Source organism: Oncorhynchus clarkii, chromosome 9 (genome assembly GCF_045791955.1).
Source record: "Oncorhynchus clarkii lewisi isolate Uvic-CL-2024 chromosome 9, UVic_Ocla_1.0, whole genome shotgun sequence".
Lineage (NCBI taxonomy): Eukaryota > Metazoa > Chordata > Actinopteri > Salmoniformes > Salmonidae > Oncorhynchus > Oncorhynchus clarkii.
In genome coordinates, this window is record NC_092155.1 from 61,561,638 (window position 1) to 61,632,371 (window position 70,734).

General features: G+C 41.8%; 5 protein-coding genes across 10 annotated transcripts in view; 1 reads left to right on the forward strand and 4 right to left on the reverse strand.

Annotated features, from left to right (window-relative positions):
- Window positions 1-338: 338 nt before the first annotated feature.
- On the reverse strand, window positions 339-6,973 carry LOC139416692 (leiomodin 1a (smooth muscle)). 2 transcript variants are annotated; one of them, XM_071165670.1, is made up of 3 exons: window positions 6,581-6,973; window positions 2,258-4,132; window positions 339-2,017 (listed from the first exon to the last, which is right to left on the reverse strand). In XM_071165670.1, the coding sequence occupies exons 1-3, from the start codon at window positions 6,848-6,850 to the stop codon at window positions 1,991-1,993; spliced, it is 2,172 nt and encodes a 723-aa protein (XP_071021771.1). In that variant the 5' UTR covers window positions 6,851-6,973; the 3' UTR covers window positions 339-1,990. The 2 variants fall into 2 exon arrangements, with proteins under 2 accessions (XP_071021771.1, XP_071021770.1); XM_071165669.1 differs by having other exon boundaries at window positions 1,945-2,017; window positions 2,183-4,132.
- An 8-nt stretch (window positions 6,974-6,981) lies between these two features.
- LOC139416691 (lysine-specific demethylase 5B-B-like) lies at window positions 6,982-36,852 on the reverse strand. 4 transcript variants are annotated; one of them, XM_071165665.1, is made up of 28 exons: window positions 36,507-36,852; window positions 34,323-34,400; window positions 33,794-33,916; window positions 33,517-33,687; window positions 33,161-33,217; window positions 32,660-32,860; window positions 32,343-32,439; window positions 31,974-32,095; window positions 31,516-31,674; window positions 31,202-31,321; window positions 30,695-30,853; window positions 30,329-30,510; window positions 29,959-30,121; window positions 29,732-29,851; window positions 29,398-29,592; window positions 27,420-27,601; window positions 17,965-18,089; window positions 17,625-17,775; window positions 17,307-17,421; window positions 16,794-17,149; window positions 12,861-12,999; window positions 12,531-12,710; window positions 12,251-12,409; window positions 11,628-12,077; window positions 11,423-11,507; window positions 11,006-11,211; window positions 8,934-9,188; window positions 6,982-8,678 (listed from the first exon to the last, which is right to left on the reverse strand). In XM_071165665.1, exons 1-28 carry the CDS (start codon window positions 36,657-36,659, stop codon window positions 8,550-8,552), a joined length of 4,632 nt encoding a protein of 1,543 aa, XP_071021766.1. In that variant the 5' UTR covers window positions 36,660-36,852; the 3' UTR covers window positions 6,982-8,549. The 4 variants fall into 4 exon arrangements, with proteins under 4 accessions (XP_071021766.1, XP_071021767.1, XP_071021769.1 ...); XM_071165666.1 differs by having other exon boundaries at window positions 31,983-32,095; window positions 36,507-36,849; XM_071165668.1 differs by lacking the exon at window positions 33,161-33,217 and having other exon boundaries at window positions 31,983-32,095; window positions 36,507-36,844.
- A 4,365-nt stretch (window positions 36,853-41,217) lies between these two features.
- Window positions 41,218-46,470, reverse strand: LOC139416694 (tubulin alpha chain). Its single transcript, XM_071165671.1, has 5 exons — window positions 46,254-46,470; window positions 44,532-44,757; window positions 42,740-42,888; window positions 41,912-42,592; window positions 41,218-41,799 (listed from the first exon to the last, which is right to left on the reverse strand). The coding sequence occupies exons 1-5, from the start codon at window positions 46,254-46,256 to the stop codon at window positions 41,500-41,502; spliced, it is 1,359 nt and encodes a 452-aa protein (XP_071021772.1). The 5' UTR covers window positions 46,257-46,470; the 3' UTR covers window positions 41,218-41,499.
- A 1,564-nt stretch (window positions 46,471-48,034) lies between these two features.
- Window positions 48,035-61,741, reverse strand: LOC139416695 (kelch-like protein 12). 2 transcript variants are annotated; one of them, XM_071165672.1, is made up of 13 exons: window positions 61,294-61,573; window positions 60,371-60,606; window positions 59,375-59,392; window positions 59,026-59,179; window positions 58,480-58,697; window positions 53,907-54,056; window positions 51,879-51,993; window positions 51,646-51,752; window positions 51,375-51,570; window positions 51,035-51,193; window positions 50,032-50,130; window positions 49,556-49,742; window positions 48,038-49,115 (listed from the first exon to the last, which is right to left on the reverse strand). In XM_071165672.1, the coding sequence occupies exons 2-13, from the start codon at window positions 60,551-60,553 to the stop codon at window positions 48,989-48,991; spliced, it is 1,713 nt and encodes a 570-aa protein (XP_071021773.1). In that variant the 5' UTR covers window positions 60,554-60,606; window positions 61,294-61,573; the 3' UTR covers window positions 48,038-48,988. The 2 variants fall into 2 exon arrangements, with proteins under 2 accessions (XP_071021774.1, XP_071021773.1); XM_071165673.1 differs by lacking the exon at window positions 59,375-59,392 and having other exon boundaries at window positions 48,035-49,115; window positions 61,294-61,741.
- A 4,643-nt stretch (window positions 61,742-66,384) lies between these two features.
- Window positions 66,385-70,734, forward strand: part of LOC139416696 (tyrosine-protein phosphatase non-receptor type 1-like) — a 12,557-nt gene continuing 8,207 nt past the window's right edge. The window contains exons 1-3 of the mRNA XM_071165675.1: window positions 66,385-66,655; window positions 67,585-67,675; window positions 70,560-70,660. Coding sequence (XP_071021776.1) covers window positions 66,599-66,655; window positions 67,585-67,675; window positions 70,560-70,660 — 249 coding nt within the window. The 5' untranslated portion in view covers window positions 66,385-66,598. The remainder of the gene's footprint in view (window positions 66,656-67,584; window positions 67,676-70,559; window positions 70,661-70,734) is intronic.

Below are 70,734 nucleotides of genomic sequence, written 5' to 3' on the forward strand. Positions count from 1 at the left end.
GTAATTCCAGGTTTTGGATGCTGACAATGAAAGTACATCCATGGACATTGTCATACACTGAAAATCTTCCTACTGGGACAAATGCTTCACCCTTCACACTTCTGATGAGAATGTCACTGTTGGAACAGGGATGGCGACACAAGTATTTGGGTTTATATTGATATCCATCTGGATATGAACACTCAATGTCTAAAGCTCCACCTTCATATCCGTGCGCTCCAAATTTGCTCAATTTTGCATCACAGCATAGAACTTGAAAAAATAGAAAAACAATGTTATTTTTTATCGGTATAAAAACAAATAGTTGAAACATGAAATAAATAATAAAAACAAAATTGTTTGGTAGAGTTTTATTCTATAAAATTTGCAGTATGCAGTGGTCTCTTTCACAAATAAAATAATCAACAACAACAAAAGATTTCTGCAATTGTAATCAACAACAACAGCAAATCTACAATAACAAAAAGTGTCTGCAATTGTATCTGAGTATTAAAATCTCACCTGGCAAGTAAAGGAGAAACTTCAGATAGATTTTCATGTTTTCAGTTGTAAAATAATTTCACCACAGATACTCTACATGTGAGGACAGACCCACTTTTCTCCCGAATGCCCTTACTGTCACCGTATCAGTCTCCATTGACCAGCATCATTTGCAGTGGCTCAGGGCTGTTTTTGTCTTACCTAAGGAAGTGAAAAATATAAACGGATTGCAACATTTCAGGAAGGAAGTGCTACAGACAGGAGCTAGTTTTGTTGAATCAAAAGCCTCTATAAGGCGGATGTAGACATCTAAAACAGACGGAATATTCCACAATTGTTCATCTGGAGGAATTTAATGACCTGGCTATTAGCTATCGGATGCATTCTCGAAACCAGACATATTAATATGTTTTGTTTGGTTCGGTAAATACATTTCAGAATGGTCTTGGTATATTGTCATGACTTAAAACATCTGTATGGTACACCCCATGAGTATATTCAAAACACAACATTCTCAAAACCTTCTCAAAAGGTCCTTGCTATCTGGGAGTTTTGCTATTTCAACTACCCCATTGAAGATGAAATGTAAAATGCTTAAGGTAAGAGTTAAGGTTGGGGTTAGGATTTAGGGTAGGGACTGGATGTCCCACGGATCCCAGATAGCACTAACTATTCCCAAAATATATTCCCTTCCCTCTCAGGACACAATACATCATAGTTAAATGCTTGCAAAGTTCAAGAAGTGTCCTGCCAGCTCTAGGGAAGTGCCTCATACATGCATGTTGTAAGCAGTTGGTATCCCTATGGACAACTAACAGAGAGATTGGCTGCTGTTATATTACACATTGACCAGATTATGAACCCACACGCACTTCATATACAAGTTGTGAGTTCAATACTAGCTACAGTATGTGTTTGGTTAAATGTTTAATTACATCTTTTGACAGTGACAGTGGAAAATGGTCTTTAAACATCAAACAAATGCCCTCGTTCATTGCGCTTATGGCCACATAACTGTTGAAAATAGGAAAATATGGTGACTTGCAATGTGTAAGCATTTCCTTCCAGTTGCTCGTCCCCTTTGAACTATTCCCTTTCCACCGTGCACCTCCCCCATTCTCCCCACCTCTTCGCTAGACAGACTCACATGAAAGAGCAGGACATCCAACTGGCCATCATCCAGTAATTAAAAAGAACAGAGGAGTTATTCTTACGTCATACTGTATCTTCAATGCAATGACCAAATATGGTTATCTCGGGAGAACAGGAGGGAGAGATTCAACTGAGGGAGACTGAAGTCAGCAGGCAATGTAGCCTAAGATGCTTTCACTTTGTATGATTACAAACAACCATAACCACCTTCTGGCTCGAAGTACCAACTGGATCAGATATCTCTCCATATCTCAGCAGCACCAACAGAGGCAGGGCTTCACCCCGGTCTACTACTGTAAAACAAATGCTGTTCTGTTTTTGTATCAAGTCCAACCTCTTCTTGCTGTCATCCCCACCTTTATTGAAGCAGCTTTGGAACATCAACCTGCCAGAGAGTAAAATATTTAGATTTAATTTATTTACCAATGCACTACATTCTTCCTGACTGTAATTTCAAGGGAAATGCTGGATTCATATAGATGTTACAGTAATTTACAGTCTACAGATGTAATCAAAATTCCTGTCATTCCTCATACTGTTGGCTGCTCACCACATTAATAACATTGTATTGATATTATTAGGATGCTGCTTTCACAAACAACTTCCACTCCTCTCCTGTTCCAACCTTTTTTAGAGCTTTCATTGTGCTGTTGCGAATGGAGTCCAGCAACTGGTCCCTAGTGTTCCTCTCTCCGTGGCGTGAAGTCTGCCCGTTGAGTTTTCTCTGTGAGGCAGGCATGAGGGCTTTCCTTAGGCCCTCCAACACTGGGGCAGGGGGAGGAGGTGGAGCTGGTCCAGATCGGCCAGCCTTAAGAGCATGAGGTGGAGGTGGTGTAGACCCAGGACCAGATACACCATCCCCAGCCTGAGGTGGAGGTGTTGTAGACCCTGGTCCAGACCTACTACCCCAAGCCTTAGGGTTTAGCTTACCCACAGCTTTGGAGCTCCCCTTGTGGAAGGGTTCAGGTGAGGGGTTAGGGGGGGACAAAAAGGGAGATGTTTTCAGGAGGTTTCCTGTCCTCTTAGTCTCACCAACAGACTTGGATTGGGGTTGAGTTGAAGATTTGCAAGAAAACTTCCCCAAAGGCAATGTGTTCTTTTTTGTGTTGGTCTGTGCTTGTGGTGTCTGACGTGTTGGCTGGTATGGCTGAGGCTGCTGGGATGGCTGGGCTTGTGCTTGTTTCTTCTCCTCCAGTCGACGTTGCCTCTGCAGGTCCATGTTCCGACTCAGGATGTTGGTCATGGTCATCCTTGGGCCGGCCAGTTCAAAGCCGTAGCCCAGCTTCAGCAACCTGGTGTTGTTTCTCAATACATTGGCCATCTCCATCTCTGTCTTGCCTCCACAGATGTGTCGCTGGTTGTGGAAACGCAGTTCAGTGATGGTTACATTTTTCTCTAAGGCGTGTACCACGGCCAAAATTCCCTTGCCAGTGAGGTGGTTGGAGTCAAGGATGACGTTGGTCAGAGACGTGTTGTTCCGCAGAGTGCCAGCAATGGCATAAGCCACATGGTCGTCAGCTCGGGTGTTGGCTAAAGCAAACGTCTTGACATGTGTGTTGTGTTGTAGTGCCTCTGCAAACTGGATGAGGGTGTGGGTCTTGATGACGTCTGAGTTGTTGACATTGAGCTCGGTCATTAAAGGGTCGTCTTTTCTGACATGCTCAAGGAGCTCATCAAACATGCTGGCCTCCTCGTCCTCCTCGCCTCCCTCCATGACTTCACCAGCTGAGCGTTCTTCCCTACTACTGTTCTCTAGGTTTACATTGCTGGCTTTACTGTTTTTACTGTCTATCTGTGTCTCATCCTGGACTCTACTTGGTTTCCTGTGTGATTTGGTGTTTTCGCTATCTTTGTCCTTCTCATTATTCCTCTTTTCCTTCACCTCAGTACCCCTGAGTTCTTTCTGCTTTTCCTCTACTTTAGAGAAAATTCCTCTTGCGATCTTGCTATCCTTAATTTTTTTAGGTTTTTCTTTCTTCTCTTTCTCCTTAGTATCGTCTTTATCAGCATGCCCTTGAAGCTTTGAAATCAGATCCTTGGTTTTAGAGACGGTCTTTTTTCTGATATCTTTTTGCTCCTTTTCTTTTGTATCTTCTTTTTTTGGTTGTAATTTTGAGATAAGATCAAGTGTTTTGTTACTACCCTTCTCCTTTTTTATGCACTCCTCCTTTTTCTCATTTTCTTCAACCTGTACTTCATTCATTTTTTCAACAATCTTATCTTCCTTTTTTTCATGGTCTTTGTCCTCATCTCCCCCTAACCTACTATGTGGCCTTTCCTCATTTCCCACTCCACTCCCTCCCTCACCCTTCAAGTTCTTGCTCTGAGGTTTTTCCTCTTCGTCCTTGGATATGTCCTCCTTAGGGGTCTCCACAGCAGAGAAGTTTAGGTCCATGACATCCTGGTCATCCTGGTCATCTGACTTGAAGTAGAAGAAACTATCACAGCTCTTCCCCATCTTCTTCAGGCGTTCCCGTTTCACTCTGTCAGTTGTTGGCTCCTTCAGTATCAGGAACATAAGAAAGATAGTTGCATTTATCATACAAGCCCACATGAAAAAAATACTATAGTATACTATGGTATAAATAGTATAGTATTCACTGTAGTGTTTTTTTTAAGTCTGCAAAAACACTTGTAAATACTGTAGTGTTTACAGTTCACTTTAGTGTAAATACTGTTGTAAAATAACTGTAGTATATGTAGTATATAATATAGTAATGAATGTAGTATTTACTGTAGTGTTTTGCAGACTGTACTATATCGTAGTATTTACTGTAGTGTTTTTGTGGACATTACTGTAGTGTTTTTGTTTTATTATCTTCGACATAGAAATGGAATCTTTGTCCTTCAGGAGATCTACTGGAGAAATAGTTAGAGCTTCTGCTCTTTTCTATAACCTGTAGGGATACAATTTATGGTCTATACTTGGCATGTAGATTTTCCAGTTAAGGGTGTCACAAATTGCAGTATGGGGGAGGGGAATAGATATATGCTAATTAAATAATGAAGTATTTACTACAGTTAAAAAAGTGTTTTTGTGGACATTACTGTAGTATTGATTATAGTGTTTTGTGTGGATAATACTGTAGTATTTACAACATTCTAATAAGCACTACACATGATCAAGGGATACTACAGTGTGTAATATAGTATTCTACAGTATACTACACATTTTCTTGTAAGCAATTCACGATGTAGGGAAGGAAAGGGAAAGGGGGAAACCTAGTCAGTTGTACAACTGAATGCATACAATGTGTCTTCCGCATTTAACCCAGCCCCTCTGAATTGCTAGTGTGTAGTCTAGTATTCATTATTTAATAAAGAATGTAACATCTATGTATGTTTTTGTCAGTTTGGAAATATTTTCAGAATGCATCTGGAATGTTTATGTCCTTAACAGCCTACGTAAAACCGATGGAACATTGCCTCTACGAGCACCATCTATTTGTTTTGTAAAATTGTATATCTTGCATATAGGAATCAGGGTTTTTGCATCCCTTACAGGCTGAAACGTCTGTAGGGATCTGTAAGCCACTGTGTAAGTAACTCTGGCAGATGTTTCCTTAAAAGGCAGTATGGGTCAGAGCGAGAGGAACGTTCGCTCTGGAATTTAATTTGTCTTAGAACTGGAACCAGCATGCCAGCATTAGCAAGACTCATTATTCTATGAGCCTGTCTCTTACCCTTTTCACCAAAACCAGATTTCAAGGGGCTTTATGAAAACACCATGCAGAAGGTCTACACCACAGAGGCCCATGTACAGCTTTGTAGGATGGATCATTTAGTATTTATAACTAATTATGTAGCAGTCTAGTTAACATTTGAATAGCTAGAATCACATATCCTGCTATTTATACATGGCATGGTATAGTGGTCAATATACTTGTCAATGAAATACATTTAGATCCTGAGATAGCACATGTAAAATCAATTACATACACTCAACAGAATTGTATTCCCTCAAATACACACTCGGACTCAAAATCCCAGTAATCACATAACACCTTCATCACATTACTTGTTGCAAAGTAATGAAAACACTTCTCCTAGTCTTGTTTGTGTGCTGAAAAGAAAATTATAAGAAATTAAGAAAGATTATGTAGTGTCTTTTTTCTTCAGGGCTCCAGGGGCTCATTTGTTTATAATACAAATTGCACTGCCTAGCAACTGTTCAGAGGGAGGATTTTGCCTGTTCAAACTGGGTCCTCTGTACCCCTGCTCTGGATCCTTTTCAAACAACAAGACATCTCATTAGTCTCTACACACATGACTGTTTCAACAGGGCTTATGTTTCCTTACCGGCCAGCTGTTGGAGCCTATATCCAACAGCTGGGTGCCAACATACATGAACAGATAAGCTCAGTGTCTAAGCTTCTTAATTATTATTAGGATATCACTGTGGCATTTTAAAACAAATTAACTATATGAAATAGTGGTATTGTCATAGTCAAGATCTGAGACCTGTGTGGTATCTCATATTTACTTTCATGAAAAAACAACCTATATAGGATTACACCCTGATCATTACAGCATGTACTACATAATCATACATCTATCTGTATCCCCACTTCTGTCGAACTCCATACAATTATTATTTATTTATTTCCAGAAGAGACAGAAGTTATATTTTAAGTTTGTGAAACATTGCCCACAATAGTATCTTCATCTGCCTGATAACCCCCATCATCCCTGATGTTGAATCCTGAAATCACTGCACCATGTCTGGAAGCCAGGGTCCTGATATACTTGGGCACTTTAATAAACTGTCAAATTGGTACTTGAAGTATTCGATTGACAGCTACATCTAGACTACACTATTCCTACTGTAATAACACCTCTTCAGGTTTCAAACAGCAAGAAACTCTAACTATTGCATTTGCTTTCTCGGTTAGAAACGGCCCTTTACGCACAGTTAACAATGACATTGGCGGAAACAGTGTCATCATACCTCAAAGGACAGCTCCCTTTGAATGAGTTTCTTGGTTTCGCGCTCACAGTAGTCAAGCATTGCCCCCCTATTGTATTTTATTGACGGCTGCTTGTCTGTCTGGTTCTTCTGCCGGAGTCCGACTGGCACAGTTGGATCCGGGTCAATAACGGTCAGTTCGCTCTGCAGCTCTTCCACCTCCGCGAGTGTCAGAGCGGCTAACAGGTTGTCAATATCGGAGTCCTCCTCGCTCTCGGCGGGGCGTTGATTCCGCACTTTCCTCCTCGACATTATTTCCCACAAAAATGTCCTGTTGCGCAACTCGATGAGTAATTTGCACTGCTGGTCTCAAAAATACCTTTGACAATAATAGTTGTATTATATTGGTACACTAAGTTCAGGTTCATTGACCTCACCAGTATCTATTTGAAATGGGATTTCAATGCGATTGAAATAGTTTGGACAAAGAGAGGGTACTGGCCTATCAGACTGCCTGGACCGCCTCTCAGAAGAACTGTTTAGCTCAATGCCCAATTTGAGATCAGAGCACTGGAGCTGGACTGAAGCCATATGACAACACAAGCGAAAAATGCAAAATGACAGTTATTAATCGTCTCTATGCTGTATGGCCCCATTATAAGAATGATTGTACATGTCATCAAAAGATAATTATACTTTTGTAGCCTATTATGTCAATGCAAATGTATTTCAGATTCTTTAAATCAGAGTTTGACCAAACACTAAGTACCCTCATGCATTCATCATGTAATAAGTCTGCTTTTATGAGTTTTTACTACATGCTATAGTGTTGATATGAGGTGATCCAGTGGACCAAATGAAAATATGAAAACCTTCCCTTTGCTATTAGAACAAAAATGTTTTTATTCCACAATATAAACTGCAATGTCAAACGACCCCTCTCCCTTCCTTCCCAAAGTAACCCACCCAAGCACACATGTGGCAGTTGATAGGGTTCCTTCTGTCTGCTACATTGCTAGTCCACAACTGTAACTTACCCTACAGCATATACACTTTGTTTCTGTACATCAAACCATTGCTAAAAGCACCAACACATAGTTCAGAGACCAACCCATTGAAATCAATTGAGACAAACATTATTCCTCAGATAAATAAAACAGTCTTCCAAAATTGTCTGAATAATTATATTATTCAGATGCATGTACTAAGCACTGGGTTTCCTGAAAAATACAGTTCTTTCTATTACATTATTTATATATTTTTTTAAGGGGGAGGGGGAAGAAGGGGACCTTAACCCACATCCTCTGAGTCTCTGGTTTTGTATGCAAGGAAGTTCCATGTACAATATACTGTATTATAAACTGGGTAGTTTGGGTCCTGAATGCTGATTGGCTGAGAGCAGTGGTATATCAGACATAAAAACTGTGTGGTTCAAGCCCTGAATGCTGATTGGCTGAAAGCCGTGATATATCATACAATATATCACTGGTATGACACAAAATTACTTGTTTACTGTTCTAGCTAATTACATTGGTAACCAGTTTATAATACCAATAAGACACCTCAGGGGTTTGTGGTATATGGCCAATATACCACGGCTAAGAGCTGTATACAGGCACTCCACATTGCGTCATGCATAAGAACAGCCCTTAGCCATTGTATATTGGCCATATACCACACCCCCTTTGATCTTTACAGGGTAACTTATTGTTTGACTCCTTTGCGCCACCCAATGCAATGGAAACCCATGCATCACACTGATCCACATTCTGTCACAACAACCAACAGATCAGAGGAGGAAAGAAAAATAGGTAAAATACAAAAAAAGTAACCAAGCAGTATAGTTCTGGACAACAACCCAATAAAGAGCAGATAGCACCGTTGTTACAAAGGGGATGGGGACATGAAGGGCTGGGTTGGGGGGTATGAGGGCAGGGTCTGTGACACATCCTGACTTGTGTGACTGAGTTGCTAACGGAGTAAACTCCCCATCCAGTCCCTTCTCATTTCCTCAGCGACCATCGCTAATTGTGCAGTTGTCACACACATAGTCTTCTTTCTCAGCCAGCTCGGCTGTCACACCCACACAGACCTGGTGGAACCACTGGTTACAGCTGCCATCACACTGGACCCAGTCGACCTGAAATAAATCAAAAGGCAAATAAATAAATCTCAAATAAAATCTAACCCAAGTGACATAAGTCAGACAAGGAACTGAACATTCAGTACATTTTACAATCTCTTCTACAAACAAACTGCTAGGCATTCTGTCCCTCTCTCCTTTATTTAAACACCAACACTCTACTAGTCAGTCAATAAGGTTGTCAATTAAAGTATTGCTTATCTTTTATTGTTATCTTGTCAGTGAGTGATTTATCAAAAAAGTTAAACTGACCTCATCTCCTTCTGGTTGCTGGCATCCCTCTGCTGGACACATCTCCTCTTCAGAGTCATCTGACTGGGAGAAGTCGGAGTGAGACGAGGAGGTCGACGCCGCCTTGCGTTCCAGGTTCTTGTCTTTGTTCATTTTCTGCCTCTTGTTCTGGAGCTTCTTGGCCTTGTCCCTGCGCTCTGGCTCTACAGCCTCCCTCTCCAGGCGTCGCTTAGCCTTCTTCTCTGCTCCGTTCACTCCTTCCTTTCTCAACCCATCCTGAAGAGATTAAAAACACCTCTTAAACTAAGTAAAATGTATTTCTTCTTTTCAACAGTCGTGATACCGTCGTAACAGTAATAAACCAATACTTTTCAATCATACAAATATATACAGTTGAAGTCTGAAGTGTACTTATACCTTAGCCATATACATTTAAACTCAGTTTTTCACAATTCCTGACATTTAATCCTAGTTAAACTTCCCTGTTTTAGGTCAGTTAGGATCACCACTTTATTTTAAGAATGTGAAATGTCAGAATAATAGTAGAGAGAATGATTAATTTATTTCCGCTTTTATTTCTTTCATCACATTCCCAGTGGTTCAGAAGTTTATATACACTCAATTAGTATTTGGTAGCATTGCCTTTAAATTGTTTAACTTGGGTCAAATGTTTTGGGTAGCCTTCCACAAGCTTCCCACAATAAGTTGGGTGAATTTTGGCACATTCCTCCCGACAGAGCTGGTGTAACTGAGTCAAGTTTGTTGGCCTCCTTGCACGCACACGCTTTTTCAGTTCTGCCCACAAATTTTCTATAGGATTGAGGTCAGGGCTTTGTGATGGCCACTCCAATACCTTGACTTTGTTGTCCTTAAGCCATTTTGCCACAATTTTGGAAGTATGCTTGGGGTCATTGTCCATTTGGAAGACCCATTTGCAACTAAGCTTTAACTCCTGACTGACATCTTGAGATGTTGCTTCAATATACCCACACAATTTCTCCCTCATGATGCCATCTATTTTGTGAAGGGCACCTTGCAGCAAAGCACCCCACAACATGATGCTACCAACTCCGTGCTTCACGGATGGGATGGTGTTCTTCGGCTGGCAAGCCTCCTCTTTTTCCTCCAAGCATAACGATGGTCATTGACTTGTTTATTGTGTTATTGGCATGTTTATTGTTTATTCCATGTTATTGCATGTGTAACTCTGTGTTGTTGTCTGTGTCACACTGCTTTGCTTTAGAACTTGTTCTCAACTACCCTACCTGGTTAAATAAAGGTGAAATATTTGTACTTATTAAAAAAAGGTCATTATGGCCAAACAGTTCTATTTTTGTTTCATCAGACCAGAGGACATTTCTCCAAAAAGTACGATCTTCGTCCCCACGTGCAGTTGCAAACCGTAGTCTGGCTTTTTTATAGCGGTTTTGGAGCAGTGGCTTCTTCCTTGCTGAGCGGCCTTTCAGGTTATGTCAATATAGGACTCGTTTTACTGTGGATATAGATACTTTTGTAACGGTTTCCTTCAGCATCTTCACAAGGTCCTTTGCTGTTGTTCTGGGATTGATTTGCACTTTTGTCACCAAAGTAAGTTCCTCTCTAGAAGACAGAACACGTCTCCTTCCTGAGTGGTATATGACAGCTGCGTGGTCCCATGGTGTTTATACTTGCGTACTATTGTTTGTACAGATGAACGTGGTGCCTTCAGGCATTGAACCAGACTTGTGGAGGTCTACAATTTTCTTTCTGAGGTCTTGGCTGATTTCTTTTGATTTTCCCATGATGTCAAGCAAAGAGGTACTGAGTTTGAAGGTATGTCAACTTAGCGTATGTAAACTTCTGACCCACTGGAATTGTGATACAGTGAATTATAAGTGAAATACTCTGTCTGTAAACAATTGTTGGAAAAATGACTTGTGTCATGCACAAAGTAGATGTCCTAACCGACTTGCCAAAACTATAGTTTGTTAACAAGAAATTTGTGGAGTGGTTGAAAAACGAGTTTTAATGACTCCAACCTAAGTGTATGTAAACTTCCTTCTTCAACAGTATAATTGAATGAAATGTATTTGATAGCAGGCATGCTCACAAACCTTTTGTGGAAAGCTTTTTCCCTGAGAGTTGCACTGCTTGAGTTTGTCACAGTCTGAGGGGTCGTCATCTTGCAGTGACGTGCGTTCGTTGGTATGATGCGTTTTCAGCCCGTTCAGTAACACATGGTAGAGCTGTGTGATCTCTGGAAGAGACACCTGCAGCAGGAGCCCTTCCACCATCAACTCCTCCAGCTCCACACTAAGATCTGCAGCAGCACAGCACACGCCAGGTTGTTCATGTAAAAGGTAATGTCTACAACCTACTGTAGATGCTTAAATAAATCAGTAGTCATCAGTAGAGTGCATTTCAAATACTAAATTAATTAACTAATCAATAAAATAATGTTATCAAGAAGCCCAGTTGGTGATATGATTTAAAAATGATTATACAACACTGCTTTATACCACAGAACTGACCTTGCAGAGGAATGCATCTTTGCTCGGTGTAGAAGACCATCTGATCATGAGTTGTCCTGTTCCACTCTGGAGTTAAACATGTTGGCTGTATAAACATTTTTAAAAAATCTGGTCATTTAGCATTATAATGGTTTCTTACTCAGAATTATCACTTTAAAATGGATAGATAACTCTACAATTCAGAAGAGGGGTATGACTGACTGACCTTTCCATCCGTAGATGGTGGAGTTGCAAAGCTCTCCTCCAGGTCGGGTAGTCCACAGGAGGAAGAGACCTGTCGTGCACGCTGTTGCCAGCTGACTGTTCTCTCAACCAAATAGTGAAGTGCATCCCCTTCCGGCAGACGCACCTGGATACGCTGCAGCGATGCCAGCAAGGGCAGGACCTTGTCTAGGGAGGGCTTCTCAGAGCGTCTGCAGTGCGGGCACAGCCAGGCCTGGGCTGAACGGGAGTCTGAGGAAGCCCTCACACACACGCTGTGGAAGGCATCCCGGCAGAGCTCACACTGTAACATGGCTCCCATGGGGGGATTCTGACACACACACACCTTCAGGTCCATGCAGTCTGCCGTGGGAAGGAGCTTGGACTCGTTAGCTGCCCGGAGGGAGGAGAGGACCACCATCTCCTGTAACCGCAGCTCCCCGAGAGTTGCCAGCTGGTAAAGAAATGTAAAAACATTTGAATTCATATAATTTCATGTCCAACATGAATTGAGGTAGAGCACATATCCAGTACTAGTGTACAAAAAGTAGAGAAAGAGAAGGTCCGCACTCTTTAAATTGAGTAAAAAATATATATATATTAAGTTGAGAGTGTAGGTGTACTTACAGCAGAAGCAGAGTCCTTGGTCTCTGAGAGGGCTTTTTCCACATCACTGAGACAGTCAAGCTTCACCATCTTCTTCTTGCTGTGCTGAGTGATGTCTTTAGCTTTTTTGGACTTCCTTTTCGGAGAACCTGCTTCAACTTCACATCTTGGACACAGAACCTGTGGACAAGAACAAACTATGAATTCTAATGACTGCATTTCTGGGAAATAAACTGCTATATACTGTACATCACTCATGGAACTTTCAGAGAGTGGTGCATTACAGCCATTAGAACATTACCTCAAGCAGATTGAAGTGAGAGTTTTTCATGAGGAAAGTTTTAGCTGCAGACTCTTTCCAGGCCTGCACCTCTGCCATCAGAGACTCCAGCTGCTTTAGAGGGCCAAGCTGGACTGGGATGTCTTGTCCTCGAATAACCATATCAGAGAGGTTGTAAAACAATGGAATGGAATCTTCATCCTGAAAGAGTCCACAGAATTCAAGTTTTCTATACATAAAGTTGACACATTGTAACATGTCAACCTGGAAGCATTGTTTCTATGAAAGTCATGTATAAAAAAATATTATTCAACTGACATCTGTATGAAAACCTGTTGTATTATTCTGTACCTGAAGTGCCTCAGCTTCCTGAAGCCACTCTCTGGCCCTACTGATGGAGTCCTTCAGCATCAGACAATTGGGGAGGTAAGCAGGGATCCCAGCCACCTTCTCAGCTGTTTCAGAGAGGGTTTCTATAGAGAGGGGGGGCCTGGTGGAGTAGAAAACACAACAGTTAGGTCAGAAGACTGGTCAGTCACCAGCATAAGGGGGCCCAGTTATCCAGCTGCCAGGAAGCCTAAAAATCATATTCATCAATCTGTATGGACTATGGAGACATTTTCTCAGGTGTCGTATTAATAATAAATATATGCATGTACTATCATGATCATTTTTGGGGGCAATTCCTAAGACACTTCACTTCACTTGTTGGACAATATGTTTCTACTCACTCCATATTTTACATAAGGTAAATTAAAGCTTTAACCCTTGATAATTCTGATGTAAGCAGACATAACTGCTGTGATGGTTGTGAACCATGCAACGTTTTCCTCTGACTACTGATGGATCATTTAGTAAGTAAGTAGCTTCACATACAGGCAACTGACAAAATAAAGGAAACATTTGAGTAAATGAGAGACAAAGTATATTGAAAGCAGGTGCTTCCACACAGGAGTGGTTCCTGAGTTAATTAAGCAATTAACATCCCAGCATGCTTAGGGTCTTGTACAAAAATGCCCAGTTGTCCATTATTTTGGCTACCATGGCTATAAGATACATCAGTGACTTTGAAAGAGGGGTCTCAAAGAAGCATAGGGGGTTTAAAGGGTGTGTGTGTGTCTCTCAGTCACCCAATTGAACACTTATGGGAGATTCTGAAGTGGTGTTTGAGACGTTTTCCACCACCATCAACAACAAAACACCAAATAATGGAATTTCTCATGGAAGAATAGCGTCGCATCCCTCCAATACAGTTCCAGACACTTGTAGAATCTTTGGCAAGGAGCATTGAAGCTGTTCTGGCGGCTCGTGGTGGCCCAACGCCCTATTAAGACAGTTTCTGTTGGTGTTTCCTTTATTTTGGCAGTTAACTACAGGTAGGCTATCTATACTGTCCCCTTGAAACCATGGTACACTTTGAAACCATTGCATAGGCTACATATACAGTTACCGTGATATGGGCTTTGCACAATTCTATAATAAAGGAAATGTTGAACATACTGATAATAAAATCATAAAGAAACAAAACTATCCAGCCATCCTTGATGAGATAGAGAGAACAGTACTTCTCACCATATTAAGCTCTAAAATGAGCTAGAGTTTTTTTATGAACTCTAGCTTTAGAAAGATGCAGACAATTAAAGGGATAGCTCAACCAAATTACAAAATGACACTGATTTCCTTAACCTGTAAGCAGTCTATGGATAAGGTATGACAACAACAGTTATAATTTAATCAACAAATCACAAAACATACTTGACAATCACCAATTTTTTCTGACAATTACTTGATTAGATGTCATGGAAAAAAACTAAAATTTTCATTTTAGTTTATGAAAATGTGACGAGGAGAAAAAAAATCTGCATAAGACTAATGGACATTTAATTTGACAAAGCTCCTCTTCATCCATTCTGTCCAATCCTAAACATGCATGGAGTATATTTCACGCAATCCTCTCATTGGCAGAATTGACATCCTTCAGTTGTGCAGTCTGAGCTGATCTGCCCGGCTCTCCCACACAGCTCCCAGGTCACTTCAGTCACTCGTCAATCTTTTGAACTGATGCGAAGGCAGGACACTTCACTTGTAACTAACCTCAACTGGAATCAATGTTTACTCTCTCTTACATTCATGTAGGCTATTATTTTGATCACATCAGAAGCTATATTTTCCCATGTGCACTGTTATTCATCCGCGTTGCCGTTCTTGTGCCGCGGTCTGCTAATGCAAGTTGCGGTTGCTTTTTTCCTATGGGAAAAACGAATGCTATTTGTTGAATATTAGGAGTACAGTAATAGTCCTGTCATTTTTGAAAAGCTCAAATTCTCCCCTTTTCAAGGAAACACTGTTATTTACTCCCCTTGAAAGTTATGGGGTTAAAAATCTGAGCTGTAAATTGTTAACCGTAGCCAAGGTTTTATGGTTGATTATGGCTGGCATTGGTTATAATCTGACATAATATCAACGTTGCCGGCCAAGGTATACGAGGAGAAAACCTTGTCCAACTAGGCCTACTATCTGAATGTGCACAAGATGGAAGTTAGAGGTAGCCTAAATATTCATCATTAATATTCATCATTAATATTTTTAAGAACAGTGTGTGACAAAAATGGCTGACTAAAACTAGACAAAAATTGTCCAGAGTTTTAAACAACATATAAAAAACTAACAAAGAATGAAATTACTAAAATGTGACTTAGACTAAAAGGTATTTTAAGACTACAACTAAATCTCTGGGCCTCCCCCCCGGCCGTACGGAGCAGCACTATCTTGTTAAAAATCCTGGGGATAACGCTGGAAACTAAACCAAAGCATGGATTGCTGTCATACCTTGTCCATAGACTGCTTACAGAGTAAGGAAACCAATGTATTTTTGTAATTTGGGTGAACTATCCCTTTAAAACTGGACTGAAAAAGACTCAAAGGTAAACCGTGGATATGTGGAGCGCACAGAATAGATGCACATTCCTTGGAGAGCCATGCCATTAAAAAAGCTGTTTGAAAACGCTGGTGACAGTGGTTATTAAAATGCACTGGATACCAATGGGATGAAGCAGAACTAGATATGCATGCTCACTTTTTGTAGATCTTGTTGAATATTCTAGCAGCAGCATTTTGCACTAGCTGGAATTAAAATGAAGCAAAATCAGGGACACTGACATAGTTCTGCTAATGTACAAATCAGTAATCTAGTCACCAATGCTAATGTTTGTACATTAGTTAAAGCAAAACCTCACTAGCTTTAATACAAGTGATATTAACCACATGGCTCATTTTGTAGAGAAAGTTCAGTCAAATTCAAGACCCAGAGTTGAATCACTGTGTGAGGATCATTTTTGTAAACTCACGGTCTAAATGATCCAGAATAACAAAAACCAGAAGATGACCTTAAACCATTTATATTTGTTTACCTTATAAGGTGCTACACATAGGATTTCTGTAGAATTTTTGCATTGTAATTTCAGAAAATGTCTATAGCATATCTGGCGCTATTAGTGGAATCATAGTGTTTCACAGTATTACTTATCCGCCAGTGTTTTGATTGGCTGTGATATTCACCAATGTATTTCTCCCGCCGGAGCGGCATCTGTTATCAAACTGGGAAAGCTATTCTGACTATGTGGTTGAGTTATCTAGTGGAAATCACTGTAATTTCCTGGTTGCTAAAATTCTACACTGTTCGCTCAATTTAAGTACATGTGAGAAAACAAGCACTGAATGGTGTAGGGAATTATTGTGATCACTGTGACATTTATTTTCAATAACAAAAAATATAGTTTTACAGATGTTTAAAGCTGGACCACCAGCTTAAAAAACAATCATTTTTGTTATTGAAAAGATATTTCACAGTGATCAGAATAAATCCCTACACCATTCAGTACTTGTTTTCTCACATGTACTTAAATTGAGGGAACAGTATAGAATTTTAGCAACCAGGAAAATATATATTTCCAATAGATAACACAGCCAAGAAGTCAGACCAGCTTTCCCAGTTTGACAACAGATGGCACTCCGGCTGGAGAAATCAATAGGCGAATATCACAGCCTATCACAACACTACCATAATACTGTGAAACACTACCATTACACGATTAGCGCAAGATATATTATGGAGATTTTCTGAAATTACAATCCAAACATTTTAAAATAAATCCTGTGTAGTACCTTTAACTACATGTAGGTCTCTTCTTTCAAATCAGATACACAACCCTCCAAAAACAACTGGAATCCCTGGTTTACAGATTACAGATGTAAAAGAGAAACCCTCAGTGTACAGGCCCTCACCTGGCCTTGAGGAGGCTGCTGGTCTTGTCCTCCCAGTGTTCAGACACAGTTAGCAGCTCCTGCAGGCGAGCCATGGCCTTCTCCACAGAGGGGTGAGGGGTCAGACCCACGCCCTGGTCTATCAGCCTCCGCATGGTCTCCAGGGTCAGAGTGGAGCGCTGGGTGCTGGCCTGCTGCACCCCCTCTAGCCAGCGGGCTTGTGCCAGCCTCTCCCGTAGTAATGGAAGTTCAGGCAGCTCCACGTCAAAGTCAAAGCTAACATCTAAAAGACTCTGGATCTCTGCTGTGCCGGTGGTCTCATCTGCCAGGAGCTTCTCACTGTGTTGCTGGAAGTCTTCGATGCAATTCAAGAGCTCCTAAGAAAAATATAACATAATTCAGATTCAGTTATGATAAAAAAAAACGATTAAGATTTGTTTTATTCCAATATCCTCTGATCAATTTATTTAAACAGAGGCCTGTTTTCTAATGGCTTCAATATCATGATGGCATTGAGACACTGGCTTACAATACCTTTAATTTGGGGGCTTGGGGAAGGCTGCAGGGGAGGTTGTACAGTTGCCTGACAAATGACCTCAGCTCCTCCACAGTCAGCTGGCTCTGTGTCTTCCCTCCACCACAGCGATACCTGGGAGAAGCAATTATGACAAACCTTGAATCATATTGATTCATACTCCAATATGCACATGTTTATACATTATTGGTGAGAAAATTAGAATAACACTGTTTATTGAGGAATACAATAAAGACACAGGCATAGTGGATCATGTTTGCGGCGAGGGAGGAAAATTAACCAGTGGTACTCCTCTTCCACTGGACTGTGTAAGTTACCTGGTCTGCCTTTTGCCGTTGAGTAGCTGCTGGGCAACTGAGGAGCATTTCTCTGCATCCTGTGTGACTAAACGGAGCTGACGCAGGAGGTCGTTGTCAGGGAACATCTTCAACTCTGATTTATTGATGAGGGAGCGGAAGACTGACAAGCCTGAGGAGAGACGGTTACAATAATTAATTACACAGCCACAGTGCTTTACAACAAGAAGGGTGTGAGGCCTAATTCACTACTAATTGCAGTCTCTGGGCCAGTTTCCAGGACCCATATTAAGCCTAATACGTCACTAAAAAGCACTACTAATGGAGACAAGTACATAGACAAGGTGAATTCATCTCTCACTTTTTTTCTTGTCCAGTTTAGCCTCCAGAGTCTCTGTCACGTGGGAGGCCCACTCGTCATAGAACTCAGCTCGCTGCTTCACCGCGTTCATCATGGGGTACAGATCATCCAGTGTAAATCTATAACTGCAAGCAGAGAAACTAAAATAAATATCTGTGGAGATTGAAGCCATATCAGTGTGGACAAGAGAACACTGCATATTTGAGGCAAAACCAGAACCACATAAATGTCCTGCATAGAGTGGACATGATTCCTTATTCTACATGTTTACATAATATATCATGTATGCATTCATATAATGTTCCCCCTGCTGAATGTGCTCCCTGTACTTATGTTGTTCACACCAACTGCACACTGAACAGGACACAGATGTCAGATCTTAATATGAGCCATTTCGTCACAGGACAAAAATAATCATGCAGCAAGAGGATTTGAAAGGATATTTAATATTTAGAATCACCGCCAGGGGGCAGCTGGAAGCAGTGTTTGTAGGCTATACAATAACTTATACTGCAGGTCCACTGTGCATCAGTTCAATAAGCTTTCTAAGCAGGCTACTGTGCGTCTCGTGTGAATTCTTATATGGAATATAATAAATAGGCAATATTTTTTTGGGGGGGATTGATGTATTTTTTTTACAAAATAATTGTTTTATATGTTCAAGGCAAGAATTAGACAAAATAGCTTAATGTTTATTTTAGCACCTGTGTGATCCAGTGGGTACAGCTGCTGACAAAAGCACACGTCAGAGTAGGCATGAGTTTGAATCTGGCCCACTACTGACCTTTGAGTTTTTTGAGAAACTAGTACTTCTCTAGTTACTCTCTGTGGGCAGTACCTGTACTCTTACTCAAGTCATTTCTGAAGGAAGTAACTTACTTTTTACTCCTTTACATTTGACCAAATCACTAAAGTTACATAGATTTTATTATATTATTATATTGTCGGTGTCGGGTGAGCAACCTAACCAAAATTGTATTTTTATTACCCCCCCTTCACATTAATCAATACTATGGTTCCCCTTTACGTCTGTATGAATGTTTCACAACCCCTTGATATAGGACTGTGGCGGTCATGAAATTTTGTCAGACAGTTATTGTCATGCAAAACAATGCCGGTCTCATGGTAATTGACCGTTAATTAACACACATACATCTTCAGGCCTCCAAGCATATTAGCTATGCTGCATTCAAGCCGCTGATACCAGCCTTTGGAACATCTACATTTTTAAAAGTCTAATAAATCCATGTAATATAGCCCACACCATCGCAATAAATCCATGTAATACAGCCCACACAGTCAAAATAAATCCATGTAATACAGCCCACACGTCACAATAAATCCATTAATACATTTTAGGAAGGTCTAAAGAAACATTATGATATGAAGAAAATGTATTTCAGAAGAACAGAATACGAGTTGGCCTACTGTATATCTACAGCCACAGGCTTGTTCATTTAGCTGACAAGATATGCTTATTAGTCCCCATGCCCTTATTTTATATGATTTTATAGTAAGACATTTTTTTCAGCTAAAGGTAATGTCAGCCTATTAATTATGGAAGAAAACACTATCACTAAAGCTATCGTGCACAATCAATGAACCAACAGCATCGCCTAGGCTTATAGGTACTCTCCCAGACTCATGGAGTGGCATTTTTGAGTATAGGCTAGACCAATTATGTACCAAAGACATGAAATCATTTTTTTGTAATTTTGTTTTTCCGTCTGTAATATGGGGTAGGCAGTCTTCTAAACTCCCGTCTCCATTTAATGCCAAGATGTTTTATTTATTTTTGATTTTACTTTTGTAATGCTTTTTGTGACGTGGATCATTAGACAGTTACAGTCTATCAGGTTGCGTGATCCTCGTAATGTTACATGGAAAATACAACTAATGGGATGCTAAATTAAATGTATATCACACTCGCACAAATGCGACCAGTTATTTTTCATATTTGCATTTCAACAACTGCCACTTTAGAGCCCACTGAATGTCCATCTTATGTTCGCTAAAGTTAGCTTGAAATAATTAGTATTTACCTTTCCACAACACAAGGAGTCGAAAAGGGATTTGTCCATGTGTTTACGTACAGCTGACAGTCGGCAAACTCAGCATCACAACAAACACGAGGGGTAGACACCGGGTAGTTACGGCGAATAATGGCGTATTAATCTCCATGTCCGTTGACACACACTCCGTACATGTCTGTGTGTTGCAACTCGAGAATCGGGATGTTAGATTTACTCAGTGGATTTATTTTTTTATTAAAATGTAAATATATAAAAAAAAACATCGGGCCCTATTTATTTCTACCTACTTTTAACTCTGAACTTGTACATGCGTAAATGGACAGATAATTGCGTAGATGGTACGCAAAATGCGTGCATGTTGGCAGGTCTGCAAACATGATTGGTAAGTTATTACAGCATCATCAGTACTACACACATTTTCTACACAATTCCCACTGAATGACTGACTGTATTTTTATTGGGAAATTGGGAATATACTACTTAACAGCTACAAAAAAGCGCATTGCTTCCGACTGGCAGCTGTAAAGTCGCCGGTTGGGAGAAGGGCGAGTGGGCTGTGTGATAACGGAACGTGAACGGCCATCAGAATGGCAGGAGCACGGCTGCCGCTTGATCAAGTGGAATATCGCAGGCGCGCATTGAATGAGACAAACAAGCTCTGGGGAGAAAAAGTCAATGTACAACTACGCCAGCGCAGGATACAGCTTTGTCTCTTTCCCCCTTCAGGGCTGATTTAAAGTCTGATTCAAAGTCTGGCACATTTTTTGCACCTTACACAGTGTGGTTTGGTCCAGTGATGTAGTGGTAAAAAAATGTTTGGGGTAAACTATACTGAACAAAAATATAAAAAAGCAACATGTAAAGTGTTGGTCCCATGTTTCATGAGCTCAAATAAAATATCCCAGAAATGTTCCATACGCACAAAAGGCAGGCTTTACATTTGCTCTGCATTTTAGCTATCGATGTGACGTTTGGCGACGCCTATTCAGTCAGTTCTGTACCTGCCTGGCTGAGTGGCAGTGTGGGTAGAATGAGCTCGCTCGCCTGGAAACCATAGCGCGAAACGTGAGGAAATTAAACTCAGCAGTCTGCCTGGAAATTAATAAGTAAGATCAATACATTTTTCTAACATATTTTATCATTTTCTGTTCTCTCATTTTAATATAAATACTTGTCAAGTACCAACGAGAAAATGTTTTATTAAGGTATTCCAGTACTTGAATTTCAGAGTGCCAAATTCAAGTACTATAAGCACCTCAAGCATCTTGTGCGAACCCTGCATATGGTGTTTTGAATTAATCGTCACCCTAGAAAGTGCTGTCCATTTAGTTGTTAGGATTTGAAACATCCGCAACTACAATGTTTTGCACTCGGATTCAAACGGTTGTTTGAACTTTTTCAAACTGATTAATCAAAGTGAGGTGAGTTTTAAAAGCAAGATACTGTTTTGATGTGAGTGCATTTTCATTGATGATGTCAGAGTGGTTAGAGGGACAATGAAGTCCTACCAGGCCATTAGCGAGCTGGGTCCTATGTAAATAGCTCACAAATTAGCAAGTCATGATAACTTGGTTGGTACAGGCTAGCACATCAGCGGTGGAGCTCGAATGATTGCTCTTCGTCTCATGGAAATAGTTGCCGTGTTTAGCTGTTAATATTGTCAGCTAACTAGTTGGTTGTTTTGTCTTATTTCTACCGATGTAATTCATATGGAAACGGCCCAAGCTGCTTGCTTTAGCTAGCTAGTTAGTTTTTCAGGCAAGAAAAGGTGTGTTTGTAGCGGTAAATTTGAGGCTGCGCTCAGGAAGCGTCAACCACAGCTGTCACTTAAACCTAGCTAGTCATACAGACAACCAGCTAACTAGCCACCGAAATGAAGGCTAAAGTAATTTGTGTTTATCGGTTGGACTTAAGTTATGGTTTGTCATGTTTTGCTAGGTGCAGATATTCATAGGCTATACATTGCCTCTTATCTGTCGTTAGGGTAGTTACGTAAACTCACCCCATTCCGTACAAATGTGTGCAACCGCAACATTCAAACGAGGCTACAAAGAAACCTAATGGAACTGTAGCGACTGTGTTGACGTCAAAATCGGGGGTGTGAACTAGGTTTCTATTCAAGCGTTGATCGACATGGTAATGGTTCTATAGTATGAGAAAAGATTACAAAACGGACCCTCCGTTACATCTTGACATGTCATGTCATGTAACGTACAGCATGCATAAAGCAACTTTCTGTCTTACAATTTCTCTCCACCAGGTGTAGCACTTCTATCATCCTTTAAAAACAAGAAATGGACAGTGACGGGGTAAGGGGGGATACCTAGTCATTTTTTGTGTCATCATTGCATGCGATCATCATTCAAAGCCGCTGTTTACTTCCAAGATCACTTTAGCACCGCCCTAAAAACCTGATTCAAATTTGTAGTATGATCTAAAATAAAGACGCGCCACAACGAGGTTCTAGCTCCAGCCTGTTTATTAACCTAACCCTCGCATGTCCTACATAGGTACGGATACCCCCAAGGGACATCCTACTACTTCTTCCCCTCTCCCATGAACAAGAACTCAACATGCATAACCACTGAAGCATAACTGAAATGCAATTTGGAAACCAGTATTATTCTCTAACATGCTACTTCCCATCCTGAAACAGTATGAAAGCATTAAATCACACAGTAGGAACATTTAACTTAGGTACAGTCTCTTTTTGCTGGGTATGGTCCCCAACAGTGTTTTCTCTTCACGTAACAGTCTTTCAGCAACTCTGGTGGCTTCACATCCCTTTTTGGGCGTGCTCTCCTTCACCCTCTTTTTGTGCATTTTCTGTGGCCTCCGTCTGTGTGGCTGGTAGATCTGGAAGAGCTCCGAGGTGTGTTTTGGTCCTTCGTACCTCTTCTGAGCCTGTGTCCACCACATAGAGCATCCGCTTTCCTCAGCACTATTGCTGGTGTCTTTGAGTTTGTAATCCACACACGTTGACCTTCGGTCAGCTCTGGCCTCTCCTTAGCACGGTGGCTCCGATTAAAGTCTCCAGTTTGCGTTTGTTTCAGACGTTTGTCCCTCAGCGAAGGCCTTCCTGTTAGGCCATCGGGGTTTAAGCTGAGCTGGCGAGACAGGCAATGGGGAACGCAGCCTCCTGCCCATCAGGAGCTCGGCAGGCGACGGTCCATGATGCAGTGATGTAACTCTGTAAGCTAACAGAGCCCTGTATGGATCCTTGTTCTTTTTCAGCAGTCCCTTGACTGTTTTCACAGCTTTCTCTGCCTCACCATTACTTTGTAAATGGTAGGGGCTACTGGTCACATGTATGAAGTCATATTCTGCGGCAAAAGCAGCAAAGGAGCTCGCAGAGAACTGGGGAGCGTTATCTGTAACCAGGACCTCAGCGACCCCTTGCCTGGATTTTTAAAAAAAACTTTAATCCATTGATAACACCAGCTGATGTGGTTATGGGTGTCTTTGATATTTCAATGTATCTTGAGTAGTAATCTACCACTAGCAGATAAGTGTCATTTTTCCAATAGAACATATCCGCCCCTACCTTTTGCCATGGCCGTTTTGGCAGCTCCGTTGCCATCATTGGCTCCGGATGACAAGGTTGACATTTTGTACAGACCTCACACTGGGCCACTAGCTTGGCAATCTGAGTACTCAGACCAAGCCACCACACTGACTGTTGAGCCCTCAGTCTGCATTTGGTTATCCCCATGTGTCCATCATGCACTCTGTCTAGCATTTCTGGTTGTAGAGTCTCTGGGATAACTATCTGTTGTCCTTTCATGAGAAGGTCTCCATTACAGTGGAAGTCACTTTGGTGTACCCAATAGGGCTTCAGCAGTTGAGGCAGGTCCTCCTGCCTGGGCCATCCCTTTTTGCACTATCTGTTGGCAGATGTGGTCTCGTTGTTGCTCCTCTGCAATCTGCTGCAGTTTGGTCTGAGATGCAGGTAGACTGTCCCTTATTGCATTAATGGACACCTGTACCTCACCCTCTAGACATTGCTCCTCTTCTGATAATGGATGTTTAATTGGGGCCCTGGAGAGTGCATCTGCTGTGATCAGTGCCTTCCCTGGCACATACACCATCTTGTAGGTGAACCTCTAATCTGAGGCGGCAGCGCAGAACTCTGGGAGGCAAGTCGTCCAGTGCTTTTGTCCCCAACAGAGCCAACAGTGGTTTGTGATCAGTCTCTGCTGTAAACTGCAGGCCAATAAGGTATTGGCTGAGCCTTTCACATGCCTGTGTGATAGCCAACACCACTTCTTCTTCTTGAGCATATCTTTGCTCTGTGTCGGATAAGCTTCAGGAGATGTATGCTATTGGACGCCACTCCATGTTGTCCTGCATCTGTGTGAGGACCGCCCCTAGCCCAAAGGATGATGAACCTGCTGATACTTTTGCCTTAGCGTGGGGACGGTACTGGGCCAGCACTCTCTGTGAGGCCAGATCTCCTTTGATTTGGTCAAATGCTACCTGTTGCATGTGACCCCATGACCAGTCATTCTCTTTGGCTAGTAAGTCTCTCAAAGGTTTGGTTGTATCAGAACTGTGGGAGGAACTTACCCACATATACAGTGGGGCAAAAAAGTATTTAGTCAGCCACCAATTGTGCAAGTTCTCCCACTTAAAAAGATAAGGCCTGTAATTTATCATAGGTACACTTCAACTATGACAGACAAAATGAGAAAAAAAAAATCCAGAAAATCACATTGTAGGATTTTTAATGAATTTATTTGCAAATTATGGTGGAAAATAAGTATTTGGTCACCTACAAACAAGCAAGATTTCTGGCTCTCACAGACCTGTAACTTCTTCTTTAAGAGGCTCCTCTGTCCTCCAGTTGTTACCTGTATTAATGGCACCTGTTTGAACTTGTTATCAGTATAAAAGACATCTGTCCACAACCTCAAACAGTCACACTCCAAACTCCACTATGGCCAAGATCAAAGGGCTGTCAAAGGACACCAGAAACAAAATTGTAGACCTGCACCAGGTTGGGAAGACAATCTGCAATAGGTAAGCAGCTTGGTTTGAAGAAATCAACTGTGGGAGCAATTATTAGGAAATGGAAGATATACAAGACCACTGATAATCTCCCTTGATCTGGGGCTCCACGCAAGATCTCACCCCGTAATGATCACAAGAATGGTGAGCAAAAATCCCAGAACCACACGGGGGGACCTAGTGAATGACCTGCAGAGAGCTGGGACCAAAGTAACAAAGCCTACCATCAGTAACACACTACGCCGCCAGGGACTCAAATCCTGCAGTGCCAGACTTGTCCCCCTGCTTAAGCCAGTACATGTCCAGGCCTGTCTGAAGTTTGCTAGAGAGCATTTGGATGATCCAGAAGAAGATTGGGAGAATGTCATATGGTCAGATGAAACCAAAATATAACTTTTTGGTAAAAACTCAACTCGTCGTGTTTGGAGGACAAAGAATGCTGAGTTGCATCCAAAGAACACCATACCTACTGTGAGGCATGGGGGTGGAAACATCATGCTTTGGGGCTGTTTTTCTGCAAAGGGACCAGGACGACTGATCCGTGTAAAGGAAAGAATGAATGGGGTCATGAATCGTGAGATGTTGAGTGAAAACCTCCTTCCATCAGCAAGGGCATTGAAGATGAAACGTGGCTGGGTCTTTCAGCATGACAATGATCCCAAACACACCGCCCGGGCAACGAAGGAGTGGCTTCGTAAGAAGCATTTCAAGGTATTGGAGTGGCCTAGCTAGTCTCCAGATCTCAACCCCATACAAAATCTTTGGAGGGAGTTGAAAGTCCGTGTTGCCCAGCAACAGCCCCAAAACATCACTGCTCTAGAGGAGATCTGCATGGAGGAATGGGCCAAAATACCAGCAACAGTGTGTGGAAAAACTTGAAGACGTTTGACCTTTGTCATTGCCAACAAAGGGTATATAACAAAGTATTGAGATAAACTTTTGTTATTGACCAAATACTTATTTTCCACCATAATTTGCAAATAAATTCATAAAAAATCCTACAATGTGATTTTCTGGATTTTTTTTCCCTCATTTTGTCTGTCATAGTTTAGGTGTACCTATGATAAATTACAGGCCTCATCTTTTAAGTAGGAGAACTTGCACAATTGGTGGCTGACTAAATACTTTTTGCCCCACTGTACCTGTGCTGGGTGGACTTCTGCAAGATGGTGCTGGCAGGCTTTAATAATAAATTAATGTCAAATCAAATTGCACCAAGTTGTTGTCCTTTTTTTTTTGCAGTCACAATTTACCATAAGCTGTACATTTCTTTTTTAACAAACTCAATTTGTAACTAGTACTAAAGTAGCTCTGACCGGATACTTTTTTTTACTCTTACTTGAGTAGTTTAAGGTGGCTAAATTTACTTGAGTAAATTACAATCCAAGTAACAGTACTTTACTTAAGCACAGATTTTCAGTACTCTACCCACCTCTGAAAATTATACATAGCCTAACTATAAAACATGGGCGAGCATCAACACTGGAGGAAAGTCTATAATTTTACAGTAGGCCTACATCTGTCAACTGATGGCCCAAATCAGCGCATCAATTTAGCCAGGGAAACAAACAGTAGATTATTGGTTCTCTCACCTTTCATTATGTGACTTAATGGTAGGCTAAATGTTGCCTACAAAATGTAACCTATTGAAATATCAAATAACAAGGGGCCTAGTGCAACCAACTGATGACACTAAATTATCGCCAACTGATGGTTTAACAAGACATCTGTGCTAAATTCACCCACACAGCTGATCTCAATTGCAACCATTATTGATCACATCATTACCTCTCCCTAAGATGCCAGTGTTACCTTAGTCAGATCTGTAAATAATGGCGAGATGCTCATGTCTCCGCCCTAACAATGCTAGTCGTCCCAAAGGCTGGAAGGCAGGCAACATGCTTTAGAACAGACTACAGGTGATCTATTTGACAATAGAAATAAAATATTTCCCCGTTTATCATTGCTAATTTGTGGCAATTTCTGATACTTTGTATGAATGGGCCGGAATTTAACTCAATTTCATTCGTAATCTTAAAATACAAGTGTCTAGTGTATGTAATAGTAATAGTGGAGACCAATATCTATGTTATTAAGCTATATAAAATGACAGTTGTTGATGTGTATGGCTGCATTTCAGATAAATGTTTGCAGATTTCAATGTTGCAGTAATAGGACTTAGGCCTATAGCATTTAAGGGAGCAAGAAAGGACATTTTAAGACGGCGAGCACTGATCCCAATGACTTGACTGCCCCCGCATGGAGAGAACAAGAACTGCAATTTTTTTTTGCCAAACACGAGGCTCATTTGAATTTCCCAATGCAGCAGGAAAATAATCACTAACAAAAGAGTGATCAAGTAAAGATCTGACATCTGTAGATGGCATAGACAGTATATCGGTGGACATGACTCACTTCAGTGTGTAGTTGGTGAGGGGGCAGGAGCAGAGGTCCTGGATGTGGTGGAGACAGACCAGCCGGCCAGGGCTGCAGGGGCAGGTGATGGCAGACAGGTAACACGTGGTCCTGCACTTGGCACACTGCCGCTCGTCATCCTGCAGGAGATTGTATTCCGCTTGCTCGCAATGCTTCACCCCCTTGGGGAACAATACAAAAACACAACCATGTTATAAGTGGAGACCCCAGAGAGACCGTATTGATGTATGCATTTACAGACAGTTCTCCTTATTTGGAGTGAACAATGTCCCATTAGTGTTTGATATTCCTGTAAATTCATACATCAAAACAGTGTTCTACTGTTTAGGTCTGATTCCTCTGCCTATTAATATCGATATAGTGTTCTGGAAAATATGAATATAAAGCAATGACATTTTCCTCTAAGAATTTATTTTTGAGACTGACTTAAAAAGAGAAGTCATGTGTTTTGATATACATTTGAAGTCGGAAGTTTACACACCTTAGCCAAATACATTTAAACTCAGTTTCACAATTCCTGACATTTAATCCTAGTCAAAATAACCTGTCTTAGGTCAGTTAGGATCACCACTTTATTTTTAAGAATGTGAAATGTCAGAATAATAGAGAGAATGATTCATTTAAACTTTTATTTCTTTCATCACATTCCCAGCATTGCCTTTAAATTGTTTAACTTGGGTCAAACATTTCAGGTAGCCTTCCACAAGCTTCCCACAATAAGTTGGGTGAATTTTGGCCCATTCCTCCTGACAGAGCTGGTGTAACTGAGTCAGGTTTGTAGGCCTCCTTGCTCACACATGCTTTTTCAGTTCTGCCCACAAATTCTCTATTGGATTGAGGTCAGGGCTTTGTGATGCCCACTCCAATACCTTGACTTTGTTGTCCTTAAGCCATTTTGCCACAACTTTGGAAGTATGCTTGGGGGTAATTGTCCATTTGGAAGAACCATTTGCGACCAAGCTTTAACTTCCTGACGGATGTCTTGATGTTGCTTCAGTATTTCCACATTTTCCTCCCTCATGGTGCTATATATTTTGTGAAGTGCACCAGTCCCTCCTACAGCAAAGCATCCCCACAACATGATGCTGCCACAGTTCTATTTCTGTTTCATCAGACCAGAGAACATTTCTCCAAAAAGTACGATCTTTGTGCCCATGTGCAGTTGTAAACCGTAGTCTGGCTTTTTTATGGCGATTTTGGAGCAGTGGCTTCTTCCTTGCTGAGCGGCCTTTCAGGTTATGTCAATATAGGACTCATTTTACTGTGGATATAGATACTTTTGTACCGGTTTTCTTCAACATCACAAGTTCCTTTGCTGTTGTTCTGGGATTGATTTGCACTTTTCGCACCAAAGAACGTTCATCTCTAGGAGAAAGAACGCGTCTCCTTCCTGAGCGGTATATGACGGCTGCGTGGTCCCATGGTGTTTATACTTGCGTACTATTGTTTGTACAGATGAACGTGGTACCTTCAGGCGTTTAGAAATTGCCCCCAAGGATGAACCAGACTTGTGGAGGTCTACATTTTTTTTCTCTGAGGTCTTGGCTGATTTCTTTTGATTTTCCCATGATGTCAAGCAAAGAGGCACTGAGTTTGAAGGTAGGCCTTGAAATACATCCACAGGTACACCTCCAATTGACTCAAATTATTGAAATTATTGAAATTAGCCTATCAGCCATGACATAATTTTGTACAATTTTCAGAGCTGTTTAAAGGTACAGTCAACTTACTGTATGTAAACTTCTGAATTGTGATAGTGAATTATAAGTGAAATAATCTGTCTAAACAATTGTTGGCAAAATTACTTGTCATGCACAAAGTAGATGTCCTAACCGACTTGCCAAAACTATCGTTTGTTAACAAGAAACTTGTGGAGTGGTTGAAAAATGAGTTTTAATGACTCCAACCTAAGTGTATGTAAACTTTACTGTATAATTCTGTTGTGCGGGCGCCTTACCATCTTGCGGACATTATCTCGTAGGTCCTGCTCCTCTCTGATCATATCCTTCATATCTTTCTGGACAGCCGACGCCAGGACCACATCCAGACTGTTGGCCTTGGAGGCCATCTGGCAGATCATCTCGTCGTGCGAGAAAACACAGTACCGATGCAGTAGTCTGTAGTGGTCAACGCACTGGCGGCCTAATGCCATCTGAGATTAACCAAAGAGACTATTAGTAAACAGTCCACTTCACATAAACTACCCCTTCCAAAATAATGGCAATGAGAAGCTCAGGTAAACGAAGAGAAAATTCTCAGGTCTATCCTCTTGAAGCCAATGAGTATCTTACCCAGTCCACAGTGCAGAAGTTTACAGCCTCAGCGAAGTTGAAACCCTGGTTGAAACCACTGTGATAAGCTCTGGGGAAGGTGATGACAAACTCACCAGCACACTGGTTTGTTCTGTAAATCTGAGGACACAGAAAATATTGATTTCAGAAAAAATGTATCTGTTAGTGGAATTATATACTATTCTATGGAAATACATGTTTGTAAGTCTAGTTACACAGAAACTTACAGGGACCCCGTGAGACATGAGGGTGTTGGGGTTCATGATGGTGACCAGCTGGTGGAGGAGGTCAGGCTGAATCTGAAACAGCTCTGGAGCCAGTTTCTTCATCACAGCCTCAAGCTGTTCTGCAGCAAAGCCAGGTGCTCCATACCACGTCTTCGGCTCCCCCCTTTCAAAAACAAATACAGAGCTTGATTTAGGAATATCATGCAAACAAAGCATTTAAAGTCTAATTCTAAACTTGAAAATATTGTCTTGACTCCATACAGGAAATGTGGAAAACAAAATAGCAATGATCATAAGCAAAATGGCACTTTATGATTGTATGTAACTACTTTATTTTTTAATTTCAACATCCCGAAACAAAAATCAGTACCAGTGCAAGTAGTTGATGGAGTAGCTCCAGTGGTCCTCGATGTGCCAGCAGAAGGAGGAAAAGCACATGCCTACATAGAGCCAAGGTAGAGTCATCCCACAGATGTCTGCTGTGACATGAGTCAACACTGACGGGTCCATCATCGCCATGTTGTTCAGGTTCCAGCCACACTTCAGGTACATCTACAAGACATCATGGGAAAGAAAGATTTTCAGCATTTCAAAAAAATATCTATATATATTCTGATACAATGGTACATTGACAAGCCATGAGATTGAACGAAAGGTTTAGCCATTTTATCCTGAGTCTACTGTGTGATATACTATATTGGTTGGGTTAGTCCTTCATTTGAATACAGGTGCCTACCTCATCCTTTTCTGAAACCTTAAATCTTCCATTCCTGATGGGGAATCCGCTCCCAAACTCCTTGGAGGCTATATCTGCTCCATACTCCACTGTGACGTCCTCCTCGATGGTGCTCACCAAGCGCCAGAACTCTTTTTCCACCAACTCTGTGGGAACCATCTGAAACAAATCCACAATTAAATGCAGGGGCGGACTAGGACTAGAAATCGGCCCTGGTATTTCTAAGACAGGCACATTCCCCCCCACGCAGGATTTTTTTTTGGGGGGGTGGGGGCATTATTAGCCAAGTAATGATAATTTTGTAAAGAAAGAAAAAAACTGAAGCTAGACAGGCCCACTGGGCTAACAAATGGACCAGCCCATCTGGCATTTGCCCAAAATACCAGATGGCCAATCCACCTCTGAAATGTTAAAAATGATATTTCATATTCCATTTATGACAGTTGTGAATAAATTACAACAGGTCAAAAATCTTAGAACTTCCTTGATTAGACATTTTCTACTTACATGAACTGGCATGTTGAAGTAATCAGATTTGAAGGAGTCTGCCATTTCACCAAAAGCCCGCAAAGAGTAGTCCCTGTATGCCTGCTCAAAACCAAATGCCTCCTGAGGTTTGCTGCACTCCTATTCAAAATAAACAACAAGGAGTAGAAAGCACACCTTAATAACAGTTTTCTTTTCACAGATAAACAAAGGTATTCTGTATACATAAGAGCTGAACACATTCATATCATACATTCACAGAAGCCAGTACAGATTGACTGTGAAGTGAAAATTTGGTTATTGGTGTGATGAGGTGAATAGACATCACTACTCACTTGAGCCAGGCACTTGGGGCACCTCCAGTCTCCTTTGGGGATGTCGTTTAGAGGGGGTATGAGACAGAAGGTGTGGTAACTGTCGTCACAGCCATCACACAGCAGAAGACGATCCTCGTCACTCCCGCTGCCACACACCAGACAAATATACAGGTCCACCTACAGAACAGAGGAGGGAAGAAGGGCTTTGTTCCAGTCATTCCTGAGAGAAGCATTCTCTTCACTCCAGTTAATACATAACTAATGAACTATATAATAACAACAGAACCATCTATAAAAGACATGACACATTCTTGAAGTGGAATAACCAAAGGATCTACAATTCAACTTTTTTTTAAACCTATATGCTGCACAAAAATGTATAAAATATGTTCTGGTGTAAAGATGCAATAATGTTGATAATCCATTTAGAGTATTCTCTCTCATCCAAAGAATGGATCAAATAAATCCACACTTACTACACTCACTGCAGGAGGTGGGACATCAAGACTGGGTTTTTTCTTATATCGAGACTTGTTTTCATCTGCCTCGCTCACCGGCTCGATGGGTTCTTGTTTCACTAGAATGGGAATTTCTTTTTCTGACAAAAAAAATTACTTATGATGAGCATAATGAGGAACACCAGATGATTTAACTCATGAATTACCCATGGTGCATCTTACTCCCTAGCCTGAATATCACACACTATGTTCCAAAATGCCCACTAACGTACATATTAATATACATTGCTTGATTCTAAATGGTATACAAGTATATGGATATTGGCACCGATCACAAATATTGTTTTAACTCTTCTGTGGTTAAAGTAAAGCCTTGTTGGTACTGACCTAGCTCGGGCTTGGCAACAAAGGAGCCCATCCTCCTCCTCAGATTTGGTCTGTTCTCACAGGGTTCAGCTCCTGGTTCGGTCTTCACACAACTGGACTGTGAATGGAAATAGAGTTCTAGTTAACTATTGTAACTACCACTAATGATGTTACAAAGTTGCTATGCAATAGAGAGCAGTGATGTGCCAATGCTTTCATGAATAATTAAGATAACACACAAGGCTTTAAGCTAATTACACTCCATTTTGTGACTTAAGGATTTGAAGGAGATAGAGTAAGGTAGTTGGTTACAGGGTAGTTTCTGCAATCTGAATTACTGGGTTTATGAGGAGTTCTTCTGACAAGTGTGTGAGGCTCTGTTCGACAAGAGCATCCACCTCAGCTCTCATCCGCTTTGCTCTGCGGGCGCTGTTGCAGCAGGACTCGGCTGGCTGGACAAACTGCTGCCTCTCGGCCAGGTCATGGGGTTTGTACTCCTTGTCACTTGTGTCAAGTGGCAGGGTTGGCTTCTGGACAAACTGCAGGCATAGGCACCATAGAATAGGAACATTAGTGATATCATTACAATGTAATGTTATGCAGTTAATCTATTACAAATGTAGACAAAACATACAAACAATAGACATGGCACACATGCCTATGGCAGCAAGGACATCCAGACTATATCAGCGGTGCACGGACAAAGCACAATGAGACTATTTGAAGCAAAGAATGGTCTAACATTTCTGTGTAACCAAAAACTCCAGACTATGCCATAACCACCATAACCACATGTGCCATTTTTTTATTCTTAGATAATAACCATGAGGCAGCCATACCGTGTCAAGTTCAGGGGCAGACACTAAACGCATCAGCTTGGAAGCAAGCTCTGGTGCCTAAAGCAAGAGAGAGCTTGCAAAGTTAACAACAAAGACCAAATTTATATTGACTCAATACGCTTTCTCTGCAGTTTTCAATCCATTTATTCAATATTGAAAATGATCCTCACATTAGACAAACATACAGTACTTCCACAATAACAGCACTGGAACTATGGTTGAACAGTGCTTAACTTGCCTACAGATGAGCCAGCCAAGCGCTTAACACAGCATTAGCTAGTGCATAAAGCCCCGAGTACAATGTGAACAGACGCAGACAGATTAACCATGAGTGTTAGGGCATTTGTCCAACTTACCAGGAGGTTAGCTCCACTCTGGAAGAGGTTGTAGGGGTAGAGGATTCTCTCATAGTGTGACCGTAGGTGAGAGCCCACAGCCTTGCCTGGAGCAAAGCCCATCTTGAGTGCAATCGCCGTCCATCGTCTGTCGCGACACACAATATCAAATCCACCCTCATCTGCAACATTCTGAAATAATATGTGTAAAAGTTAATTATAGTCAGTGGATGCTGTTAAATACCATTTAAGATGGAATAAATGCATAGTAGTTTGAAACAATACTAAAACACCCAACCTTGTTGAGTTGATAAAGGTCCAATATCTTCCTTTCCACATGAGGAATCTTCAGAGAACACCCCTGCAACTCCCAGAACTTTGCAATCTTGTCCAAGAAGTTAAGCTTGACTCTGGTCTGTGCCTAGGAAAGGGGAACATACAAAAGGTGATATCTAACAGCCACTGTAGGAATTGAAATGTAGAAAATCACAGAGGTGATAATCAGTCTCCTGACTCAGCAATGTGATGCAACAAACAAATATTTGCGAACTGAAAAGACAAGATTTCTGCTGACCGACTCCTGCACAAGCAACCTTTGACCTTCCTTTCACTAAAGCTTCTGAAAGGGGTGATTAATAATGGTAGGCACAACAGCAACCTTCAGTGCTTCGTCAACTAGACAATTGCATTGACCGAGACCCTGACCAATCAGTTCTATTCCCCTCTATGGGCCTGGGTTTCAAAGGGATGCATACTGCATATCATTAAGGGTATTGTATATGGAAACTAAGACCTAGGTTACACATAATGCAAAGTGACCTCCTTACCTCCAGTTCATTGAGCCTCTGTATCCGAGGAGTGAAGTGCAGTCTGTCAACATTACATGCAAATGGGGGCTGCCAGCCCTGTGAGCATACAACAACAACATTATTAGAATTTGCATTCCATAGGACACATAATATCATAAAATGGCCTATTGTCAGTGTTGGGGAAGCTCCTCTGAAAATATAGTTTACCAAGCTTCCAATTACTTTACACTGGAAGAAATTAAGCTACACTAAATATACTCTTAAGAAAAATAGTTTACTTAACTGAAGTTACTTTGAAAAAGTAGCTCACTACATTAAACTACTTAGTGATAAATGATCATATCTCAATTTGAAATGTCATAGACATTCACTCTGGGGTCAGATGTTAACAGAACGTGTAATTTATCAAATAAAATAAAAAATATATCTTCAAGTGAGAATTGGGCAGGTCTGTAGCTGAAAAAGAAAGTTAATTATTGCCTACTTCACCCATAATTTATTTTAGCAAAAAAAGTAGTGTGTAGTTCCAGTAGTTGGTTACATCACTACATTGCAAAACGTTTACTACCAAAAACCGTACCAAGATTTAAATTTAGTTCAACTACCACTAAGCTACTGCAAAATGTAGTTAAATTACTAGCTGAAATACACGTAGTTCACTAAATTATACAAACTGTACCACATCTACCCAGCAGTATGGGGATATCTTACAATAAACCAGTCATTGTCCCGTATGGAACACCTGTCAGTAACAGATGTTTAGCCTACAAGTCTGAGTCTGTCTATGGGTCTACTGTTGTCACTGAGTTACATCAAAATAAAAATAAAACGCTTTACATTGGCAGGACCTAAGTAATTTGGCTTTATGTAGGGTAGATGGAGTCTCTTTGAAAGGAAGTATTGCAGACATGTAGGATTATTTTAATTTCACATATAAATAGGTCACGGTACTTTTCCCCCTTCAATATAATTAGTTATTAAGGGTTACAATATAAGCATTGTAGAGCATACACCATGATTGATTTATTATCTTAAAAACACACTAGCCTAACTAACATCACCAACAAAATGGCCAGATGGAACTCAACAGCTCCGGTTTACCACAAAGCCAACATGGAGGACAACACCCAAAAACTGTCGGGCCTACTGAGTGAACATCCTATTTCACCAGGATATCTCCAGACATCTATCCAATTACTTAGCTATTAACACTCATTTTTGACGCCATTCGATATTGATTGATAGTTATAACCAATAATGTATGCGTAATGAGTTATGTCTATTATTCATTTATGGATTACTTCTTTCTTTGGTTATTAATGGTTTTTATTTCAGTTTCCAAAAAGGTCAACACAGGTAAAAAAAAATATTTTCCGATAAATCATTTAAGTTTAGTCTAAACCAAACAAGACTAATGAATACAGGTGATCCTTAGTTATGGGGAAGATAGAAGTTTGTCTGAATGACGTCATCAAAAACAACATTCAACAATAAACATCCCCCGTCTCCGTAACACTAACCGTACGACTGTTTGGCTTTGGCATTACCAGTGATACATAGTCAAGACATTTAAAACGTTTTCCTGTTATTAACAATGTCTATTGTTTTCTCCCCTGACGACACAACTAGCCAATTTAGCAAGCTAGCTAGACATTAATTCCCACCTGCCAGTCCAGTTAGCTACTGTAACGTTAATGGACCATGTCAGTCTGTAGCTAGCTAATGTTATGTAAATGTACATTTTATTTATTGAAACGCTGTTTTAGGTAGTACTAACGATGGCTCGTTTGTCGTTTTTACACTAAACTGTGTAATTGTGCCAGATACTACTAGTTTGATCAGTCGTTAGCGAAAGATAAATCTCACGACTCGTTCAAATCAGTTAGCTAGCTAGCTTGCCGGTGTTGTACCGTTTCGTTTTCAGTTAAGCACCAAGATACATTTTTACCAACGTTTCCTGTTGCTACACAAATACACTCCGCTGGTCAGGTAGCTAGCTAATGTTATTAAAAACTAGCTAGATTATGTAGCTAGCTAAATAAACATTTGAATGATACACAAAAGAATCAGCAAAAAAACCTTAATCCGCCATGTTGAAAATGTCCCTTTAAACCCCCCAGTGTATGGTAGATGTCAGTCTTCTTGTTGTTAAAATGGTTTTAAAGATTCAGTTGAACCATTCAGCAACTCGACCACACTTACCGGAGGCGGGCGGACCTTACAAATGCCCGTTTTTTCCGCAATTGGACGGATCTTATTTATAAAAGCAAAAGGATCGGCAAATTCCTCCCAGCTTGGTTCGAAGACTGGGCACTCCGGAGGTGGCTTGAACTCGTCCGGCCGAGGCTGGGTCATCTTCGTGGTCCAATCTTAGAGCTCAAACACAGGTAGGCTGATCACAACAATGTCACCTTGCTATGATCTGTCGGGAGGTCTATCCTTCTAATTTTCCAATGTCAGGTTCTCCAGAAGGCAATCGGGATCAACATACGAGGCAGTTCAGTCAAACACATACACACGCACAGCGAAACGAATGTTCTAAGGCAGTGACTACGTCCGCCTAAAAAAGTAGATACCATTTAGTTTTTCTAAAACCTCTTTATGTTTCAACTCATTTCTATGACCTTAGAAATCAACACTACTTCATGTTAGACATTTTAAATCAATATAAATTACACGATTTTATTACATGGATTGTGATTACTCTAAGATATAGTTCTAAAATTATTCAAATTTGTCATGCACACATGAATATATAAATATGCAAATACACGTTTGTTTTGACACACCATTGTGTTGAATTTAGTATATAATTTACACAGAATTATGTAATGTTGAAAAAGATGGAGGACATACATTATATATACAAAAGTATGTGGACACCCATTCAAACTAGTGGATTTGGCCATTTTAGCCACACCTGTTGCTGACAGGTGTATACAATCAAGCACAGAGCCATGCAATCTCCATAGACAAATATTGGCAGTAGAATGGCCTTACCGAAGAGCTCAGTGAATCAAATTTATTTATAACTCCCTTTTTACATCAGCTGATGTCACAAAGTGGTCTACAGAAACCCAGCCTAAAACCCCAAACAGCAAGCAATGCAGATGTAGAAGCACGGTGGCTTGGAAAAACTCCCTAGAAAGGCAGGAACCTAGGAAGAAACCTAGAGAGGAACCAGGCTCTGAGGGGTGGCCAGTCCTCTTCTGGCTGTGCCAGGTGGAGATTATAACAGTACATGGCAAAAATGTTGAAACATTCATAGATGACCAGCAGGGTCAAATAATAATAATAATCACAGTGGTTGTAGAGGGTGCACCAGGGCAGCACCTCAGGAGTAAATGTCAGTTGGCTTTTCATAGCCGATCATTCAGAGTTAGAGACAGCAGGTGCGGTAGAGAGAGAGTCGAAAACAGCAGGTCCAGGACAAGGTTGCACATCCGGTGAACAAGTCAGGGTTCCATAGCCGCAGACAGAACAGTTGAAACAGGAGGAGCAGTAGCACGACCAGGTGGACTGGGGACAGTGACTTTCAATGTAGCACCTTCATAGTATGCCACCTTTACAACAAGTCAGTTCGTCAAATGTCTGCCCTGCTAGAGCTTCCCCGATCAACTGTAAGTGCTGTTATTGTGAAGTGGAAACATTAAGGAGCAACAACGGCTCAGCCGTGAAGTGGTAGGCCACACAAGCTCACAGAATTGGACTGGTGAGTGCTGAAGCACGCAGCACGTAAAAATCATCTGTCCTCAGATAAAACACTCACTACCGAGTTCCAAACTGCCTCTGGAAGCAACGTCAGCACAATAACTATTTGTTGGGAGCTTCTTGAAATGGGTTTCCAAAGCCAAGCAGCCGCACACAAGCCTAACATCACCATGCAAAATGCCAAGCGTTAGCTGGAGCGGAGTTAAGCTTGCTGCCATTGGACTCTGGAGCAGTGGAAACGCGTTCTCTTGTGTGATGAATCACACTTCACCATCTGGCAGTCTGACGGACGAATCTGGGTTTGGCGGATCCCAGGAGAACGCTACCTTCCCCAATGCATAGTGCCAACTTTAAAGATTGGTGGAGGAGGAATAATGGTCTGGGGCTGTTTTTTATGGTTTGGGCTAGGCCCCTTAGTGAAGGGAAATCTTAACGCTACAGAATACAATTACATTCTAGATGATTCTGTGCTTCCAACTTTGTGGCAACAGTTTTTTATTTTTCAATTGAACCTTTATTTAACTAGGCAAGTCAGTTTGGGTAAGGCCTTTTTCTATTTCAGTATGACAATACCCCCGTGCACAAAGCAATGTCCATACAGAAATGGTTTGTCGAGATCGGTGTGGAAGAACTTGACTGACCTGCACAGAGCCATGAACTCAACCCCATCGAACACCTTTGGGATGAATTGGAACCCGACTGCAAGCCAGGTCTAATCACCCAACATCAGTGCCCGACCTCACAAATGCTCTTGTGGCTGAATGGAAGCAAGTCTAAATATACTTAAGTATATCAAAAGTAAAAGTATGAATCAATTTAAATTCCTTATATTAAGCAAAGCAGACGTCACCATTTTCTTATTTTTTAAATTTACGGATAGCCAGGGGCACACTCCAACACTCAGACATAATTTATAAAAGATTAATGTGTTTAGTAAGTCCGCCAGATTAGAAGTAGTAGGGATGACCAGGGATGTTCTCTTGATAAGTGCGAGAATTGGACCATTTTCCTGTCCTGTTAAGCATTCAAAATGTAACGAGTACTTCTGGGTGTTATGGAAAATGTAGGGAGTAAAAAGCACATTATTTATTTAGGAATGTAGTAAAGTAAAAGTTGCCCATGGGGCACTTGGTTCACAACGTTGACATCACCATGGGGCACTCGGTTCACAACGTTGACATCAGCAAACTGCTCACCCACACAAAGGACGTACATGTTGGTCTCATGTTTCTTAGGCTGAAATAAAAGATCCCAGAAATGTTCCATATGCACAAAAGGCTTATTTCTCCTATATTTTGTGCACACATTTGTTTACATCCCTGTTAGTGGGCATTTCACCTTTGCCAAGATAATCCATCTAACTGACAGGTGTGGCATATCATAAGCTGATTAAACAGCATGATCATTACACAGGTGAACCTTGTGCTGGGGGCAATAAAAGGTCACTGCAGGAATGTCCACCACTGTTGCCAGAGAATTTAATGTTCCTTTCGCTACCATAAGCTGCCTCCAACTTTGTTTTAGAGAATTTGGCAGTATGTCCAACTGGCCTCACAAGCACAGACCATGTGTACCCATGCCAGGCCAGGACCTCCACATCCGGCTTCTTCACCTGCGGGATGGTTTGAGACCAGCCACCTGGACATCTGATGAATCTGTGGGTTTGCACAACCAAAGAATTTCTGCACAAGCTGTCAGAAACCGTCTCAGGGAAGTTCATCTGTGTGCTCATCGTCCACACCAGGGACTTGACCTGATTGCAGTTAGGCGTCGTAACCGACTTCAGTTTGCAAATTCTCACCTTCGATGGCCACTGGCACACTGGAGAAGTTTGCTCTTCATGGATGAATCCTGGTTTCAACTGTATGGGGCAGATGGCAGACAGCGTGTATGGTGTCATGTGGGCGAGCGGTTTACTGATGTCAACGTTGTGAACAGAGAGCCCCTGGTGGAGGTGAGGTTATGGTATGGGCAGACATAGGCTACGGACAAAGAACACACTTGCATTTTATTGATGGCAATTTGAGATACCGTGATGAGAACCTGAGGCCCATTGTCGTGCCGTTTTTCTGCCGCCATCACTTCATGTTTCAGCATGATAATGCACGGCCCCGTGTCGCAAGGATCTGTTCACAATTCCTGGAAGCTGAAAATGTCCCTGTTCTTTCATGGCCTGCATACTCACCAGATAAAGTATGTAACCCATTGAGCATGTTTGGGATGCTCTGGATCAACGTGTACAACAGTGTGTTCCAGTTCCCGCCAATATCCAGCAACTTCGCAAAGCCATTGAAAAGGAGTGGGACAACATTCCACAATCAACAGCCTGGTCAACTCTATGCGAAGGAGATGTGTTGTGCTGCATGAGGCAAATTGTGGTCACACCACATACTGACTGGTTTTCTGATCCATGCCCCTATCTTTTTTTTTAAGGTATCTGTGACCAACAGATGCCTATCTGCATTCCCAGTCATGTGAAATCCATAGATAGGGCCTAATACATTTATTTCAATTGACTGATTTGCTTATATGAACTGTGACACAATAACATCTTTGAAATTGTTGCGTTTAGATTTTTGTTCGGTGTATCTGAAACGAACCACTTACGATTTCCCACATGGCCGTTCTGGACTTCTGCCACATCAAAGCGTGCACACGGTTTTCGTGACGTTGTCAGCAAACCCATCTATAGTATTCTCTCAAATGATACTCCTCGCTTCCTCTCTCCTCGTCTTCTTCTCCAATGGGTTTTGAGAAGGAGACGAGGGAGGACGGCAGGAATATGCATTGAGATAGTCCCATTGTTTACTACCGCGGAAGGATATTTTCAGGTGACTCCACCACTGTCGGAACTTGTTCTTTAAATAGCCCCGATGGAGTATTTTGATTGGATGTGGCCACTAAGTGGGCGAGCACTGAGGGGTTTGTAATCATGCATGATACATTGTAACAGTTTTGAGGCTAGTCAGAAATTATAACGTTAGCGATCTTCGGTAGGCTATGCGCTCCACAGACCAGTAGCAACAGTCATTAGCTCACTGAATGCAACCAGCAATGGGTTACTGTTTATTATAAACTCATAATATACTGTTAGTAAACTAAATATAATCCCTTAATAAATTATTACTGAAACAGAACATGTCACCAGAATGTGGGTGAGGTTATACAGTCTACTCCGAGTAAGGCTTGGCCCAGCTGTAACATGTTCTTCATCATGAATTTCAATGAAATATGCAGAGAATTTTTTTAATTTTTTTATTCAGAAGCTGAAAGCCATTGCGATTGCAAAACATGGCACTTTGGAATTGACACATTAACAGGGCATTATTAAACAAGTGTATTTGGCTGTCCATACGTTTTTTACAACTTGTTTTGGTTCAGGGCAGGGAGATACAACAATGAATTGTTACAAATAGAAAGAATACAAAGAAGACGGAATAATACATTTTTAATAGACAGGTAGGACATCATGGTTCTTCGGTTCTTAATATTCCTCGCCTGCTTCATCATCATCAGATTCTGTGCTTGTTCTGCCCAGCTCTTCATAATCCTTCTCCAGACAAGCCAGGTCTTCTCTGGCCTCAGAGAACTCTCCCTCCTCCATGCCCTCACCTACATACCAGTGCACAAAGGCACGTTTGGCGTACATGAGGTCAAACTTGTGGTCCAAACGGGCCCAGGCTTCAGCAATGGCAGTGGTGTTGCTCAGCATGCACACAGCCCTCTGGACTTTGGCTAGATCACCTCCAGGTACAGCAGTTGGGGGCTGATAGTTGATCCCAACCTGATTAGATAGAATAAGAAAAATACATCAATTACTCTTTAGACCGAGAACGAAATATAGTACTTATCTATTGCATTATAAATCATATGCGGGAGACAATTATGTTCCTTACCTTGAAACCGGTGGGGCACCATTCCACAAACTGGATGGAACGTTTGGTCTTGATATTTTGAATGGCAGCATTCACATCTTTGGGCACCACATCTCCACGGTACAGCATACAGCAGGCCATGTACATGCCATGGCGAGGGTCACACTTGACCATCTGATTGGATGGCTCGAAACAGGCAGTGGTGATCTCAGAGACGGTCAGCTGCTCATGGTAAGCCTTCTCAGCGGAAATGATGGGCGCGTAGGTGACCAGGGGGAAATGGATGCGGGGGAATGGGACTAAATTGGTCTGGAACTCTGTGAGGTCAACATTCAACGCACCATCAAATCGTAGGGATGCAGTGATGGAGGAAACAATCTGACCGATCAATCTGTTGAGATTGGTGTAGGATGGACGCTCAACGTCCAGGTTGCGGCGACAGATGTCATAGATGGCCTCATTGTCCACCATGAAGGCACAGTCGGAGTGATCCAGGGTGGTGTGGGTGGTCAGAATGGAATTATATGGCTCCACCACAGCTGTGGACACTTGGGGAGCTGGGTAGATCGCAAACTCCAGCTTTGACTTCTTGCCGTAGTCAACAGAAAGGCGCTCCATCAGCAGAGAGGTGAAACCAGAGCCGGTGCCTCCTCCGAAGCTGTGGAAGATGAGGAATCCTTGCAGTCCTGTGCACTGGTCAGTCTAGGGAGAAAAACTATTGATCAACATTAGGGATGCACAATATATTGGCCTTAGCCAATATATTTTATATTAGCCTATATTATTAATATATTATGACTCAAATCCTTCCTTTGACTGTATGACAAAGATCAGGTCTTAATGTGATACCATTTTACGGATACGCTCCAGGACGCCGTCAATGATCTCCTTCCCCACGGTGTAGTGTCCACGGGCGTAGTTATTGGCTGCATCCTCCTTTCCAGAGATGAGCTGCTCAGGATGGTAGAGCTGCCTGTACATCCCAGTCCTGACCTCATCTGGGGGGGAAAACAATTACTCTTCAACAAATATAGGACATCAACAGGAAATGTCACCTGAATTACCACAATTGTTGATTTGCTCTTGGTTCCCAGTCCTGTGCTCAGATTATTTTGTAGTCTGTAAAGCTGTACTTTGCGTCTTCCAGCAGTGTAATGTAGATGCACAATTTTCAGTGGCGTAAAGTAACCAAGTAAAAATACTTTGAAGTACTACTTAAGTAGTTTTTTGGGTATCTGTACTTTACCTTGCTATTTCTATTTTTGACTACTTTTACTTTCCCTCCTCTACATCCTAAAATAAAGATGTACTTTTTTACTCCTGATACATTTTCCTTGACACCTAAAAGTACTAATTTCATTTCGAATGCCCAGGCAACAATATAGTCCAATTCACGCACCTATCAATATAACAGGTCATCCCTTCTGCCTCTGATCTAACGGACTCACTCAATCAATATAACAGGTCATCCCTTCTGCCTCTGATCTAAAGGACTCACTAAATCAATATAATATGCTTGTAAATTACGTCCGAGTGTTGGAGTATGCCTCTGGCTGTCCGTTATTTAAACGAAACAAGAAAAGTATGACAATTGTGTACTTTTTCCACCACTGACAATTTTAACAATCAGGATTTCTAGTATTTATTAATGTTCCATAGAACACTTGTAGATGTGTTACAGTGGAGTTAGTGTTTTGATTAATGCACACTACTTACCATATACTGGAGCTTATCAGCAGCCCCACCATATTGTGTAACATGAATTTAATTTTTTATTACTTGGCAAGGGCTACTGCAGCCAACTTGTCTGTACTTTGGAGCAGCATATGCTGTGTGTGGGCTTTCTTTATTAGTTCATTTTATTTGTTGTTGGCCCAGTTGTTATTGTTGTGAAAGTTTGGAGTGTGTATCATTAACAAACATTTAATGTATTCAACATTTTAAGATGTACTATGCAGAAATCATTCTGCCATTTCCTGTTTGCAAAAATTCTAATAGTTTCAGTTTATGTGACAAAACAAGCAAGTGTAGTGTACCATCTAAACCGCTGTGAAATATATTTTCCATAACTAAAAATATTGTATTTTTAGCTGTTTGAAACTGGTGTACAAAACCGAAAGTAAATGACGCAAAAACTAAACTTAAAAATGGGAAGCATAGAAACGCCGCACATGCAACAGATCTACCGCTTCTTAGACTTGCGTTCAATGAGAATGACAGATCTATAACTCCCATTTCTATGTTAATTTTGTTGGGTCGCCCAAAAAGTTACATTTCAGCTTTAACTTAAACTTTCTTTTCATCTTTGTATCAATATTATACACCACCACTTACCAATTACAGCTGGCTAGGTCCACAAACACAACACTTTCTACAAGCTTTCCTGAGTCACGCTCACTGAAGAAAGTGTAAAAAGGGGTCATCACCGCCACCACCAATGGTCTTGTCATTTGAATACCATGCTCCATCCAGCACAGGTCCCCGCCCACATGAATTCATTCCCAATTAGCACTCCTGACTGGCCCATGAGTATGGATATGCATTTACACTACACATGTGTAATCACACACACACGAAACATGGATGATGGATGGCGAGAAAGAGGAGAATAAAACAAAAGGTTACAATTGACTTTGCTTACCAACCACCGTTGGCTCCAGGTCCACAAATATGGCCCTGGGAACATGGCGGCCAGAACTTCCGGTGTGGAAAAAAGTGTTGAAGGGGTCAGTCCGGGAATTAGGCCCCTGATCCTCTTCATTGAACACTCCATCAGGCCCCACACCGTGTTCCAAGCAGAAGAGTTCCCAGCATGCATTGCCCGTCTGAACGCCTGCCTGGCCCACGTGGATGGAGATACACTCTCTCTGTTGGCAAAAAACAACAGCACGACTACTTTCTGTTCTTCAAACAGTCTGTCTGAAGTGGAAAATACACAAACAGCAAAGCCCATTTTACCCAGACACTGTAAATCTGACTATATCAACAGTACAAGGAATTAAAGTATGCTGACATGTAGGATTTATTATTAACAACATTCCTGTATGTTATTTTTTCTAATTTTGCTGGTTGTTACAGCTCAGTAAGCACAGTCATAACTGAAGAGGGCTGAATTAAATGTTGATCGAAAAGGGCAAACCAGAAATAAATCTATCCAGGGAAAAATCTACATGTATCCATTACCACATGGTTCAAGTCATTAAAGGTGATTCCAAAAGTAGAGAGCAATACAGTGGCTCCAAATTTAAAGTAACCGTGGCACTCTAAATAATGATCCTAAAGGTCCTGAACTCAAATAAGGTCAAAGGATTTATTCCTTTGATGGTCGGTTTCCCACACACAAATTGACTCTAGCATTGGACTATACTCAGGTTTTTTTTGTTGTCCAGGACTAGGCTTAATCTCTCTGGAAAACTGTACCAAAGTGTTTATAAGAAATCTGACAGACACATGTCACAGCATGTCCAGATTTGTTGTCTTGGCTCTGGATCCCAGGGGGAGGGGATTCTAGGTTCTCAACAAGGTGGTAATCAACTGACATTTGAAAAGCAAGTGGCATCTGTAAAATGTAACACTAAAATGCTGTGTAATAACACATTGTCACAAAGAAAAATAGAACTCCTAAATCGTGAACAGAAAGTAAATTATTGTATGAGGATGACACGAAAGGGGCTTTGCATGCTTGTTATACTTTGAATGGCTGATTCTTGAGAAAGCAAATGGCCTCTCTTTGGTAATCATGCATTGGCCCATAGACTGTACACTAGCCTACATTTTCCTTTATGTACACAATTGGTATAGGAAGATAGTGTATCACGACATTGCTTTCCTAGACTCTTGCCTAAATATAGGTAAAGTAGGCTGTTTTAACAAAATCATTTGCCATTTGAAGGATAAAAACTTCATGAAAGTTTGTCAAGCATGTGACCCAACCAACTGCGTCTGCCCCATACCACCCACCTATCTGCTTCTTCACCAAGGCTCAACAGATTCCTAGGATTCCTCTCTTGCAGCCACAGTATGCATTCCCGCACATACTGTATTACATTGTTATAATAACGTAGTAACAAACGATACACTTTATAAACGGATACATTCAAACGGAATGGATAGATGGTAGGACCAAGTTGAGGTTATGGACATAAGGCAATAAAAAGCTGAATGTTTTTCATTTTTCAAAGGAAACCTCTCAAATCGTCGAGTAAAGGTTGGTCTAAATTTTCAGACTGCTTGAACATTACATTTGCCAATGAGGATGGCAAATATGAATAATAACACCGAAATGGGGAAAATTTACTTCCCGTATTTAGAATTTCAATGCAAAAAGTAAAAAATTAAGAAGTTATGTAAATTGCGCACATACCATTTCCCCCTGTCAAGATTCAGATGATTGAAGACGCGTAAAAACGGTTGAAATGTTTTATTCTCAACACACAGTAAAGGCGCAAAAACTTTTGCTCCAGCTCCGTCGACAAAGACGAGTTACGTGTCTCCGCCAACACAGCAATGTCAGGCACCAGTTGAATGCGAGGAGTGAGTTTATAGCCTGGGTCTGCGATGCACACCGCCCACACACTACTGAAATACCTGAGCACTCTAGTCGAATTGTCATTGGATCCCAGTGGTGATGTGACATAAAAAAAAAATGTGATGTTACTGAACTCAACATTATTTTAATATATGTGATTTGGTTCATACTCCATCTACAGTACCAAAAGTTTGGACACACCTACTCATTCAATGGTTTTTCTTTAAGAACAGCTCAAATAAGCAAAATATAAATGGAACATTAAGAACTTTTAATGTTTCTTCAAGTGCATTTGCAAAAACCATCAAGCGCTATGATGAAACTGGCTCTCAAGAGGATCGTCAATGGAAAAGAAGAGCCAGAGGTAACTCGGCTGCAGAGGATAAGTTCATTAGTTACCAGCCTCAGAAATTGCAGCCCAAATAAATGCTTCACAGAGTTCAAATAACAGACACATCTCAAAATCAACTGTTCAGAAGAGACTGCGTGAATCAGGCCTTCATGGTCAAATTGCTGCAAAGAAACCACACCTGCTTAAGTGGTGACAAGGTCTGCGATTTATTTAGAATTCAAGGCACAGTTAACCAGCATGGCTACCACAGTGATACGACATCCCATCTGGTTTGGGCTTAGTGGGACTATTATTTGTTTTTCATCAAGACAATGACTCAACACACCTCCAGGCTGTGTAAGGGCTATTTGACCAATAAGGAGAGTGATTGAGTGCTACATCAGATGACCTGGCCTCCACAATCACCTGACCTCAACCCAATTGAGATGGTTTGGGATGAGTGAAGGAAAAGCAGCCAACAAGTGCTCAGCATATTTGGGAACTCCTTCAACACTGTTGGGCTTTCGAGTGGTGCAGCAGTCTAAGGCACATCTCAGTGCTAGAGGCGTCATTACAGACCCTGGTTCAATTCCAGGCTGTATCACAACCGGACGTGATTGGGAGTCCCATAGGGTGGCGCTCAATTGGCCCAGCATTGTCCGGGTTAGTGTTTGGCCGGGGTAGGATGTCATTGTAAAAAATAATTTGTTCTTAACTGACTTGCCTAGTTATTTTTTTAACACTTTTTTGGTTAATACAGGATTCCAAATGTGTTATTTCATAGATGGTCTTCACTATTATTCTACAATGTAGAAAATAGTCAAAATAAAGCAAAACCTTTGAATGAGTAGGCGTGTCCAAACTTTTGACTGGTACTGCACATGTAGATATTGTTGGAAATTTGTGGGGGGGGGGGGGGGGGGGGGGGGGGGGGGGGTGGTAGCCTGGTTTGAACTGAACCAGGGCCTTGGGGCAGTCCGTTACTAAGCACTTATCAAGGATCACAAGACTACACCCTCTTTTGGGAAACACATCCCTGCCCCCCCGAACATCCTCCCACACCCGATAGTCCCACAGACATCAATGCAGCTAGCTTGGTGATTAGCCCAACCAGGACTCAAACCCGGGTCCCTGCGAGTGTGACAGTCAGTCCAACAACTTAGCCATTAAACCAAGAGGTCTGAAACCCTTGACAAATTCACTGGGCTTTTGCTAGAGGTCACAACAGTTCACTTCAACATCGAATTCCACATTGCATTACAGGAATAACTGAAAACAAATAAAGTCATACATTATCACAATGTTTATTCACTTTTTCAAGTAACAACAAAAGACTCCTCAGGATTTTGTACTTGCCCTGGATAATAGAAGTCAAGTCATTTTGCTTGTCCAAACAAATCCACTATGGACAAATGCATGCACCATACGTACATCTTCAGCGGAGTCAATTGCAGGGGACAGAGATTTTGACAAGATGACAGAAACAGCAAAAGAGCAAGGAACCATCTGCAGTCCACAATACAATTATGGTGCTTTCCCTAAAATCTCATTCATTTGAATATCTTTGATACATTGAAAATAATGACCGTCAGGTAAATGACAATTCTTCAATAAGTGATTTGTTTCTAAAAGCGCTTTATACAGAATTACAAAATCTACAAAGGGTTTACTGTCTGACTGAAAACCTGGCAAATGCTAAATAATCATCATACTTGATGGCATGACAACAATCACAGTCCTAATGAGGCATCATGGATGTTCAGTTCAATGTGGGCCACAAGGGCATAAGGCATATAGCAGCAGAAAACTGGAGTCTCTTGTTTCTTCTGCTCCAACGGTTCATAACATAAGTAGAGAAATATATTGCACTTTAAAAGATGAGTCAAAAATCTCACGGGTAACCACGGCAACAGCTACCACAAAGTGTGTCATGCGACCGAGTGGGTTGGGAAGGATGTCTTCTTGGAAGCAACAACTGTTGATGAAGAGACTGAAACAACTCTAATCACTGTTGTACACCCCCTGTCCCTTATCACACAGAAGTAACTAAGCTCAGATGAGAAAGTCTGATGAATAGAATCAAGAGACTTCCGGGAGGACATATAACACACTGGCCTCCAAGTGAATAATCCCTCTGTCGCGCCATAGTAGTGGCACGTAAATATCAGATTCAGGTTCAGGACTAGATGACTGCGCTCCTCTGCTTCACCCAACCTTTGAGGTTGTTCTGAGGTAAATCTCACTTCTCTCGGAGGACACACACTCCTGCATCACAGCGCTGTGTGGCCATGGAGGTGACCACCTCCCAGCTGTCAATAACAGGGTCATAACACTCGATACTGCTCAGAAGGGAGTTTCCATCATACCTAGAGAGGGCAAAAGAGTACAGGGGAGGATGAACAATACATCATATGGCTGTGTTCAATGACATAAGTCGCATGCTTATCGAGAACTGGACTATAAAGAGATTGCATTCATGATTCAGATTTATTACAATTTTATCTAAGCAAGAATAATATAAATCAATTAAGAGTCATACATAATGTATATTAATGATCCCTTCAGTATCTCTTAATACTGAAGTCAGTTGCAGTATGCACATGTACAACGCTTAGCCGGAGACAGGGGTTCAATCCCTGTGTCCTCCCTTCACTCTGAATCTCCTCTTCACCTGTCTCCCTCATTGTTTCTCATCTGTCTGTCATTAAAAGCAATAAACATATGAAAGGAAAGTGAATTTACACTTTCCTAAAAATAAATGTAAAAAATATAAAATTCTGAGCAGGGTTGGGATGTTTAGGCTTACCCAGCTATGGCGTAGAGTCGTCCCCGGAGGACGGTAGCTCCTACGTAGCAGCGGGGAGTGGTCATACTCGCTACCGTGGTCCAATAGTCTGTCCTAATGTTGTAAACCTCCACCGAGTCGAGGTGCGCTGTTCCATCGAAGCCTCCCACCACATATATGTGATCATTGAGCAAGGCTACACCGGCCCCTGTAACAAAGGGCGGCAGGGTAGCTTAGAGGTTAGAGTGTTGGACAAGGTACAAATCTGTCGTTCTGCCCCTGAACAGGCAGTTAACCCACTGTTCCTAGGTCGTCATTGAAAATAAGAATTTGTTATTAACTGACTTGCCTAGTTAAATAAAGGTCAAATTAAAAAAATATAAAATAAAAATTGTTTAAAAAAAGAGTATAGGCCCTTCAGACATACTAACCATAGCCATATGTGAAGAACCATACTGTATATAATCTATACAGCCCTCATACTTTGGAGTACTCACCTGAGCGTTTGGTGGCCATGGGGGTAACATTCGTCCAATGACCTGTGTGAGGGTCATACCGCTCCACTGAATTGAGGATATTCAATCCGTCGTACCCACCTGCAATAAATGACATACACTACATGACCATGTGTGGACACCTGCTCGTCAAACATATAATTCCAAATTCATGGGCATTAATATGGTGTTGGTCCCCCTTTGCTGTTTTAACAGCCTCCATTATTCTGGGAAGGCTTTCCACTTGATGTAGGAGGAATAATGGTCTGGGGCTGTTTTTCATGGTTCGGGCTAAATATATCCCACATTGGTGCGGGGACTTGCTTCTATTCTGCCACAAGAGCATTAGTGAGGTCGGACACTTATTTTGGGCGATTAGGCCTGGCTCACAGTCAGCGTTCCAATTCATCCCAAAGGTGTTCGATGGGGTTGAGGTCAGCCCAGTCAATTTCTTCCACACCGATCTCAACAAACCATTTCTGTATGGACCTCGCTTTGGGGCATTGTCATGCTGAAACAGGAAAGGGCCTTCCCCAAACTGTTGCCACAAAGTTGGAAGCACAGAATTGTTTAGAATATCATTGTATGCTGTAGCTTTAAGATTTCACTTCACTGTAAGGGGCCTAGCCCGAACCATGAAAAACAGCCCCAGACCATTATTCCTCCTACATCAAACTTTAACAGTTGGCACTATGCATTTGAGCAGGTAGCGTTCTCCTGGCATCCGCAAAAACCCAGAATTGTCCGTCGGATTTCCTGAAGAGTGATTCATCACTTCAGAGAACGCATTTCCACTAAGCTTGTCCAATGTCTATGGAGATTACATGACTGTGTGCTTGATGTTATACACCTGTCAGCAACGGGTGTAGCAGAAATAGCTGAATCCACCAATTTGATGGGGTGTCCACATAGTGTAGATCCTTACTAAGGTCAGTGGGGGAAGTGGGTGATATTTTAAATATTTATACACTAACACAAACTTAAACCAAACATCTTTAATACCCACCAAGACAGTATATAAGTCCACTAGCAACCACCAGGCCAGCCCCTTCCCTGGCTGTCTGCATGTCCCCAAGCATGCTCCACTGGTCAATATTGGGGTCATATCGTTCCATGCTGGTGTGACGGCGGCTCCCGTCAAAGCCTCCAGCAACATAGATCATATCTGTGGGCAGAAAAGTGAGAAAAGAAATGTAAGGAAATGTTCCAACAACTTTTTGAAAGTCTGCATTAGAAAACACTTGCAGGGTTTTGTTACACCTGAGGTCAGTCAAACTCACTTCAGTGCTATTTGTTTTTGTAAACCCCATGACAATGAGGGCTGTCAATCAGAGAAGATCCTCTACCTCCGAGTGTTGTCGCCCCGGCAAGGCCACGCCGTACATTCATAGTGGCAACGGTGTACCAGACACCATCCTCGTCTGCCGTGTAGTCCAAGCACTCCACCGAACTAAGCCGCGATCGACCATCGTAGCCGCCAATCACATACACACGGTCATTGAGGGACACGGTAGCTACATAACGCCTTTTCCGAGCAATGTTCTGTAAAAACATGCTTGGGATAAGTTAAACATGATCAGAGAGCCAAAATATTTAATTTAAAAAAATGATACTTACAGGTAAAAAGCTCCACTCCTGAGTTTTAGGATCATACTTCTCAACGATATCTATAGGGGATTGTTGACTGCCAAATCCTCCAATAACCAACAGGACCTCCTTGGCACCTTGAAAGAGCAACACGGTAATCATTTTTTCCACATGAATAAGGTAGTAACTTCCACTAAGCTTGTCTTGTATCCCTATTATTAGGACAAGAAAATCAATCCAAAAAATGGAGGTCAGTACTGTACCTAATCTGGCTTGGGTGCGTGGCCCCTGCATCTCACTCCTCAGCTCTGGTCTAAGGTGGAATTTCTTGGCCTCATCCACAAGGTCTCGGCAGGGAAGACTGCATCGAATAAGGGGCTGGAACACATCACAACATATACAGTACTTTATCAAGACAGTAATAACACCTCTGCTCAACACTTGAGGCCTGTTTCCCAGACGCACACCATAAATCATTCTCAATGGAGAATTTCCATTGAAAGAGGATTTCAAATCAAATGTTATTTGTCACGTGCCAAATACAACAGGTAGACCTTACAGCGAAATGCTTACTTACAAAGCCCTTAACCAACAATGCAGTTAAGAAAATACCTTTAAAAAAAGTAATAGATAAGAAAAACAAATAATTAAAGAGCAGCAGTAAATAACAATAGCGGGGCTATTTACAGGGGGTACCGGTACAGAGTCAACGTGTCAATGTGTGGGGTCACCAGTGTCGAGGTAATAATGTACATGCAGGTAGGGTTATTAAAATGACTATGCACAGATAATAACAGAGAGCAGCGTTGGGGGGGGGGGCAAATAACCTGGGTAGCCATTTGACTAGCTGTTGAGGAGTCTTATGGCTTGGGGGTAGAAGCTGTTTAGAAGCCTCTTGGACGTAGACTTAGCGCTCCGGTACCACTTGCCGTGCGGAGCAGAGAGAACAGTCAGTCTAGGGTGGCTGGAGTCTGACAATTTTTAGGGTCTTTCTCTGACACCGACTGGTATTGAGGTCCTGGATGGCAGGAAGCTTGACCCCGGTGATGAACTAACCTCTGTAGTGCCTTGCGGTCAGAGGCCGAGCAGTTGTCCTACCAGGCAGTGAGGCAACCCGTCAGGATGCTCTCGATGGTGAAGCTGTAAAACCTTTTGAGGATCTGAGGATCCATACCAAATATTTTCAGTCTCCTGAGGGGGAATAGATTTTGTCGTGCCCACATCACGACTGTCTTGGTGTGCTTGGACCATGTTAGTTTGTTGGTGATGTGGACGCCAGAAACTTGAAGCTCTCAACCTGCTACAGCCCCGTTGATGAGAATGGGGGCGTGCTCAGTCCTCCTTTTCCTGTAGTCCACAATCATCTCCTTTGTTTTGATCACGTTGAGGGAGAGATTGTTGACCTTGCACCACACGGTCAGGTCTCTAACCTCCTCCCTATAGGCTGTCTCATCGTTAACAGTGATCAGGCCTGCCACTGTTGTGTCATCAGAAAACTTAATGATGGTGTTGGAGTTGTGCCTAGCCATGCAGTCATGAGTGAACAGGGAGTACAGGAGGGGAACAGAGCACCCACCCCAGAGGGGCCCCCGTATTGAGGATCAGCGTGGCGGATGTGCTGTTACCTACCCTTACCACCTGAGGGTGGACCGTCAGGAAGTCCAGGATCCAGTTGCAGAGTGAGGTGTTTAGTCCCAAGGTCCTTAGCTTAGTAATGAGCTTTAAGGGCACTATGGTGTTGAATGCTGAGATGTAGTCAATGAATAGCATTCTCCCATAGGTGTTCCTTTTGTCCAGGTGGGAAAGGGCAGTGTGGAGTGCAATAGAGATTGCATCATCTGTGAATCTGTTGGTGCGGTATGCAAATTGGAGTCGGTCTAGAGTTTCTGGGATAATGGTGTTGATGTGAGCCATGAACAGCCTTTCAAAGCATTTCATGGCTACAGACGCAAGTGTTACGGGCCAGTAGTCATTTAGGCAGGTTACCTTAGTGTTCTTGGGCACAGGGACTATGGTCGTCTACTTGAAACATGTTAGTATTGCAGACTCAGCAGCTCTACCCTTTAGCTCAGTGCGAATTGTTGCCTGTAATCCATGGCTTCTGGTTGGGCTATGTCACTGGTGCTTCCTGCTTTAATTTTTGCTTGTAAGCAGGAATCAGGAGGATAGAGTTATTGTCAGATTTGCCAAATGGAGGGCAAGGGAGAGCTTTGTACGCGTCTGTGTGTGGAGTAAAGGTGGTCTAGGCCTATGCTTACATCATGTGACCGTGTGTGGTCTAGCTGCCTCACCTCTGAGTCAATGACGTCTGTGATATAGCGCGGAGTGAGCAAAGGCATCCGCACATGCTCCAGCATCTCCGATAAATACATCTCCCTCTCTTTCCTATTGTGTTTAACCCAATTCAACACTGCCTCGAATACAGGCTCCTCTGAGTCCACCTGCAAACAGAGACAACATGTATTCACAACCACACACCTTGACAACAACATGCTTGTTGTAATAACGGAAATCCCAAAGTATAACTACTCAAGGCCAAAAATGCATTCACTCAATCACTGATTTCTCCAAATCACTGAGATCAACTTCACTTCAAGAAGAACAAGTCAAAGTGACAGTTTTAATTAATGACGATGTAGATAGTTGACTAAGACAAATGGTTACAAAAAGAACAGAAAATTGTGCCTCTGACTTAACTACAGTACCTTGCAAAAGTATTCACCCCCATTGGCGTTTTCCTATTTTGTTGCATTACAACCTGTAATTTAAATTGATTTTTATTTGGATTTCATGTAATGGACATACACAAAATAGTCCAAATTGGTGAAGTGAAAAAAATAACTTTAACTTTTACTTTAAAAATAAAAAATAATAATAATTTAATTAAAAAAATGGTGCACGCATGTTTTCACCCCCTTTGCTATGAAACCCCTAAATAAGATATTGTGCAACCAATTACCTTTAGAAGTCACGTAATTAGTTAAATAATGTCCACCTGTGTGCAATTTAAGTGTCACATAACATGATCATATATATACACACACACTGCTCAAAAAAATAAAGGGAACACTAAAATAACACATCCTAGATCTGAATGAATGAAAAATTCTTATTAAATACTTTTTTTTTTACATAGTTGAATGTGCTGACAACAAAATCACACAAATTATCAATGGAAATCAAATTTATCAACCCATGGAGGTCTGGATTTGGAGTCACACTCAAAATTAAAGTGGAAAACCACACTACAGGCTGATCCAACTTTGATGTAATGTCCTTAAAACAAGTCAAAATGAGGCTCAGTAGAGTGTGTGGCCTCCACGTGCCTGTATGACCTCCCTACAACGCCTGGGCATGCTCCTGATGAGGTGGCGGATGGTCTCCTGAGGGATCTCCTCCCAGACCTGGACTAAAGCATCCGGCAACTCCTGGACAGTCTGTAGTGCGATGGATGGAGCGAGACATGATGTCCCAGATGTGCTTAATTGGATTCAGGTCTGGGGAACGGACGGGCCATAGCATCAATGCCTTCCTCTTGCAGGAACTGCTGACACACTCCAGTCACATGAGGTCTAGTATTGTCTTGCATTAGGAGGAACCCAGGGCCAACCGCACCAGCATATGGTCTCACAAGGGGTCTGAGGATCTCATCTCGGTACCTAATGGCAGTCAGGCTACCTCTGGCGAGCACATAGAGGGCTGTGCGGCCCCCCAAAGAAATGCCACCCCACACCATGACTGAACCACCGCCAAACCGGTCATGCTGGAGGATGTTGCAGGCAGCAGAACGTTCTCCACGGCGTCTCCAGACTGTCACGTCTGTCACATGTGCTCAGTGTGAACCTGCTTTCATCTGGGACGAGCACAGGGTGCCAGTGGCGAATTTGCCAATCTTGGTGTTCTCTTGCAAATGCCAAACGTCCTGCACGGTGTTGGGCTGTAAGCACAACCCCCACCTGTGGACGTCGGGCCCTCATACCACCCTCATGGAGTCTGTTTCTGACCATTTGAGCAGATACATGCACATTTGTGGCCTGCTGGAGGTCATTTTGCAGGGCCCTGGCAGTGCTCCTCCTTGCACAAAGGCGGAGGTAGCGGTCCTGCTGCTGGGTTGTTGCCCTCCTACGGCCTCCTCCACGTCTCCTGATGTACTGGCCTGTCTCCTGGTAGCGCCTCCACGCTCTGGATACTACGCTGACAGACACAGCAAACCTTCTTGCCACAGCTCGCATTGATGTGCCATCCTGGATGAGCTGCACTACCTGAGCCACTTGTGTGGGTTGTAGACTCCGTCTCATGCTACCACTAGAGTGAAAGCACCGCCAGCATTCAAAAGTGACAAAAACATCAGCCAGGAAGCATAGGAACTGAGAAGTGGTCTGGTCACCACCTGCAGAACCACTCCTTTATTGGGGGTGTCTTGCTAATTGCCTATAATTTCCACCTGTTGTCTATTCCATTTGCACAACAGCATGTGGAATTTATGGTCAGTCAGTGTTGCTTCCTAAGTGGACAGTTTGATTTCACAGAAGTGTGATTGACTTGGAGTTACATTGTGTTGTTTAAGTGTTCCCAGCACTATGAAGACCAATGAGCTCTCCAAACAGGTCAGGGACAAAGTGGGGGAGAAGTACAGCTCAGGGTTGGGTTATAAAAAAATATCCAAAACTTTGAACATCCCACAGAGCACCATTAAATCCATAATTAAAAATGGAAAGAAACCTGCCAAGAGAGGGCCGAGGGACCACCAAACCACGCAAGGAGGGCAATAATCAGAGAGGCAACTATAAGAGACCAAACCTGAAGGAGCTGCGAAGCTCCACAGCGGAGATTGGAGTATCTGTCCATCCACTTTAAACCATACACTCCACAGAGCTGGGCTTTTTTTTTTTTTTTTACCTTTATTTAATTAGGCAAGTCAGTTAAGAACAAATTCTTATTTTCAATGACGGCCTAGGAACAGTGGGTTAACTGCCTGTTCAGTGGCATAACGGCAGATTTGTACCTTGTCAGCTCGGGGGTTTGAACTTGCAACCTTCCGGTTACTAGTCCAACGCTCTAACCACTAGGCTACCTTGCCACCCCTTTATGGAAGAGTGGCCAGAAAAAAGCCATTGCTTAAAGAAAAAAATAAGCAAACATGTTTGGTGTTCGCCAAAAGGCATGTGGGAGACTCCCCAAACATATGGAAGGCGGCGCTCTGGTCAGATAAGACTTAAATGTATTTTTTGCTACTGTCATTGACTAGTTTATTGTGCTATTGGCTTGTTTATTGTTTATTCCATGTTATTCCATATGTAACTCTGTGTTGTTGTCTGTCACACTTCTTTGCTTTATCTTGGCCAGGTTGCAGTTGTAAATGAGAACTTGTTCTCAACTAGCCTACCTGGTTAAATAAAGGTGATTTTTTATTTTTTTTTATTTAGCATTTTGCCAATCAATGAAAACACTGTCTGGCACAAACCCAACACCTCATCACCCCGAGAACACCATCCACACAGTGAAGTATGGTGGGGGCAGCATCATGCTGTGGGGATGTTTTCATCGGCAGAGACTGAGAAACTGGTCGGAATTGAAGGATTGATGGATGGGCTAAATACAGGGTAATTCTTGAGGGAAACCTGTTTCAGTCTTCCAGAGATTTGAGACTGGGACGGAGGATCACTTTCCAGCAGGACATTGACCCTAAGCAAACTGCTAAAGCAACACTTGAGTGGTTTAAGGGGAAACATTTAAATGTCTTGGAATGGCCTAGTCAAAGCCCAGACTTCAATCCAATTGTGGAATCTGTGGTATGACTTAAAGATTGCTGTACACCAGCGAAACCCATCCAACCTGAAGGAGCTGAGGCAGTTTTGCCTTGAAGAATGGGCAAAAATCCCAGTGGCTACATGTGGCAAGCATATAGAGACATACCCCAAGAGACTTGCAACTGTAATTGCTGCCAAAGGTGGTTTTACAAAGTATTGACTTTGGGGGTGTGAATAGTTATGCACGCTCAAGTTTATTTTTTTTTGTCTTATTTCTTGTTTGTTTCACAATAAAACATATTTGCATCTTCAAAGTGGTAGGCATGTTGTGTAAATCAAATTATACAAACCCCCCAAAAATCCATTTTAATTCCAGGTTGTATGTAAGGCAACAAAATATGAAAAATGCCACGGGGGATGAATACTTTCGCAAGCCACTTTAAGTGTATATTACACACATTTTGATCACAAAAACCGTGACAAGCAAAAGTCCTTTGAATGAATTGGTAAACTACAAATCAAGTCCCATGGTTACAATTATGTTTTTATACAGCAAGATATGCGCTGTGCGGTTAAACCCTGGAATTTCCAGAGCACAAAGGTATACTTAAATCAGATTATTTTCTCCATAATTTCAGAGGCAGGTAAATCTGCAAAGGGGGCCCCATTAATAGAGATTACTGCAGGTCTACACTTGCACCTTTTCTTTCAGCTTCAGGTTTTTGAAGGACAATTTGAGACTTGTGAAAAGTATCCCCCTGAGCATTCAAAGATAACCGCGAATAGAGAAAATATGCACCTGAGGCAACATGACTGTGTGCTCTCTGAATTCACAAATAAATTCAGTACACTATTCGACTTTGGTAACACTTTACATCAAACTGCTCTTATATCTGTAGTAACACCATAATTACACTAGAAACATTGTATTAACATATTGTTACTTAGTACTTAAGTAATTGTAGTTTAATTGCATAGAAATTGTTGTAATTACAAAAACGCAACTCCATTAATATGCAATTACAAGGCTACCTAATGAAACAACGATTATTACTATCGTAATTACAGCGTTACGACAAGTATAATAATACCTCACCAAATCCACTTTACTTACCTGGATTTCATCACATTTAACTAGTTTTTCAACCTCGTTCTGGCTGAGCAGCATAAACTCCTCATGTTGAACCACCTCAGGGAAGTGCTTCTGGGAGAAGAGTTCAGCGGCCTGCATCAGGTCAAGGCAATTGTGGGTCTCCGCAAAGTCACGAATGCCCAGGCAGTTTGTGGGATCAAGCTGACTATCCAGAAAGTCACAACAAGCTCTTTTTACTCCTGAGGAATACAAAGAAACATATAGACACATTAAGTGAGTGCAGTACATTCATTTTGTAAAATAATGTTGAAGTATTTAATGTGCTAGTTTGTTGACTTCTTGACAAATTAACAATGTTTCCACTATATTAGCAATACAATATAGCCAGTCATATTGCACAAACCTAATAAGGGAAGACGATGGGTGTGCATTTCCTTTTACAAAAGAACAGATTTAGATTTAACTGACATACCGGTAGTTTATTCCACAGAGTAAATACAGTGGATGAACAGTAAAGTGCAATGGTGTCCAATGGTTCTCATATTATTTTTACATTTCTTAACTTACCTTTGAGCTGCAGCAGACAGGCAGCAGGAAGCAGTTCCTGGACATTCTCCACTGTGACCAAAACAGTCTCCGTGTAAACAAAGTCCAGCAGGATCTCCATGGTGGACGCAGTCAACCCCTGGATGTCTACAAAGGATTTCCCTTTCTCTGACAACTGCAAAAGCACAACGGCAAAGACAGACACATCAGTTTAAATTACTGGTTAGTAGTCGCTCTTGCCAGACACAGGGCACTACGCACTCATTGCAAAAAACATAGGCCTACTGATTCCTTGTGTTTACTATTTGTCATACTTGTGTAGGCAGCTGTGGATTATAGTCAGCTTTGTTAGTAAAAGAGCAATGCTCACCTGGGGATTCTTAGAGAGCTAAAAATGTTAAAGGAAAGAGAAACTAGGTCAACCGAGCTACAGAGAAAAAATTTGCATTGGACTTTCATTGCTGTTTTGTGTTTGGGAATAGCCTAATATTATTATTATTTTTTGAATTTTACCCCTTTTTCTCCCCAATTTCGTAGTATCCAATTGTTGTAGTAGCTACTATCTTGTCTCATCGCTACAACTCCCGTATGGGCTCGGGAGAGACGAAGGTTGAAAGTCATGCGTCCTCCGATACACAACCAACCAAGCCGCTGCTTCTTTAACACAGCGCACATCCAACCCGGAAGCCAGCCGCACCAATGCGCCGGAGGAAACACCGTGCACCTGGCCACCTTGGCTAGCGTACACTGCGCCCAGCCCGCCACAGGAGTCGCTGGTGCGCGATGAGACAAGGACACCCCTACCGACCAAGCCCTCCCTAACCCGGGCGACGCTAGGCCAATTGTGCGTCGCCCCACGGACCTCCCGGTCGCGGCCGGTTACGACAGAGCACAGCTGGCGCTGCAGTACAGCGCCCTTAACCACTGCGCCACCCGGGAGGCCGAATAGCCTAATATTTGAGGTAGGCCTATATAATCCACTCGCGTTTTTATTAAGCTATAAATAACCAGATGGCAGTCACACTGAAAGACATATTGCTCAAGGAAATTAATATCAGTATAATTTTAGCCTACAAAAATCTTAGCTGGGTTCTAAGCACAAGGGATACGTAGAAACTCTTTTGGGCATTGTCAACCTCTGAACCAGTCAAACAACTATTACCTGTCTCTTTTTGCATACAGAGAGAACCACCAGCAAACGTATTTATAAAGTTATTATCGCTGATGACACTGATGATCAGTCATCATTGGTCTTTTGTGGAAGTGCTGTCTCATATGTGTCTATCTAGGCCTAAATTAACTCCAGTCTTGTGCTTACTTTTTATTTGTATTTATTTAACCATTATTTAAATAGGCTTACAGTTACCTCGCTGGTGAACATGGCACAGAAGTAGTCACTGCAGGCTGCCAGGACAATACGGTGAACAGGAAAGTCGGTATTCTCCACTCTCAAAGTGATATCACAGAGTGTGTTGCTCTTTCGAAGTGCGTTCATGGCATTGAGGATGGATTTGGCATGGGAGTTGGTCATGATGTCTTTGGGAGCCATTGTACTGTACTTAGAGTTCCTCAAGTTTCAAGAATCTCAACGTGCTGCAATATCTGGCAAAAAAAGACAAAAGTGGCATGGGAGTTGGTCATGATGTCTTTGGGAGCCATTGTACTGTACTTAGAGTTCCTCAAGTTTCAAGAATCTCAACGTGCTGCAATATCTGGCAAAAAAAGACAAAAGTGTCAACATAGTTTGGAGGCGAAGTGCAAAGATGTCAAAGTGATAACAAATGATATGGGATCTCAACCACTGATGTTCGCAGCTGCTCGCTGTGCAGGCAAAATACATTAATGTACATTTATTACAGTGAACAACATCGATATAACTAGATCTATTAGAAATCACTGCCCTGTCCCACACAGATGACCCGGGTTCAAATCCAGGTGGTCGCATTGGTGCCTTGACCTGGATTCACGCAGCTAGTAAACTTTCCATTGTTTTGGCTAAACTGGCATATATCCAACTTGAGTTGAATTAGCTTTACTTTAGCCAACGACTTTAAACAAGATGTCACATTATAACTCAATATGTAACCATCGGCTGGTTATGAAAAGGCCAAATAGCCGCGGCTAACCGTAGCTAATTAACTAGCTAGCTACGAGTTATGCTAGCTGGCTAACTACATTTCAAATATTCACAAACTATGGGTAAAAGGTTTGAACGAATGTGACAGGTAAACTATCAAACAATCAACACGAATGGCACACCCAGTATCAATCAATAAAAACACTACCCACCACCTAGCTAGATAGCATTAGCAAGCAGACCAACTAGCGAGCTTGTTTGCTAGCTAACTCCAATGGCACAAGACTAGTCCAGACGTCCTAGTCACATTGGAGGATGCCAAATGTGATCCATGGTAGCGTGTGACTTCCTGCAATAGTGTGGGCTATTGCTCATTCGTTTTTCTAATTACTAACGTAAGCTAGCGGAAACAAAATATGAATTTAAAGAATGCCGCAACAACTGTATCTAACTAGCCAGCTATCCGCAGTCAATGTAGCTTTAGACAAAAACACTATACGTCACATACGTGCGCACACCTCGAATGTGCATTTTTAACTATTTAAAGTAAACTCTGAACCACTGCAAAAAAAAACTCAAACACTGAGAATTCAAACAATAGGAAAACGTGTTTCCTTAATCACAAATTAAGCTAAGGGTTTTTTGATTTACTGTTGTGACAGCCTGCTTGAAATAGTTGCGCTCGATTTAGACTACCGGGGGCACCGACTCATTATATGTGGGGTTTCGACCTTTATGAATAGTGCCAAAAGTGCAACATCGTGCACCTCATTTGATTTATATATTTTTTAAAATTATTATTACGTTTCAAGAGAATATTTTGTCCCAGGGATAGTTTGATTGTGATACAAATATTTGTAAATGAACTTGTGGATCTACATTTCTGACATATTGGCAGATTGAGCCATGCACGTTTGCTCATCCATTTGACACAGTAAACTACCATTTACAAAATATAATATGCGTTTGTGAATCCTGTTATATATTTAATTCAGAAACCAAGGTGTATGATTGTCAATCTTGGTCCGATAGGCCCATACATAGACGTTTTAGGCACCACCCCTGTTATTAGCCTCATTCCTGACAGTTCAGTAATCTATTTTACTAGATAGGTAGGCCAATGTCAAGAAATGCCATACAACACTCCTTCCGTGGCCTCCAACTGCTCTTAAACGCTAGCAAAACCAAATGCATGCTTTTCAACCGTTCGCTGCCTACACCCGCACGCCCGACTAGCATCACCACCCTGGATGGTTCCGACCTAGAATATGTGGACATCTATAAGTACCTAGGTGTCTGGCTAGACTGTAAACTCTCCGTCCAGACTCATATCAAACATCTCCAATCTAAAATCAAATCTAGAGTCGGCTTTCTATTCACTCACGCCGCCAAACTTACCCTAGTAAAACTGACTATCCTACCGATCCCCGACTTTGGCGATGTCATCTACAAAATAGCTTCCAATACTCTACTCAGCAAACTGGATGCAGTTTATCACAGTGCCATCCGTTTTGTTACTAAAGCACCTTATACCACCCACCACTGCGACCTGTATGCTCTAGTCGGCTGGCACTTGCTACATATTCGTCGCCAGACCCACTGGCTCCAGGTCATCTACAAGTCCATGCTAGGTAAAGCTCCGCCTTATCTCAGTTCACTGGTCACGATGGCAACACCCACCCGTAGCACGCGCTCCAGCAGGTGTATCTCACTGATCATCCCTAAAGCCAACACCTCATTTGGCCGCCTTTCGTTCCAGTTCTCTGCTGCCTGTGACTGGAACGAATTGCAAAAATTGCTGAAGTTGAAGACTTTTATCTCCCTCACCCACTTCAAACATCTGCTATCTGAGCAGCTGTAGCTGTACATCGCTGTAGCTGTACATAGTCTATCGGTAAATAGCCCACCCAATTTTACCTACCACATCCTCATACTGTTTAATATTTATTTACTTTTCTGCTCTTTTGCACACCAGTATCTCTACTTGTACATGACCATCTGATCATTTATCACTCCAGTGTTAATCTGCAAAATTGTAATTATTCGCCTACCTACTCATGCCTTTTGCACACAATGTATATAGACTCTCTTTTTTTCTACTGTGTTATTGACTTGTTAATTGTTTACTCCATGTGTAACTCTGTGTTGTCTGTTCACACTGCTATGCTTTATTTTAGCCAGGTCGCAGTTGTAAATGAGAACTTGTTCTCAACTAGCCTACCTGGTTAAATAAAGGTGAAATAAAAAAAATGAGGGCGGGGATTAGAGCCTCCCCCCCAAGGAGGAAATTCTGTTAACCTGAGTCGCGGTACACCAGCTCCCCACTGACACGAAATTATAATCCCTGCTCCCCACTGACACGAAACTATAATCCCCGACTATTTCTACAATGCATCTTCTTAAAATATTATTTTAAACCTAACCTTAATACGAACCTCAACCACACTGCTAACCCTATGCCTAACCCTAAATTAAGACCAGAAATATATTTTTTGTTTTCGTGCATTTTTACAATATAGCCAACTTTGATTTTGTGGCTGCGCTATCTAGTGGAAACCCAGTACACCGGTCTATGGCCCGTGACGTACCCAGGAAAAACGTGACGTGACTAGGAAAACGAGGTGAAGGAGCAGCGCCCTCTCAAATCGAACAGTAATCTGCGCTTTCGGTCATGTTGTATCGTCCAGAAATATACATCTCTTTTCCATAAAATACACTACATGACCAAAGGTATGTGGACACCAGCTCGTCTAACATCTCATTCCAAAATCATTGGCATTAATATGGAGTCGGTCCCCTCCTTTGCTGCTATAACAGCCTCTACTCTTCTGGGAAGGCTTTCCACTAGATGTTGGAACATTACTGCGGGCAGTGGCGGTTTTAGCTTGTATGGCTCCCTGGGCGAACCCCTCCTTCAGCGCCACCAAAAACAAAAACAGCACCATTTTACACTAACTGTATTTTTATTCAGACATTTGGAACAACACAAATAAATTATCAGAACATTTAAAACTATATAAATATATACAAACATAAGACTCATACATCAAAAAGAAGTAACAAAGACAAATGGAAACAATTGTAGTATATAAATACAAATAAAAAGGGAATTGAATTATTACACTATTACCCTATTGCTAACAAAAAACTAATAACACAAATAAACCTAAATTGCACAAATCCTATATAACACAAATAGAATAATACACTCATAAAGAAGATAACCTGATTATTACACTATTGCACTTCAAACAAGAAACACAAACTAAATTGCACAACTAATTGCATTAGTACTGTACAAAGTGCGCTATTTGATAGAGGGAGCGGGGGAGTCTCTCGGGCTTCCAGTGGGGAGACCTGAGGACAACCTACCCCCCGCCCCCTCCCCATCTCGTACCTCTGAGTGGGAGACCTTCCCAGGCAGCAGCCTGCCTAGCTCACAAACTAGAATCAGGACGCCCACTCCAACCAGGTTAATTGACCCACAGTCCAACATGGTGACATGATATCATTGACGTGACGTGCAAATGAGCGATGGAAAACCGATCGCGCAAATGTCACCATTTTGATTTGTTTTTTGTTTTTGTGCGGGCGCCCCATGCCACTGGCTGCGGGGACTTGCTTCTATTCAGCCACAAGAGCATTAGTGAGGTCGGGCACTGATGTTGGGCGATTAGGACTGTCTCGCAGTTGCCGTTCCAATTCATCCCAAAGGTGTTCGATGGGGTTGAGGTCAAGGCTCGGTGCAGGCCAGTCAAGTTCTTCCAGACCGATCTCAACAAACCATTTCTGTATAGACCTCGCTTTGTGCACGGGGGAACTGTCATACTGAAACAGGAAAGGACCATCTCCAAACTGTTGCCACAAAGTTGGAAGTGCAGAATCATCTAGATTCTAGAATGTAATTTTATGCTGTAGCGTTAGGATTTCCTTCACTGGAAATAAGGGGCCTGCCCGAACCATGAAAAACAGCCCCACAGACCATTATTCCTCCTCCACCAAACTTCACAGTTGGCACTATGCAATGGCGGCAAGCTTTACACCACTACAGCCAACACTTGGCATTGCGTATGGTGATCTTAGGCTTGTGTGCGGCTGCTCCGCCATGGAAACCCATTTCATGAAGTACCCAACAAACTGCTGACATTGTCACACCCTGATCTGTTTCACTTGTCCTTGTGATTGTCTCCACCCCCCTCCAGGTGTTGCCCATCTTCCCCTGTGTATTTATACCTGTGTTCTTTGTTTGTCCGTTGCCAGTTTGTCAAGTCAATCAGTGATTTTGGTCTCAGCTCATGCTTGTCCCAGTCTCTCTTTTTCTTGCCCTCTTGGTTTTGACCCTTGCCTTGCCTTGCCTTGCCCCGCCCCGCCCCACCTCTGGATTATTGACCTCTGCCTGCCTGCTGTCTGGTACCGTTGCCCCACCTCTGGATTATTGACCTCTGCCTGCCTGCTGTCTGGTACCGTTGCCCCACCTCTGGTTTACTGACCCCTGCCTGCCTTGACCTGTCTATTGCCTGCCCCTGTTGAAATATTAAACCATTGTCAATTTGACACATCTGGGTCTTACCTTGATTCCTGATAGACATTGCTTTGAGAGGTAGTGTGGAACTCGGTAGTGAGTGTTGCAACCAAGGACAGATGATTTTTACCTACTCCAAGCTTCAGGACTCAGCAGTCCCATTCTGTGAGCTTGTGTGGCCTACCACTTTGCAGCTGAGCCATTGTTGTTCCTAGACGGTTCCACCTCGCAATAACAACACTTACAGTTGACCCAAGAAGCTCTAGTAGTGCAGACATTTGACAAACTGACTTGTTGGAATGGTGGCATCCTATGACGGTGCCATGTTGAAAGTCACTGAGCTCTTCATTAAGGCCATTCTACTGCCAATGTTTGTTAATGGAGATTGCATGGCTGTGTGCTCGATTTTAATACACCTGTCAGCAACGAGTGTGCCTGAAATAGCCGAATCCACTAATTTGACGGGGTGTCCACATACTTTTGTGTATGTATGTATGTATATGGGTGAATTTTCAAACTAGTTTTCATTGGGAAGGCAGATATAATGTTATCAAAATCCATCACGTTTGCATGTGAAAACACAGAATCGTACTGATTACTACATGTGCTTAATCTACTTTAGGCTACCCCACTTTTGTTTTTAGACGATTTTACCCTGGGCTTTGAACGGGGCACCTGGTTCACGCCCAGATACTAAAACGAATGTAATCACCTTTCACCCGGGTCAAACTCCTCCGCGGTAACCCGGTCCAGATAATCGAGTTCCCTCAAGGACAGTCTCGATGAGGAGGAGCGTAACTGGGGTTGTCACAGCGTGTTTCCGGTAAAACCAGGCCGAGAGAGACGACAATAATCTATGTAGCTAGCTAGCTACTGAAAATAAAGAACCGTATAGAAAGAGTTGTCGACTTTGTTCGACAACGTCTCAAATTTGCTAAACCTTTACAAATAGATATCGACTGGTCGTCGGGAAACGAGGCGGCTGTAGCACGGCAATGGAAGCTGAGTTTCGGGGAATCGATGAACCCGGGAGTTGGAACGCCATTTACCAGGTAATGTTAGGTTCGTCTTGGAAAATCAAGGTGGATTTGAAGTTGCGAGTTCTGTTTGAGTAGGCTAGATTTGAACATTGTGCCTACAACTACTTATTACACGTCTCGTGGTTATAAAGTATTATTTCTGATTTATTGGATACAAATTTTGATATAGCTAGCTAGGCTACCCTGTTCCGATTTTGTTGTAGTTAACGTACCAACTTCCACGGCGCTGTCGGATGTGTGAAGTCTTCTAGAAAACCTCACTGTTTCGAATGATACATTTGTAACATCGAGTAGGCTATAGCGACGGTTGTTACAATTGTAACGTTTACCTGCACGTGTTAGATGCATTGTAGCAGATTAGTGTTGTCACATTGACACTGTCATTGATAGCTAAATGCGGACAGATTCCACCCTACTTGTTCCATGCCACAATTCAGACCTAATCATGCATGTTACTAGAAAAATGGGCAAACCACAATTGCATTCACATTTTATTAACGATCTATTTAACACACACTATTAGACTACTCTGGATTACAGACAAGGCCTGAAGGTGGCTGTGACCAGGTGTGTCATATCTGCGTTTGAGGTGATGGTGGACAATTATTTAGTGTCAGCATAATTTGTCAAACTGCGGACAAATGTGGTTCAGGAAAATATCCTTGACTGCATATTTACTGTAGATATCCCAAGTATCCTGTTACTGTGTTGTAAAGAAAGACCCTCGTTTTAGGACATGGAAACAATGGATAAGCACAACATAAGTCTGCACCATAGTACATTCTCCTTAAGACTCTGTTAGGGTTGAAACTGGTTGTAATAGACTGAGCACCATTGGGAGAATACCAGTGAGCAAACAACCATAGGAACAACCATTTGCCTCCCAAAACAAATAAAACTCAAGTTAAGAAATGTAAGTAAATGTATTGTTTTGCTCACAGGAAATCCGTCAGCAATCAAGTGAGCTGCCCTGCAAACTTGCTAAATTACCTGAAAACAAAACTCGGAATCGCTACAGAGATGTCAGCCCATGTAAGTTTTGTGATTTTGATGCCATCTAGTTCAGGGATGGGCAACTTTGATGGGGTGAGGTCCACAAAAAGAGACAATTTAGCAATTTTACAGATTATTTCCTGCAATTCTATACATTTTGTCATAGGCTGGACAGAAATGCTTTCTGAAAGTATTGACACCCCTTTTTGGTTTACTACTTCAATTTTAAATTGATACAATTTTTATTGTCACTGGCCTACATACACAATACCCCATGTCAAAGTGGAATTATGTTCATAATGAAAAGCTGAAATGTCAACAAGTATTCATCCCTTTGTTATGGCAAGCCTAAATAAGTAGAGGAGTACAAATGTGCTTAATAAGTTGCATGGACTCACTCTGTGTGCAATATGTGTTTGACATGATTTTTGAATGACAACCTCATCTCTGTATCCCACACATAATTATCTGTAAGGTCCCTCAGTTGAGCAGTGAATTTCTAAAACCGATACAGCCACAAATTCCAGGGAGCTTTTCCAATGCCTCGCAAAAAAGGACGCCTTTTGGTAGATGGGTAAAAAGAAGAAATTGAATATCCATTTGAGCATGGTGAAGTTATAAATTGCACTTTGGATGATGTATCAATACACCCAGTCACTACAAAGATGGACGTCCTTCCTAACTCAGTTACCAGGCCAATGGTGATTTTTTTTTAAAAGTTTAGTTTATTGGCTGTCCTAGGATGGATTAATTGCTCCACAATACTAACCTCATTGACAGTGAAAAGGAAGATAAATACAAATATTCAAAATCATGCATCCTGTTTGCAATAAGGCACTAAAGTAATACTGCAAAAAAATTACTTTATCCTTAACACAAAACATTGATGGGGGCAAATCACATCACTGAGTACCTCTTCATATCTTCAAGAATGGGGGTGGCTGCATCAATTTGTGTATGCTTGTCTTCAGCAAGGACTGGGGAGGCAAAATCCTAGAGGAAAACCTGGTTTTCTGCTTTCTGACAGCCACTTAAAGACATTCACCTTTTTAGCAGGACAATAACCTAAAACAAGGCCAAATATAGTTTGAGTATACCAAACATTAGGAACACCTTCCTAATATTGAGTAGCACCCCCACTCCTCTGCCCTCAGAACAGCCTTAATTTGTCATGGCATGGACTCTACAAGGTGTCAAGCACAGGGATGTTGACTCCAATGCTTCCCACAATTGGCAAGTTGGCTGGATGTCCTGGTGGACCATTTTTGATACACACAGGAAATGGTTAGGCATTATACAAAACACAGAGGTGCAGTTCTTGACACACACTGGTATGCCTGGCACATACTATCATACCCCATTTGAAGGTACTTACATTTTTTTGTCTTGCTCATTCACCCTCTGAGACCCACAATCCATGTCTCAAGGCTTAAAAATCCTTTAACCTGTCTCCTCCCCATCATCCACACTGATTTGAAGTGGATTTAAAAATGACATCAATAAGGCTTTCACCTGATCTGTCTGTCATGGAAAGAGCAGGTGTTCTTAATGTATTGTATACTCGGTGTACACTATAGATGCTTACCAAGATGACGTTGAATGTGGCCTAGTTAGATTTTCAAGCCAATATAAGTCAAAACTATGACAGGACTTGAAAATGTCTGTCTAGCAATAATCAACAACCACCTTGACAGTCTGAATAATTTTAAAATAATTCATAAAGTATTGTACACTCCAGGTGTGCAAAGCTCTGACTTACCCAGAAAGACTCAGCTGTAATCGCTGCCAAAGGTGTGTTGACTCACAGGGTTGAAAACTTATGTAATCAAAATATATTAGTGTTTTATTTTAAACAAATGTTAGTATCTTTCTTCCACTTTGACAGAGTATTTTGTGTGGATCGATGACAAAAAAAATACATTTTAATCCCACTTTGTAACAACTAAATAAAGGTATGAATATGATGTCTGAGTGACAAATCTATAGGGACCCCACGGTTGGTAATTCGGCCATGATTACTACAAGTTAGCTGGCCGCTCGCTGAATTTACCAATATTTTTTTTTTTATATATATAAATAATGCTAGCTTCTGATGCACAACCAAATTTCAAAACATCCCTTAGTTTTTTCTACTATTCTAACTCACAACAATAAGTTGAGTTCCCCCAATTTTTGGGGGGAGGGAAATTAGTCCGTGGGCCTACAAAAGGGGCTCTAGTTAGACTGAGCTGCTGCAATTCCTCGGTCTAGGTATACAGAAGCATAAGATAAGATGACAAATTTACAATAACAAGCTCAAACATTGGCTATAGTTGAAGTACTATGCAGGATAGCCTTTCTTGTATTTGGGTGCTACATACTGTGACTGAACCCGTGTTAAGCTGTAGTCTAAAACATCTCATGTATGGCAACGGATGGATCTTTCAAGGTCCGATGCCTCACAAGTAGTTAAACAGTTCAAGCTTTTACAGTTGTCATGTCTTTTTTTAGTCTTCCGTCATGTTAACTAGACACAGCAAAGCTGTTGTGGTTTCCTCTTTACACAGAGATGCAAAAAGTTCACCTAACCCCTATGGGACAGATTGGTCACATGTCAACCAGTGTGTCAATATGTTTTTGTTTCCTGATTTGATGTGAAGTGAACATCAGACATTCAAAAAACTTGAAGTATTTACTCTAGTACCATTCCAGCTCTCTTGATTTAGATGAGGAGAAATGGCCTAGATAGTATTTCCTGTTTAGTTGAGTGGATTAGAATAGAAGAGAAGAAATAAACACTGCTGTGTTTGTCAGATTGACCCTGTTGGATGCACTGTACAGCTGCACCAAAGTTCTTGTGTTTAGAGATGAAATCCTAAGTCCCTTGGGATATTGCAAAGTTGAAAGTGTTTTCTTTTCATCAGCCTTCTTTCATTCTCTGCAGTTGATCACAGCAGAATCCGCCTGCAACTGGGTACGAACGACTACATTAACGCAAGCCTAATTTCTGTAGAAGAGGCACGGAGAAGCTACATTCTTACTCAGGTTTGTACTTTGGTTTTTGTACTCTGGCTAAGAAGGGAGTATTGGGAATAAGTTGTCTAGATGTCAAGTGATTA

What these genes read in the sequence shown, in the direction of transcription:
- LOC139416695 (XM_071165672.1), bottom strand. Translation starts at nt 60,553, where the DNA reads ATGGCTCCCAAAGACATCATGACCAACTCCCATGCCAAATCCATCCTC. An exon ending in CTGTCTGCTGCAGCTCAAAG is followed by an intron (nt 58,698 to 59,025) that starts GTAAGTTAAGAA and finishes TGTATTCCTCAG; the next exon opens with GAGTAAAAAGAGCTTGTTGT. An exon ending in CGACTCTACGCCATAGCTGG is followed by an intron (nt 49,116 to 49,555) that starts GTAAGCCTAAAC and finishes TGCCCTCTCTAG; the next exon opens with GTATGATGGAAACTCCCTTC.
- LOC139416694 (XM_071165671.1), bottom strand. An exon ending in CCTGGAGCCAACGGTGGTTG is followed by an intron (nt 42,889 to 44,531) that starts GTAAGCAAAGTC and finishes TTTCCCCCCCAG; the next exon opens with ATGAGGTCAGGACTGGGATG. An exon ending in TGGAGCGTATCCGTAAAATG is followed by an intron (nt 42,593 to 42,739) that starts GTATCACATTAA and finishes TTTTCTCCCTAG; the next exon opens with ACTGACCAGTGCACAGGACT.
- LOC139416691 (XM_071165665.1), bottom strand. Translation starts at nt 36,659, where the DNA reads ATGACCCAGCCTCGGCCGGACGAGTTCAAGCCACCTCCGGAGTGCCCA. An exon ending in AGAGTGGAGCTAACCTCCTG is followed by an intron (nt 33,218 to 33,516) that starts GTAAGTTGGACA and finishes CTCTTGCTTTAG; the next exon opens with GCACCAGAGCTTGCTTCCAA. An exon ending in AAGAACTCCTCATAAACCCA is followed by an intron (nt 32,440 to 32,659) that starts GTAATTCAGATT and finishes TTCCATTCACAG; the next exon opens with TCCAGTTGTGTGAAGACCGA.
- LOC139416692 (XM_071165669.1), bottom strand. Translation starts at nt 6,850, where the DNA reads ATGTCGAGGAGGAAAGTGCGGAATCAACGCCCCGCCGAGAGCGAGGAG. An exon ending in AAAGGGAGCTGTCCTTTGAG is followed by an intron (nt 4,133 to 6,580) that starts GTATGATGACAC and finishes CTGATACTGAAG; the next exon opens with GAGCCAACAACTGACAGAGT.